The sequence below is a fragment of the Protopterus annectens genome, chromosome 13.part0 (genome assembly GCF_019279795.1).
Source record: "Protopterus annectens isolate FY-2018-M chromosome 13.part0, PAN1.0, whole genome shotgun sequence".
Lineage (NCBI taxonomy): Eukaryota > Metazoa > Chordata > Ceratodontiformes > Protopteridae > Protopterus > Protopterus annectens.
In genome coordinates, this window is record NC_056747.1 from 250,215,305 (window position 1) to 250,287,393 (window position 72,089).

The window sequence follows — 72,089 nt, forward strand, 5'->3', positions numbered from 1 at the left end:
AATAAAATTGACAATACTGGTTATAACGGTGTAACTTAGTTCAACTAATTAAGTTAACAAAGTAAATTCCCAATAATAAGAACCTTAATCGTGACAGGTAACAGTACCTGAAAAGGGCAAGTAGGATAACGACTCTGTAAAACAGACCCAGAATTTTGGAATCTCATTGCCAGCGAAATTTAAGGTTATGCAGGGCAATCAAATTAGTATACTCTGATAAACGAATAAAAGAACATACATGCTACAGGTCCATAAACTGCATGATAAAGGACTGCTGTGTGCAACTTAACATAATACTACTGGGTTTTTGAAGGGCTAAATACGTGATGCCTCTTACGGACTTGGAAAAATGTGGGGTATTGATAGAGGATTCTCAAAGAAATACTTTATGTACGAAGCTGCCCAGAAACAGCTCAAAAACTGGCCTCTTTCTGTAGACACAGAGGATGACACTAGAGATCAACAGGCTAAAGAAGACTAGAGAACAAGTTACACTGCAGAGTTGGAAAGCATGCTGTTTAAATCAGCAGACCAAAACCGTGCTTGCAGGAAAGTGCTAAATAACAAGCATGACAAAGCATAAACATGCTGCAAAACTTCAAAACTCTCTTCTAATCTGGTAACACCTGCTTGACTCAAGTGCCTTTTTCTTTGTTGTGGTGGTGGAATCTAGCCATGTAATTTGCTCAGAGATTTGCAGTACACTACAACAGGTGAGAATTCAACCTTGAGCTGAAAGATACAGCTCACATGAAGCTTCATGCCTTAACTTAGTTCTGCATAATGTAAAAAAGGACCTCGGAGGTAGAGGAGGCACAGGGCTAATTCAGTAATTCATCAAGCAATTCATACTGCAGGTGGCCTAATGGTTAAGGTGTTTGCCTTACAAACACAAGATTCAGGGTTTTCAGTCTCAAGGGATAATTGGCTAGGCTTAAAATGGCTCGCAAGGGCAGTTAGCTTAGTACTAATCTATGAACCTACGACTGCTTTAGAAGACAGAATCTCACTGGGATGACTGTTCAAAAGTATTCCACTGAAAGAAAACAGACATGAAGCAAATTACATTGTTCATAGGCAAGTACTAGGCTAACTACCCTTGCTGGCCATTTTAAGCCCATCAAAATTTCCCTTTTTGTGCTCAAATGAACTTATCCCCATTTGGTTAGAAGCTGGCCTTACCCATCTCATATTACCCCTAATGGGAATAACTGGGATAATGCTATATATTAAATTTCAGAAGACCCATGCATGGGATACAGGATTTAGGAGTTTCCTCTGTCCATTAGCAGTACAGGGGCAGTCCTGGGGTAAATTTTCTGTTTCTCATCCACAGAGCCAAACTGTTCTTGAATATGGACTGGGAAAACTGTTTTATGTGGATGTGGTGTCTATTCCAGGGCAGCAGTAGCCTTTGCAAGATGCATCAGTCCCTCCAAACTGTTTGGATGATGCTGCAGAATAGGCTTAGATCTCTAGACTGCATTTCTAATGCCATTTGACTTGCTGAGTCACAGAGAATCCATCAGTATTGGGTCACAGGATGCCTTGTATGCTAGACACTGGTCACCTTTTAGCAGTCTGCAGGATAAAGTACAGTGGCAGGGCTTTGAATCCATGTAGGACATGTTCTTTAGGCCATGTATTCTTTTAGTAAAGAATCACTGCGGGCAAGCCAGTTGTTGCATGTGCCTAGACAAACGCGTGCTAAAGGAGGCATTATACTCAAAAACTGGCCTAATAATGGCAGAATAAAGGGGGACAATGACATCTCTAGATCTGGACAATTCCTTTGTTTAGAAGCTGTGCAATATAGGACATTCTTACAATGGACAAATGTTGGTCAAAAGTTAGGTCACTGCCCACATAAGTTCCCAAATCTCAAACAACTGGGTCAACTTTCAGGGTCATACTGTTAATGTGGTAGCTCCCTGGGGTAGAGGACTCCCAAAAGGGAGTACTAATGCATTTTTTGGCATCAAGTTTCAGTTCAAGATTTTGGCACCATTTATTTGGGACAAACCTCCCTACAATATGTCTCACTTGTGGATTCAAGGACTGCTCCTAGTTTGCAGGCATGCAGGCATCTGCATACTTAATCAGCCAAAGTCCTTTGGTACTGGCGTTCACTTCAGAAAAGTAGATGCCAAATAAGCGAGATCATAACACAGAGCTCCTTTTCTCAGCAGCAGATGTAAAATTAAATCCCTAAAAAGAAGCAAATCTAAGGTCTGTGATTAAAAAAAAAATTTGGTAATCTAAATCGATTTTCAGTAGACTGAGTAAATTAGAAGCACTTTAATACCAAAGATCATTGACCAATTATCGACTAGTTCTGGACCAGTTTTGCCTTACAGTGGGAAGACTTCAGTGACTTAGATTTTCCCAACATCACAATTCGGGCCCGAGTGTACAAGAGTCTAAGAATGAAGCACAATGCTGCAGAATAAGACAAAACACTGTTCCCACCCCTCATTTTTAATCCTGTCTTCCATGTATATGGCCATACTGCGTGCCTGTTATCACTGCATGGCTAACTCCAATCTCTCACCCATTCTTAAACCACTTCCCAACCTACCATAGAAGGCATTACCAAACTACAGCAAGGGAAAAGAAAAGATCTCAAACTCACTCACACAACAAAAAGCATGCAGGCTTCTGACACACAGAGCTCAAAAACAGTCACCTGCATGACACAGGTTACCATACATCAAGAAGTTTAAATCTATGCAATACAAATGCCCAAGCTGTAACAAATTTTCAATTATGAAAGAGATTCACACTGCAGGGTTTGTAATTGCCAAATACAGAGAATAGCTCTCAGCCAGTTGAGTATTCATTAAATTTAGAAGACAGTCAAAATCTTCTCAATTTCTAACACTGTCAATCAATGCTAACTTTAGAATCCTAGTGTTTCTAAGTAGGATCAAGGAAGTCAGGGGCATACAGTAAAATAAACACTCCTAGGGACCCAAAGGGGAAATTAATGGACCCACAGCAAGACTAAAGGGATCAGAAGGTACATAAAACATAAATCTGGGGACCATAGCAGGATTGGGGGGGGGGCAGTCAGAGGGCTTGGCAGCAAAATTAAAGCATGGTAGGAGTACCTCAGCAACAGTGAAACAATCAGGGAACGGACTAAATAAAGTTAACCAGAATATATTTCCTATAGTTAGAAGGCCATTAGAAGATTAAGGGAGAGGAGGCTCCTGCTGGACTAAGCTAGTACACCCCACCTTCCCCCTCAGAAATGATACATATGCAGGAACCAAAACAGAACAAGGAGCCAAGCTTAACAGAATCCCCCCCCCCCCCCCCCAGGCACAACTGTTAGGGGCTGAAAAAGAACTAACAGTCTACAATACGATTAAAAGCAGAAAAGCCCAAACAATATTGGAAGACTCAGACCCCACAGCAGAATTAATAGGGGATGCATTCCTGTCATGACTAATGCACAACAAATGAGCTATATGCATAGTATTGTCTAAACCACTTGTAAGCGATACTCATCTGCGCCACAACAATTTTTCACCAACTAAATATAAAATGGGTTTTCAAGACACCAGCAGCACTGTTTACTGTAGAATCTCATATTTACAGTTACTCATATGATGTGTTGGCTTCAGAGACGGCTTTACAACCAGTTTTAACATCCACTTACATTTGTTTACCCACAATTAGTTAGCTGCAGAGTACATTTCACAAAATGTTATTCTGACAACTTCAGAATACTGAAACGAGAGGAACTGCCTCCCCAAGACCTCAGGGTGTGGTGGTACCTGAAACTATCTGTGGTTAAAACTCTGATGGTGACTGTACCTAAAGTTAAATAGCACAAGGCTGAGAGCGCAAACAACAACAGATACTATGTCAAAGAACATTTCAAACTGTGACAGATGTACATATATTCTCACTGACCAGAAAATGCAAGAGTAGAATATGACAGATCCTCATTTTTTTTCATTGCTGGAAGACTGGAAATCAAGACAATGTTCTTGAAGAAGAGGGACAAGGTAAAAAAATACATGTCAAATGTAGCCCAGTTCGCCGACTATGTGGTAAATATCGCAGCTGCACAGCAACGGCTGATCAGATTCAAAACATACCACTGCAAGGATACTTAGAAACTTAAATGAACAGAAGAATTGCAACACTTAACAGGCTACCATAAACAAATTACTGGCATGAAAGTGTGTCCTGCGTGTGATTCTATAAGTGGTTGAGTTCAACTCATTACAGAGCTGGAAAAAATAAGGCCAGAGTCTTGTGTGTTTAATATATCAAAATAAACCAAGCAAGATAGTGGCGCCAGGTGCAGAAGCAAAGGTGGTGTGCAAACATTTATCAAACTAAAAGTAAACCAATCTCATAGGGACAGTAAAATGTAAAGTAGAATACAAAAAAAATACTAAAAACCAAAGCTTTCAAAGTTAATGCCCAAAATAAAAAATAGTACAGACACGAAGATACAGAAGGCCATAAAAAGATAAAAACATTCAACAGAAGACAAACCAGACAGTGCTTCAGCAAGATGTATTTATTGTCTTCTATTCACAGATACTGTGCAAACATTCTCACTGATAAAAAGTTATTGGGTATAGCAGCCTCTTGGTGCATCATCAGGAAACATCTAGGAAAAAAATAAATAAATAAAATGAAATTAGTCCTTTTCTTTTTCATAGTCAACCATGAAATGTGTTTAATACCCAAGAGACACTCAATCACTACAGGATTTAAGCACTATGTACAGCGGTTATATGAAGGATCCAATAAAGGAACGAGCTAAAATATCACCTTTTTATCTGAGGTTTGACCTCTAGAGACGTCACTCCTGCCTCTGTTACTCACAAAAATCACAGAAGAAAAACCTGTAGATAATACTATTATTAAGCAACCTTTAATAAAATCCTTGCTCGTTTAGGAACACCCTCTTCTGAAAGACAATACATGCTATGGTCATTTTGTAGTTTTCCCATTTTCTTGTTATGCAAAGCAGATTGAAAACTCCTCTACTGCTGTCTGCCCACGACAATATCAGAGGGATTCAGATGCTGTAATTATATCAGCAACAGAAGCCGTGAACCACAGAACATTAATGTCAGTATAATTCAGATTGGAGTAGTCTTTAAGAGGTACAGTGAATTGTATGCATTTACTTTCTCAGGTTCTGAAGTCACATCTTCAGAGAGACTGCACTCCCCAAATTGAAAGACTGAGATTTGTATCAAGGCAGAACTCACATGTACAAAACTATAACCCAGAAAAAGAAAATAAATGCAAGGAAGGTGCTCCTTATCAATGCTAGGAGCCTGAACTCCTTACAAGCCCTTCTCACAATGGAAGACATGGACATCTGTGTAGAGACTATAAGACATGGTTCAAAATAGCACAGAGCACTCTGGTTGTGTAGGGCTGTAACAACTTCCACATTTTTTGGACCAGCTACATACCTATCAAACTCTTGGCACAAGAGATTTGGACAAAGCCAAATAATGGGGGGGGGGGGGCAAAGGGCTAAAAACAGGGACAAAATTTAAATATTGCTCTTATAAACTTAGAAATTTGCTAGTAAAGGTTTTGTGTCATCATGCATTTTCTGAAGAATGTGAAATTGGAATCCTAAATGTCTGTCATTGGTGAATTCAGTTCTCATGGATTTGACAGAAAAAAAAACAAATGTTATAAGTATTAGGCAAATATCATTCAGAGAAAATCTGTACAGTAGAGAGGAATGCTACTGAGCAAGAGGGAGAAAAAGGTGGGGGGTATCAAATCTACATCCAGAAGAGAGACTTATCAAGGCTGGTAAAGCAGCATGATGCATTAGAGCTTCTTCATGTCCAAATATCTGTCAGAAAGGTCCAGTACCATATATTAGCTAGCTATAGAGCTCCATCTGACAAAAGAAAGCCACAGAGCCTATGTACAGAAACAAGAATCACTCTGTATTAAAACAAATACCATGTTCCAAGATGATCTAAACTATTCAACTATAAAATAGGAAACCTACACCAACACAATGCACAAGCAGAGATTTCTGCACATTGTCAAATACAAATGCCCTGGGACAATTGGTCAGAACACACACTAGGGGGAAATAACAAGGATCTTGTCCTAACCTATATGGAAGCATCTTGCAGAATCCCTTGCATACTGTCAACACTTGTTAGGTCTCACCATAAAGTAGTCTCTTTGAAAGTAAAAGTAAAACTAGAGTCCCCTTCCACCCACAGTACCTTTAAAAATTTAAGAAGCTGCATATTCCTAAGTGATACACTGACAAGCTTTAAATCCCCACCAAATCCAGTTAACTCCACTGAAAATGCAGAAATGTACACCACCACACTAGATCTGCATGCAAACTGTTGAACAGATGCAGCTGCACCCCTAGAGGAACAAGTGCATGGCAAACACCAGAAACAAACCCACATGGTGGAACCATATCAAAAAGCTATTCTAAAAAGGAAAATAATTCTGACCAAAATTTAGAAGAGTAATTCCCAAAATGTTAGAACCCTTGTCACTGAAATAAACAAGCAACTCAGAAGCTTCATAAAATCCACCAAAGCTTGAGGCTAATACAGCTGCCCAAAGAAAACAAGGCACTTTTAGTTATACTCAATCTCAAAAATCAGAATACAGCAATGTTCTGGTCTGTCTGTAAATAATGTTACCTACGCAGAGGTTGAAGATATCGCGAACCTACTGGCCAATTTAACTCTAACTTTACCTCTCTCTCTGCTCAGTCTCCCTCAAGATATACCTGAAACTGGCTCACCTCCAGCTAACAGACAAGACCATGTCCTAAAAGTGCTATCAAAAGCAAAAAAATATTGCACAGACTGGTCCTGACAATATCCCTGAATGCATCTTATTAGCATGAAGCACAACTTAGCCACACTCCTAACACTGTTCAATCTCAGGATCCATACAGGTTATGTAGCAAGTGAATGGAGAACAGCTACATCCATTCCCCAGCAAAAGGGAGGAACTTAACAGATCCAGGCAATTCCAGACTAAACGTGGAATTCTATCAGGAGCACAGGGAACCTGTAAACATTGGACCAATCTCAGTTTGGATTCATCAAGGGCAGGTCATGCTTACTCGACCTAGGTAATTTTTTTGAAAAGGTCACCAAAGCAATGGATGAAGGCAAAACGGCAGAGACCACATACCTCGACCTGGCAAAAGCTTTTAATTCTCCATGGAGACGCTGTAGAAAAGCTAAATAAAACTAAATATTAACCCTAGGTTACCCAGTGGATTGCCAAATGGCGCACAGACAGGATGCAGAGAATCAAAATAGGAGAAGTTACCTCCATAGAGAGAGAGAGAGAGAGAGAGAGGGCAAATCACCAGTGGAGTCGCCCAGGGTTCTGTGCTGGGACCTCTCCTGTTTAGCATCTACTTTTCTGAAGTAAAAGACAATATCAAAGGGCTCTGGCGGACTAATTTTGCAGGTGACTTTAAGCTAGCAGCAGTCATTAAATCCACAAATAACAAACCTACAGGAAGGGTCATCTTAAATAGCTGCTGTCAAAAATCAGTCTGAAACAATGTGAAAAAAGTGCATTACTGTATATTTTGGGAAGTCATCTACCCCAGGGAACTACCACACTGACAATACTCCAACAGTTGACCCAGTTCAGGATTAAGAAGTTATGTGGACAGTGACTTAACTTTTGACCAACATGTGTTCATTTTTGTAAGAAAGCTTCTATATTGCACAGCTTATAAACACTGGGATCGTGTCAAGATCTAGGGATGTTATTGTTCCCCTTTACTCGTCCCTCATTAGGCCAGTCGAGCATAATGCCCAGTTCAGCATGCATCTGTCCAAACACATGCAACAACTGGGATTCCCACAGAGATACCTTACTAAAACTATACAAAGCTTAAACATGTCCTGCATGGGCCTGTACAAAGCCATAACACTATACATAGTATCCTAGACACTGCTAAGAAGTGCCCCGTGCCTGGCGTACAGGGCATCCTCTGACTCATAACGGCTTTACTGCACATCAGCAAGTCAGACTGTGTCAGATATACTCAGTCTCACGATCTAAACCTGTTCTGCAACATCAACAGAACAGGTTTGGAGATACAGGTGTATTTTGCAGAAGATACTGCTGCTGCGGAACAGACTCCCCATCTACATAAAAAAGTTCATCCCTGTCCACTTTCAACTGCAACTTAAATCTCTAGATGTGAAACAGAAAATGTATCCCAGGACTGTCCCCTGTACTAACAGACAAAGGCAGATCCTAAATTCTTTATCCCATGCATGGGTCCCCTCAAATTATCAATGGTATGAGCAAAGTTATTCTTATTCGGGTAATAAATAAATGACCATGGGATGGGTAAGGCCAATCTTTAACCAAGTGGGATGGATTACTTCAAAAACAAAAACTGGCTTAAAATGGCCCTCAAAGGCAGCTAGCCTAGTATTTACCTATAAAATCACCAATTTAATTGGAAAACAAAAACATTAAAATATCAGGTTACTCTGCAGACTATCAACCCTGCAGAACAGAAAGGAAGCTTCTTTCCCCGACTGACAAGCAACTGCAGCTATCAAGCTGAAGTAAATGGAAAAGATGGCACAAAGTCCTAAGACAAGGATTCCTAACTGTGCAACTTTCACACAATTCTGCACACCCGATAAAATAAGTCCCAAAAAGAAAATTGATGTAAACAGATTACCTTTCCATCATACAAGTGTCTCCATGAGATGGGCGCGCACACACACACACACACACACACACACACACACACACACACACACACACACACACACACACACACACACACACACACATCCAGATGTCCCTGGGATTACATTACACCAACAGGACTAAAGTAGCAATGGGGGGGTCTGGGAGGCCCTGTAGTGGGGGAAAAAAAAGGGCAGAAAAGCCCACAGCCCACACAACTTTGCCAAGGTAGCATTCACTCACTTCAGACATGGAGAAAAAAAAAAAAAAACCCATGCAAGTTGCAACATTATAAATCACCTCCTCATGGCGTCAAAAATAAACGGAGTTGTACAATAGCCGACTTCCTCTGGCAACAGACTTAGTGGGTTGCTGACTGCAAAATGCATGTATGTCTTCGTATGTCAAATGCCAGGACAGCTGGCAATACAAGCTCAGAAACAAGTCTACGCAATTGAAAAAATCATTCTACAGACTGCAGGAATAACAATGGACTGCCCATATAAAAGTAAATATGGTAACTGACCAAGAGTATTCAAAGGGCATTGCTCCATGCCCAACACAACTAAATGTACAGGCAGAAAAGTATCAGAATAGTGAAAGTTGTTTCATACAAGGCATCTAAAGCTGCAGTGCTTGCATTCATCAGACACTACAACTACTCTGCCCTCAACACATTTACAGGCATCTACAAAATGCTGCTAGGCTAAAAATAAGTTACCTAAAGGGTAGAGAACATAACCTAATATTACACATGGAAAAATCCTCGTTATACGCTCACAATTCAGTTAAATAACCTGTCAAAAAGTCTATTTTTGATTAAAAATCCAGTTCTGACCTTAATGAAACAGGAGGCAGACAGCAAATTACACTGCCCTGAACCCTTAAAATAAGAGCCAGACAGCAGCATTCACTCCCCTGACAGTTGTACAATTTACAATGCTATCCTTCGGATTCATGGAGTCTCGCAGGTAATTTTGGCAAAACTTGTTCACCAAAACTACCTCTGGTGCACTCAATTTTGTTTTTGCAGCCCACTCCATCCATCATGTGGGTGGGTAGGGGGGAACACACCCCACAGACTTTTATACCAACTCTGAGATCACACAACAGTGGAGAAAAAGGCAAACTGCATGGTCAGTAATAATTTCGGAGAACAACATTCACCAAAATTACCTTCAATGACACGACATGCTTCCACTATCTTCAGAAGGGTGACTGCCACACTTGGCAGGGGCTCCAAAAAGTGCCAGTTTAGCAACTTAGAAAGAGGTGCATTAACAATGACTGCCCTTCTTACAAAAAGGGAAAATAGCATACCAAAATGCTTAAAGCCACAGTAAAACAAACATTTGTAATGCACAGCATAGCTCTTCTACAGTCAGGATTACAAACAATAAAACATATTAGGAGAGGAAGTCTTTGTTATCCTTTTAAAAAAAAAAAAATCTACAGTATCCAGGAAAAGCAAATCTCTGCTGCCCTCTAGCCATGCATTTCTGCTACAACAGGTAATGTTCACCAAATCAAATTTTCTGCAGACTAGTCTAAACATGGGGGCATCTCTCTCAAATCTCTCCGATTTGACTCAAATATTAGCTCTGCCGTGAATCACACCGAATAAGGACTATATAAAAGATAAAATAATCAGAGTTAAAGACCTTTACTTTGGAAAATGCATTACATTCTCTTATTCACAGTCTCAAGTTAATAGCAGTATTAATATTTCCAAGGTGTCCAAGTTTATTTTTGTATTTGTCCCATATTCATTGAGATATATGCATAGTGGCCTAGGAAGAGAGAACATCTCCATACCTAAAAATAAGCTTTGCTCAGCAAAATATACAAGTACACTGTAGTAAGTGGAACCAGAGTTCCAAGTTCTCTGCAGTCAGGTACAAAGCATGAGCTACCCTGTGAGAGGTTTCTTACATATCATGAAAATGGTCAAAGGGGCATCAAGGTTGCTTGCTAAACTCTGCACAAAGACTTCTAAAGGCAAATAATGTTAACATTATTACTGCCTAGTTTTAATGTCAAAGGTACAAATTGGTGTCACAATTCAAAAAGCCATAACCTTTTTTATGTGGATTTTAATAGCATCGGTAAGAACTGGCGTCTTAAAACAGCAATGGTGAAATTAAAACAGAAGATGCTGCTTGCATAACTGCACACAAGACCATTAATCTAAGCTTCACTGCTACATCTCTTCTAAAGGAATATATGCTTTAAACACAGGAGGAACAGCATACATTTCAACACAGGAGGAACAGCATACATTTCAACAAGCAATATGGCCTACCTGGTGCAAGGACGCAAGCTTAGTCCATAGAATGCAGACAAACTCAAAGCTGATGCTGCCTCTCTTCCCTTTTTTTTGTCCTAATCTTTCCACTTTAACAGCTACATCACTCCTTTTTAACCTTATTACTTGTCACTCAACAACAGACCACACCAATCTGTCTACATTATTTAATCAAATGGCTATTCAGTAAATAGCCAAACACCTACTTAGCAAAGCTACTCCAATCGAACAAAGAATTTTAAACTAGGGCAAACCAGCTGCTGGCCACAGTCTAAAATTTGCCCTTTTTCTCACTGTAGTGGCAGGTTAAATTTATTAATTTATTTTTTTTATGGTCGTTCGGTCAGCCAACCACTTGTTTGCCCTACTTAAAATTTGCCATTCGATGAAGAGCATGTGTAGATCCTAAGAAACCTCATGATGTAAATCAAATCTTTAACCAAAGTATTACAATGTAGTTTCCACTGCCAATTAAGTTTCCTAAAGTCCAAATAACAGTTGCTGACAAAAAAATAGTAGATATGGTGAAGTACAACACTTTGGGAGGGAGCTGTCTAACCGCCAATCAGCAACACCCCCAGAAGAGAACACGGAAATGTGTCAGCAGTGGCTTTGATGCAGTACCACTTCACAGACGTTTGAAATGTCTAAGTCCAAGTGACAATCTAAGGACAGCACCAGACCTGGTTCAGATTTAGAGAGATTCAACAACCTGCCTTTCCTTTTGAAATAAGCTGCAGAATGCTTGCAGAATACTGTTCTATAATGACAATGCAGTTTATAAAAACGAGCAGTGAAGAAAACTTATTATTAAAAGCAGATTCTAAATTTTACACGTAATGAAATCACAACTACTACATTTTAAAACTCATTTACTGAAATGCCAACTGAGCTTTGCTGACAAGGGTTCCAATTCCTTCTGTACCCCACTGCAAATACCAAGTACCAATGACTATCGTGGTAGGGTTTCATCATGTTAATGTGGTAAGTTTTGCTCGTCTCTTGCATGGAAACTCAATCACATCATCACGTTTCCAACATGGTCAATCACTCCAATGCTGCTTGGAACTAGACCTTCTGAAGAATAAATCCCATTACTTTTTTGTAGCACACTATGCCGTGGTGGTACGGCGGTAGCATTGTTGCCTCACAGCAAGAGGTTCTCCCGTTCGATTCTCAGTGTGGCTTGGGAATGCCTTCTGTGTGGAGTCTGCATGCCCTCCCCGCGGTTGGGTAGCATTCAAAAGACATGCGTGAGTAAATGGGCGTGCCTTCGTTGAAGGTTGGGCGTAGAGCTCACACCTCGGAGTTTCGTAAAAAAATCTACTGCCAATCATTAGTGGACCGGAGTTGCGCTGTGGCCACCCCTTACCAGGAAAAAGACGAAAGACAAACAACTTTTTTGTAGCACACTATGTTATCATGCTCTCGCTGTCTGATCATACTTAACTTTTGGCTTCTGCTGTGATAGCCAACTCCAGAAATTCAGTACATACTTCGTAACAGACATTTTGGAAATCGCCTTTGCCCTACCACTCATTATAAAGTCTAGAAGTCCCTCTATGACCATAAAGTAGAACAAATGCTCAGTGGAATGTGTAAATCAAAACAAAACAAAAAAAAAAAAAGCACAAACTGAAATATTCATGGAAGACTCAAGTATGCCAAGGTTAGAAGTAGATGAGGCACAGTTAAGATAGGAGATTATGAAAAAATGGTGATGTTTAATCAATCTGCAGGAGTCTCCAGGAATATATGGTTTTCCTGTATAAAGTTTAGAAGCTAGGATGGAAAAAATTGATAAAGATCTGGAAGGTTTTAACAGTATTGTAAAGGGAAGCACCAACATCCTGGAAGAAAGCTCCAGTGGCTTTAATACTCAAATATGGTAAAAACCCATCAGACCCAGCTTCATATACACCTTTTAAGTCATTTTTAAAGCGCTTATGCCTAAAGTAGCTAAAATAGCAAAGGTGTTTCTACAATTGACAATTGTTGGATATGGATCAATGTGGTCTTGTGGAGGGAGGCAAACATTTTGAACACATTTACAGAACAATCAACAGGGAAGCAGAATGAATATCACTGCTGTTGGTAGGTCTTAATGGAAAAATCATTCACAGTAAGCCAGGATTTTAGGAGTAGGACAATGGAGGCATCTGCATTCCCCGACACAACACTAATATTAATTAGGACGACATACGAGTGCTCAGAGGGAAAAAAAAGTAAGGTGGGAGGGGTCCTCTCTGATAGGCTGTGTCTAAAGAGGGGAGTAAGGCTGGGGTGTCCTCTTTCCCCCTTTATCATCTGCATTATATTTAAAGCTACTAGCAAAGAAAATAAGGGGTCAGAAACTCAAGGATATAACTGCAGAAATAAAGCCAAAGTTTCTTGGTTACCATATCAGCCAATATTATTTTGTACTTGATAAAATCAGAAAAGGACATCAGTATTGTGGAACATTCTGAGACATTTTCAAGTCTTTTCAGATATAAAATCAAGACAAAAACTCTATAGCTGTAAACTGTGCATGCACCCACACAAATTGATTCAGCCAATACCATATTTATGGGCACAAGATAAAATGAAGTATGGGTTAAAAAGGATTCTGTTACAGCAGGTAAGGATATGTGGGAAGAGACTAAACAAAAGACAGCACAATAAAAGAGACACTGGAAACCCTCGTTTATGGATACGGATAGCAAGATACAAGCAGTGAAAAATATTTGTCCCTTTAGTTTTATATAAAGGTTGGGCATATTTTCATCAACTAGAGAAAAGTTCTGGGCAGTAATTAATAAAAAGTTGAAGGATTTTATCTGGGAGGGGAAGAGGGTAAGAATCAAGTAGGATAAGATGATCCTTCCAATAGAAGGAGGTATATATATATATATATATATATATATATATATATATATATATATATATATATATATAAATATATATACTTATGGATAAAAATACTCAGAACTCTGCTTCCAGTTCAAACTCCATTACTGAATGTCTGTCTGAACACCCTTCTACTGTGCTGGTTACCAAGCCATTTGCAGTTAAGTATCCACTGTTGGAGTTTCTTCCCATTTTGTTGTTTACTGATATTCATCCATTTTGTTGTTTACTGATATTCATGTCATCCAAGGAGGGAAAATGATTGTGAGAGGCAAATTCTTCAAAAACTGTTACAGCCAGCGTTTTTCACCTATGTGCTTCCCACGACCATAGGCAGTGCTTATTGTAAAAGCCTCTTCTATGTACATTTTCTACCTATATGGTAGCTTTGTATGCATTTTGCCACGATGGCCTAAAAAAGGAATATCATGGATTATAACCAGAAGTGCCAGACTACCAACTGATGTATTACTTCTTTTAACCTCCATCTAGGAAGTCCATTCTCTGTACAGTAGCCTTTTGTCCCACTATATAGATTTTTTTTCTTTTTTTCCTCTTAAGAGCAAAGGTAAACTTCATTACATCCCCCAAATTTTGTAATGTGGGATTAGAGCTCTGTCATGACTCTGTGACCCTCCCCGGTAATAACTTCCACTGTAAGTCTATTCCATTTTCACAACTGTCGTTAACAGGAGTAGACTGCCTAGGCAAATAAGCTCCAGGCTAAATAATTGTCTTATGAAATATCCTCCTTAGCAATAGTTTCTTCACCCTCAACCAGGATAACATATAGGCATCAAGATAATCTGGATCACCTGCAGTTTCAAGACAATCCACAACTACTGTGGTACTTAGTATCGCTGTTAGCTCCCCCTCACATGGCTCTTCTTCCCCTCCTCATCCCTGGAGTATCTCAGTCGAAAATGTTCAACTTCATTAGTGAAAATACTTCCCCCTTAGTCTGTGGAACCTGATGTGGTGGGTTTACTCTGCTCCCCATACAATTATATATACCCATACACAGTGCTGGGTAAATCCCTCTTGTGCCCTGCTTGATAAAGATAAGCCAACCTTTTTACCCATCTCTTCAAATTGGGATCATTCCCAATTTGTCAACCAGATCCTTATATTTTTAAGCAATGTTTTGTGCATGTGCTTCCTCAATAAGATGTTTACCAGCATTTGAAACATAACTTCACATCCACTCACCCACCTTTCACAAATGATTTCAGTGATGAAATCAGATATTAGCTTGATATTCTTCTATGGTCTCTAAATTTTGCTTATGAAATGAGAGCTTAAAAACTCAAAAGAAAACACTGCACACAATCAACACATTATGCAACACTAATCATATGCACTTTACTCATTTATAGATATGTTAAAAAATCTCACCTACTACCCTTGATCAGGTTATGCAATCTTTCAAACTTCTACATGAAACTATCAAAAGTATCACACTTACACTGAGGAAATAATTTAGTACTATCCTCGGCATCTAAAAGCTAGGTCTCCCCCTCAGCTACTGAGATGGGCTTGTTGAAAGGTTAACAGTTCCCTTTCATGCAGTCTCAACTCGCTTTCCTATAACTCGAACCATTTCAACTCTCACTCTTTGTAGCTCAAGCTTCTCCATGCTGACACTGCGCTCACTTCCACTTTCCTTCATGCTCTCTCGCTCTCATTTCCAACTCTGCATCAAGGTCTTTTCAATTCAAGATGAATTTTAAGATCAGCCAAGGACACACTAGCTGCATATCCGAAGTCACTGCCAGATTGTCTCCACTTCAGTCACACTGAATTCTGACTGCACACAAGCTAACTACTAAGTGCTCCTTTTTCAAGTTAGAACGTGGAAGTCCTTTTGATGCACACACTTTCAGCAGAGCTACCAGTATCTTGGAATACCTCTCACAGCTCATCCTACCCATGTCCTAACCGCTATGATTAAACATTTGCTGCTCAATGAATACCGTTTTACTTTGTGGTTGCAAGGGTACACATTTTTGATAAAACGGCAAACCTGATGTGATTAGCAGTACAGGTTAGAATAATATGTACATTTTCGGCAACAGAACAAGTGTGTAATCACCAACACGGACATGAAACTGAGCCCAGTGCCAATTTCATTCAAGACTTAAAACTACTCTGCATACACACATCTGTGATGGATCTAGGACAGCTGATCGAAAGAAAAGACACAGTTTACCGAAAAAGCAGTTTTCGGTAAACGGAAGGTAAAACACACACACAAAACAAAAAAACACACACCATGTTTACGCAGGGGGGCGACACCCCCCTTTTATATTTTCACTACAAGATCGCACTACAGTGGGGAAAAGGGAATATTCCCTCATCTCCCCTGTAGTCCGATCTCGCCCACTACCACCCCCCCGATTCCCTGTACTTTTACGAAAGTTTCGCGAAAGCAGTTTTTTTGTTAAAAAGTGCTTTCGTGAAACTGACAGACTGTTTGCTTTCTGTAGACTGTCCTAGACCCATCTGTGATGCATCTCTGCAGGGCATACAGACAACTCTTCAGAGACAGTACCCCTTACATGTATTCACTGTATGCATCATATCAGCAGTTTGCTCGATAGCAAACACCTCAGTCACTGATCACTCAAGTCAAAATTAAATTGTAGTGGATGATGAATCAGTAAGTTGATAGCAGCCATCATACCAATGTTGTGACCCTTCAATAGAAATGCAAACGACTTTTTGTCAAACTCTACTTTTAAAATATTTGACTTTACATACTACTGGAGCTACACAAGGAAAACAGGTGTCACAGACTTGTTGACACAAACTAATTTCACCAACAGATGTTATTTCCACTTGCTTATGGTGGTTTACTCGCTGCTTTCTTCAGAACATCATGGAATAGCACTGTAAGCATTTTGGGACTTGTTGCAAAAGGAAAGGCAGATTCTATGCGTGTTTGAAATCTCTCTAACCTCTGTGATGTGCACTGAACCACAGCTGCTGTTGCATTTTTCTGTTTGCCAGAGACTAGTTATTTTGTGCTTTCATACTCTAGTCTCTATAGAGGCACCACATCAGAGCAACTGCTGTTAGTTTCTCTTGCTGTCTGGCATTACTACTTAGACTCGCCACCAAGAAGTGTAAATCACCAGAGCTAATGCGGCCTTTTGTGTTTGTCTGGGACTATTACTTGGACCTTAAGAATCCTAAATGCTATAGGACGCTACATCTCCAAATACGGATTAAAGAGTTGCTGGACCTTATTTACATATTGAGGCTTCGATCAAATGTAACTAGAAACTTGCAGTAAATGCAAGTAGTCAGGAAGTACACTGAAAATTCAAATCAATAACATTTGTTCAGTCTACTACTATTTTATGACCATTCAGGCCTCTTCAGTCTACATATGAAATTCCATGTTCATTTAGACTACATCCAGATTCTCAGTCTCCTTCCCATAATCCAGTGTTGCCCTTGTCAGGTCTCCTGTCTAATCAGATGTAATGTAAGTAGCAAGAATAAAATCTGAAAGCTTCTCCAAGAAAAAAGCCATCATTAAGCATAATCATTAGTCATTAAGAAGCAAACTGGCTTGAACTCCACAACTGTCTAACATACTAGCACACAAATTAATTCAGCACCCAGAAAAATTCCCTGCACTACAAAACCTTTTACTACCCTACTGTCCAGCAAGGGATCTCCATTCTAGTAACAAATTCGTATTACTTCCAAACAAGTCATATAATATTGCAAGAGACTCGCTCGATTACCAACATGTTGCTAAACTATGGAATACTATCCCCATGCAAATAAAAGACAAATTCAGTAGTTTTAAACCACTGCTTAAACATCTCAACTAACCCTGGTCCTGTACATACTCTTCATAAGGTTAAAACTGTGTGTTCACTGTACGATACTCTCTAAATACTCTCCTTAAATATAACCCCACCCCTAAACATGGCTACAGTGTCTCTGAATAGTTTGGGATTGGTGTACTAGGATATGTGGTATCTATGGACTGCAAGTCAACTCCCATGTTACTCCATGTTTATTTTTGTTTCTTATTACCAAACCCCTTTGTACAGCTGTAGTCCTTATGCTTAAACCTGTCCAATTTATCCCTTAGTGGCATCAATAAAGAGATACCACATGGGTGTATCCATTAAAACCAATGGACACATCCCTGTGCTAGGAGTAATGTTTTTTGGTAAAGTTTACAAACCATTTTATTAAAGAATCTCAAAGAAAAATAAATGATGGGTTAAACTCTCCACATTAGCAGTTGCACAGTATCAAACGACTTAATGGATGTCACTTTTCAGGCACACTTTAAACTCTATAGGTCACAACCTTTTCAGAAGATGGAACAGACATAACCAACTTGCACAAAGCTTTCATTCATCTTCCTCATTTCACCTTATTAAAACTATTCCCTCAATCTGTCCCCCTTTAGCATCCTTTCCACACCTCCATGAAACATGGACAAGGCATTTTCTTGTTAAAGTACACATTTATTAAACTGTTATACTAATGGAAAATTACAACCACATGCAATCTAGATGTAAATAAAAAATAAGACATCTTAATGACAAGACGAGCTGAAAATATTTTTTTTTGTTTATAGACAACTTCAAAGACCACAACTTCAACCTTATTGAAGGCACATCCTTGCCCAATGGTGCACTCTCTTAAAAAAATGTTAATATTTGATGAGGCAAGTTAAAAATGCATACATTTACAAACTTCAAAACACAATAAAGTCAAAAAGCTTAAAACAATTCCACTGTGTGGTATACATACAATGCAGTCCACGTCTCTTTCCATCAAGCATGTAAAGTACAAAGAAAAATAAAGTAAAGCTAGACTTTCTACTGTGTGATGACAAACCTCTTGAAATAGAGGTGGCATAGGACATCAGGTGTTTCAGCCCAATGCCAATTCTGAATGTCCATGACTTTCTCCACTAGCTGTGGACATGCATGTTTCTGCCTTTTTAAGGCATCAGCAGCACAGCACAAGTGGAATGTTTGGCTAACTTTTGGAAACGCCCAATGGCAATTCTGAATGGCCATGACTTTCCCCACTAGCTTTGGACATGCATTCTTAAGGCATCAGCAGCACAGCACAAGTGGAATGTTTGGCTAACTTTTAGAAACACAGCGTTGTTGTACCCATCTGATTTCCATAAAAATTAGGGCGTCTGCAAAACACACACACAAGTTACACACACACACACACACACACACAAGTTACACACACACACACACACAAGTTACACACACACACAAGTTACACACACACACACACACACAAGTTACACACACACACACACACACAAGTTACACACACACACACACACACAAGTTACACACACACACACACACACAAGTTACACACACACACACACACAAGTTACACACACACACACACACAAGTTACACACACACACACACACATACACACACACACACACATACACACACACACACACACACACACACATACACACATACACACACATACACACATACACACACATACACACATACACACACACACACACAAGTTACACACACACACACACACACACACACACACACACACACACACACACACACACACACACACACACACAAGTTACAGTTACTTGCTGATTTATATGAAACATAATAGGTTAAAAGAAAATAAATCCATAAATAAATGAATAACTTTATGGAAGTGAAAGCTAGTCACAAAAACTTTTTTTTCCCCAATGTGTAAATGCAACAGCAGCAGTGTGTGTGGCACTTCTACATCTATGGCAGCATTTGCTGTAGTCCATACTGAAAAAAATAAAATAAAAAGGAAACTGTCTTTGCACTACTGACCTTTATTATGGCTTCTCTTACCACTGTGCCTTCCTCAGCACCCCCATTACCATGCAACAATGAATTGCCAGTCACTTCTATGGCTTCCTGCATGGGATCATAATCATTCACCTCCTGAAGCCCAAACTCGCCAATACTGTTAAAGTTTACTGTACATTAATAACCCCCTTAAGTGAATTAATCTTAACAACAACGTCCTGAACTTCAGATTCTTTTGCAGCCATTCACAGACAACTGCCAGGTCTGGGGCACTTTTCTAAATAATTGAATTGAAGAATCAAAACAAATTTTGTTTTCTCTTAATATACAGATTTTGCCTGGTTTCCACAGCAAATGGAAAAAAGAAAGTTACTCCTTTAAATGCCAAGTCTCAAACTGCACGATTATATGTCCAGGTTGCCCAACTTCCACCAGCCAGTTTACCTGCAAGCCAGTCCAGTCGAACTTCAAGCACACAGTTTTCCCCTCTACTTTCTCTGCAATGCACTCATATGTATATTCTTTTTTGCTATGCCCCATCCTATTACTCAATTTACTTACATCCAAACATTGCTGCAGCCAAACATTCCAAGGAACTTGGCTCAGCTCTTGCTCTACACACATAGCTTTCCGATCCAGAAGAAAATATAAGCTGCAACACATCTGAAAAAACAGATGCTCTATACCAAATTCCCATATGGTGATTCTTACACTTCCCCTCCAAGTACTACTGCAAACATTTAACTGATTATACTTCCTACCTACCTACTCCTACTTAATCCTCACTCTCCCTCATCGTACCACTACTTACTAATTTCAACCCAAATGTCAATCTTTGTCCTTCCTTGTGTTTCTCTGCATTTCTGTCTGCTATACAAATTGTATGATGCAAGGTTAGGTCTAACAGATGATTAATGCTAATTATGTATGCAAAAATGTTAATGTAACCAAAATTAAAATATTGTATACAACATAGAAAATGAAAATTCACTGCATGTTGTTTATGTGAATACTGGAGGTTTTCTCCCTGGACCTCTGAGAAAGGGCATTTATCCCAGAAGTTTCAGGTGAGAGAGGGAGAAAGAGACAGAGGGAGCCAGATACAAGAAAGAGGACAGCGAGGGGGGGGGGGGCAGAGAGGGGCACATATATCACTATTAAACATTTGAATTTTAACCAGAATGGTCTGTGAAAACCCTAACTAGCCTTGACAGGATCAAATATGTGACCACTTCCATATAAAAAGACTGTTTTTACCAGCTCTCCATCAACCTCAAAAGTCAAAAAACACTCCCAAGACTTCAGCAGACCTGAAACCCATTACATTTTTTTTTTTTTTTTTTTTTTTAAACTTTTTCAATTACCATCAAGTCTGACAAGTAAGCTGGTACTTAATGTTTTACTGTCTACAAAGAAGACATCTAGCTTGCTGTCAATTTACTAACCTTGTTATAGGGATAACCACAAAAGATCTCTTCCTGAAGAGGTTCTACCCAGAGAAACTTTTTTGAAGCTAGTTGCATAAGCCCTGCCCACCTTAACTACAGAATTAGAGAATCAGACTATGAAGGCAAATTACCCCTTTACTAAAGCACCAGATGCAATCTATTCCATCACTGCCCCCCCCCCCAGAGCTTAGCAAATGTTCCCCACATCTCTCTACAAAATAAACAACTCAATAACTCACAAAGTTTACTACAAATATATTAAGTTACATTCAAAAAGCTTTCCCCTCTCGCAAAGCCAAACACACACCAAAACTTTTCATATATCCAGAAGTTCCGACATCAAGCAGCCAAACTTGCCTTAGCCACACAATAGCTACAAATTGCTATATATGCGAGAGACCGACACATATACTCGGTTATATACCCTTGGGTGTCTACATGCATACTTCTACACAAATATTTATAACAGTCACACACAGTCTCACCCGGCGCATGTCACAGCTACAGGCATATCAAATTAAGGTAGCAACTGCTCATGCTACAGCTCTTGCTTCACAAGAGCAAGATTCATAATACTCTTATGGCAGCATGTTTTGGGTAGGCCAGAGACAGTGCACTATCAAAAATGAATGAGACACACAACTCACTGTCCAATGTGGGGGGATGAAGAAATCACAAGCTACAAAGCAAAATTTTCTCCAGAGAAGGAGCAAAGCAAAAAGGTGCCAAGGCAAAAGAGAAGGGAGGAGAGAAACAGCAGTTCTTCAGAAAAATGGAAGCAACAAACCGACCTGCTTAAAGAAGAAATCAAAGTAACAAGGGGAGCTATATCATCATCAGAGGAAAAACTAACCAAAAGTAGCAAACTGGCTGAAAAAAAAAAGTGTAGCCTGAGGCCGTTTCCATCAGCGAGGCAACTCGAGAGACAGGGAAAGAGGTCCTTAGCAAAACAGCATTCATAGTGAAAGGGGAGTGGCATGCTAGCCTGGGAAAGTTTTGTCAGCTGGGCTAACCAAAGCCCGTCAGTCTTGGTGCTAGTGATAAAGAAGATGGAACTCCAATCTCAGATGTATTACAGATAAATAGGTGGGTGTGTAGGTTTATCAATTTTATACACTCAGTGTAGACATACAATACTGAGGGTGGGCAAAAGGAGAATGAATGCTCTTTTAAAGAGCCTCGTGTGACCCTCTACTCAATGGGAAACAATGGAAGGTAGCAACATAGCCCTTTTGCACAGAGATAAGTCCATGCTAGGCAACCATCGAAACATTGGTATCAAGCCAATACAGTCCCCTAAAGTATGTGTTTAAGATGTTACTTACAAGAACAGATCCAGGCTTACCGTCAGATGTTTATTCAAGTGCTTTCACTATGGCCTCATTAGCTTCTACATTTATCTGTGCCTCCACTCTGGCAGTCTCCTCTGTAGTACTGGTCAGTTCTGAAACAGCTCTCTCCAAATTGGCTTTTGCAGTCTGTAAAAAATGAATAAATAATTACAAGTCAATATTATATTCTACCATGAAAGTGCTAAACCAAATGAAAGCTAAAATGACCCACGTTTACCCCATTAATGGACTAGCAGTTAAATATACTCTTAGCATACCACACAACTTCCTGTGCTGAAAATGATAGCCCCCTTAAGCTCATACCAGTACAGTCCTTGTGCTTAAATCTAGACTGGTCAGATCACATTTGCTTCAGCTTTACTGTCCAAGAACATAACTGCCCGTACTTGTTTTCTCACTCCAAGGACAAGTATGTTTCCACTCAGAATGTATGATATTAAGACTGAAGCCTCCTCTCAAAGAGAGTCGGTTTTATACTAATTTTACTGACCTTTTCTCATATATACAGCAAACAGAGTGAGAATATTTAAGTAACTAGGGTGTAGGAGGTTGAGGGGAGGGACTTCATCTCCAGGAAAAATAAGTACTTACACATTCTACATTCTGGAAAATTTACATAAAAGAGTGTGCTCAGTTTCATATCAATGAAATGACGACCACCCCCTCAAATTCCAGCCAGTGTTCCTTAATTGGTAAATCAAGTAAAGGTGACACCATCATTTGCACATTACAGCATTACAGATGTCCAAAAGCTAAGCTGCATCTACCTTTCCAACATCTGTCAGCACTTTGTGGAGAGACCATGCAGCTTTCAATATACTTGTATTAACAAAAGTGCCCAGATGACTTGTCTAGCTGCATACAGTTTAGAAGAAATGCCAAAGTTTGCAGAGTACTGTCAAGAGAGCACACTTCATAAAGGACCATGCCTAAAGCACAACATTAATGTCTGTGCAGGTTTAACTTTATGCATGTATGTGCATTTTATTTACATGCATATTTTACACACACACACACACACACACACACACACACACACACACACACACACTGCACTGACAAACATGCATTCATTCCTCAATGTCCTACTTAGTCCAAAATTCAGGGTTATGGGATAGCTAGGGCTCATCTTAGCACCAATGGAGAGAAAAGCAACTCAAGTGTACATTAACCTCCCCTCACATGAAAAACATGTAGTTACAAGGCATTACATGAATCCCTACAGCAGAACTAAACCGCATATTTTTGGAGTAATCAATTTTAAATTCACCTGTTAAGCCATTTAAACAAAATTAATATACTTCCCTCATCGTTTTCCAACCTTCACTGCCAAAACCATAAAACGTCATCCATCACATCTTACAGCCCTTTAACTGTAAACAGCTTGCAAAACCCACCACACTAATCTCCAACAGACACTATTAATACCATTCACACCCAATGCTTTCTTGTACAAACAAAGCTATCCTCTTCTTTTTCACTTCCGTTATGCCCACCATCACTGTATCAGCTCCAGTGTGTTACACCCACCCATAATAGCAATTACAATGCTTTTACATTTTCTCTATCCAGTGTAACATCCTTGGGAAGGCACTACATTATCACATTTAATTTCCACAAAGCTAATGACCAGTATTACACATTATATATGTAATTTGTACATGTTACCTGTACACATATGTATGTATGTGGGTGTAATTTTTATATATATTCTGAGTACATACCGTACAAGAGATTATCATCATTATTCAAAGATGAACCTTCCGGATAGCCACGGTGGTGCAGCGTTTAGCATTGTCGCCTCACGGCAAGAGGCTCTCCGGTTCAATTCTCGGCTGGGCCGCCTTCTGTGCAGAGTGTGCATGCCCTCCCTGTGGTCAAGTCTACTTTAGACATGCAGGTAGGTGCATGCGTGGGTGTGCCTTCTTTGAAGGTTGGGCGCCGGGCTGGCAACTCACCATAAAAATTCACTGCCAATAATAAGCGGACCGGTGATCCGCTGTGGCGACCCCTAACCAGGAAGTCAAAAGAAGTTACTTACATTCAAAGATGAACCTTCCACCTCAATTGCTACCAAGTGCGAATGTCAACTTCCTCCCAAACAGAGTTCCCAAAAAGAATGCAGTCTCACACACAAACACCTAACACACATGCATACATACAAACATGTGCACACATTATGTACAAGGCAGTCACAAAAGCTGAACTTTCAGAATGTCGAACATTATGTACATTAGTGTTGCCAGCATGTGAGAACTGTCAGTGAGAATTTGCCCTTTCCTTAAATATTCTCATCAAAATTTTGAAATGCTCATCTTCTACCCCATGCCCAAGTAGAATACTGAAAGTTTTTAGAATACTGAAAGTTTTTAGAATACTGTCCAAATTAGAGTCCTTCCTTAAAAATCAACCATAAGGACTTTATGTGAAACAGCAGCATCCATGACTTTCCAAATCATGCTCGTCTATTGCTACCCTACAAACTTCCAACAGGATTTACTATTTTACTAGCAAATAGCTTCCGTGACTACAAATATTAATATCAGCAGCATAAATGCCAAACTTGTGCACTTAACATTACAGACAAAGCCTAGATTTGCCTAACCATCTTTATCTCAATGATAAACATGCCAAAAAGCAATTAATCAGCAACAGGAACAAGGTGCATTCTCTCTACAGACCGCTATCAATATGGAAGGCTGTATTACCCCATTAACTACAGAGCAAGCAAGGCTGACTGATCAAGAAACAGAAAGGTTTTCCAATATTCACCCACCATAAATTTCACTACACCCAAGTAGAGATCCTTAAATCACATCCAGTTTTATCATCATAGCATGCTTTTCACTCCCCTGGATGGCATCACTCACCCATCTACCACTCTGGAGTGGGGCGGGGTGGGAGGGAACTATTTTTATGCACAAGATGGATCTTCCACTGCTTTCAAACCCACTTGTTGGGGCAAGGGTTATACGATTCCGCCACATACTGTTGTTTCTCAATTTAAATACTGGCATTAAAAGGTGTACTTTAAGAAATCAAGATTCTATCTTCTTTCTGTAAACATCTAAAATCTTCTATCTCAGACACAGCCCCTTTCCACTATTTAAAAGGTCCATGAAAACATCATTCCTGAAACATTTTATGTTCTTCAAATCCTTAACGGCCCCATCTGAAAAACAGAGATACATTTACCTGCCCCTCTCATTACTCTTGTCTTTCCTAAAACATTCAACTTCTCTGTCAGTTTGCTCTTCCTCCACCACCTTCACACACAGATGCAGACCGTAGAATAAATTCACCCAACACGAGCTAATTTTCAATGGCTCTCTTATCACCATGTCTTAAATACAAGGACTCTGAACTCCTTTTTATCATTCACTGTTTACTCTTGTTTTCCTAACCAGAGTCTAAGCCAACATGGCAGCTGTTTCCAATGCATGCATATTTTTTTTTGCCATTTTTTTTAAACACCTCTCCCTCTCTCTCATTCTTTGCTCCACCCTCCCTTTTCCTCAGACATTGTCAGTTTTGCTCCACTGTCCCCAATCTCCTTCCTCACCAATGATTCTGCCATGACAACTGAATCTTTTACTTACCCAAACCTCCATTCCAGTGTCATGCTTCCACTAAACATCCCCGTCATCTCCACTAATTTTTATATCCATTAGCAATGCATCTACCATCCAACCATCTGGAGCCATTTCCCTTAAAGTTACAAACTGTAAACAACCACCATCATCTGTAAAAGGTGTAAACAGTCTGCATTACTTTATTCTCTCATGTAAGCAGACCAAACAGTCGACTGAAGAGGAAAGCAGCACATATTTATACCTAACAAAGTGTTCAGCTTCCCTGTGATTTAATTAAAATGTAATTATACCAGAAGATACACAAGCTGCCTAAACCCATTACCTTGGAAAATGCATATGACATTGGAGAGGATGCTGCATACCCACCTCACCCACCAGTCACACGCACACTCAGCACAATTCCCGTTCCCTTCTAAAAGGGACCAGTAAGCGTTTTAATTCCATTTGGCTTACAAAGATTACAGTCAACAGAATATGGAAATGGGTAGGTATCTGCCATAGAGGTAATGGCCAGTGGACAGCAAAACCCTTTAACTCATTCCTATTAAAGTCCTACAACAACCATCAAAACCCATGCCAAAAAGCCCTCTATTTTCCCGACTTTCCGGTTTGTAAAGCCACAACCAACTCTATCCATGTTCAGATGCAATGGGATATTGCAAACCAATCCAAACTCTCATTATCCCTAAATGGCCAGCTAAAGGGTAATTGAAATCCATTCATATTTTATTTCCATTGTATAAAGTTAAAAAAATGGGGGCCAAGTTATTTCCCTTCAGCCCGACTACCGCCATTCTCCTCATCTCCAACAGCTATCACCTTCTCTCAATGTTATGCACTACCCTTCCTAATACCAAGCAGTCCTGAGCCAGAGGCCCCCCCCCCTCTGCACACCCCTCATTCAATTATTCAAATACATTTAATGCAGAACTCTGTCTACAATTGAAATAAAATGCTGCCGCCTTTCCTCTGACTGGCAAGGTCACAACATATTCGAAAAAGGACTCCCATTTCCACCACTTTTAATGAATCTCTTGCATTATGTCCAATCTCAAATGAGCACCTATCCTTTCCCTACTGCCTATATTTAAAAGCTGTGATGGAGGGCTGCCAAGCTCTAAACTCCAAACACAACAGTTAATCACTATGGCAACCAACACTTTCCATCCAACACTTTCACATCTTACTTACCAAGAAGGGAACATCCTGACTGGACATATCAACACAACACGGCCCCCTTTCCCCTTTTCCCACTTTTGCACAAGGTGTCAGGGTGTCACTTCAACAGCGACAATTATCTAGACCCAAGGTTTACACTGCCGGGTGGCTAGCCCTACCACAGTAGTTCTTCCACACCACACTCACACCTACGGCCATTTAGTAAGTCCAATCCACCTACTGTACGTCTTTGCAAAGTGGGATCAAATGTCCACTTTTATTTCTTCCTACAACTACTCTATCGGGTTTCAATTCATACTCTGTAAAGATACATATCAATTTAAACCATGAAAATCCTTATTACTAGTTATTGCTATTGGGGGTGGGGGCAAGCTGCAGTTTTAAGCACCACTGTTTTAGTATGTCTGCAGAGTGTCAACAGCAATTATACAAAATAAATATCGTAACACTACCCCATAATGAAACTGCAGACAAATGCATAACACTCAACATCTATCAAATATATAAATAAAATAAGTCCAGTTCAGCCTATCACAATGTTATTCCTATACAACATCACTATACTGTTATGACCAAATTAGTTGTAACAAACGACATTTCGGCTATTTGAATTTGTTTCTGCAGATTATGAGCTGCAACCAATAGTTGTGTTAACATAAAATGAATAAGGGTGCTGTACATTGCTACGGTCGACCAGAGTAAAACATGGCAATATCAGTCTGCATTGTCAAAGCACAGCAACTCACTAGTTCCAGAAAGTGGTCACATGAAATGTCCTTAAGGTTGCTTATTTAGCCTTCCAAAAAAAAAGGAAGAATACACAAGTTAATTTTCCCGTACCTTATTTATGAGTAGAAATAGAGACACCATTTCTTTATAAAAGCAAAAATGCATACACTATCACAATTCATACAAATATTAATGACCAATTACCCACTTATACACTTAATAGGGATTTAATCAATACAAGTACACTCAGGTTATCCACTTAGTGCCACACAAAACACCTGAGCTAGTCACTAATATCCACCACACACAGTCACAAACTAAAACACAATCAATGCAGCCCTCATTACACAAAGTAAGAGAGTACATTACACAATCAAGGACAGCCCTCATTACACAAAGTAAGAGACACACACGTAAACCATATAAATGTACAAACCTGAAATTGTAGAAGTGAACTTCACTGACAGCAACATTTAAATCTTAAGCACAACTTCCATGCATAAAATTAAATATTATCAAAACAAAGACCATAGCTCAAACATGGCAGCAAATACTGTCTGCACATATGTACAACTAGCTATGTATCCATGATCTGTGCACGTGTGCTCATATTATATTGACAGACATACGTGCGAATTAAATACATGCATCACTCACTACTGAATCTGTACTTCACCGTTTACCGTTAACAGTTCAAGTACATCAAGAGTTTATATTGTCGAAGGCTACAGATGTCGTTGAGAGAGGAAGATCTGGTGTGCAAACAAGTTAAGTGTGAGCTTAGGTTTTAATGCCGAAACTTTCTGATTTACCAAAAGTTTCAGCATTAGACAGTGAGAAAGTATGCATGGGTAAGGCTTAGAGTAAAGGCTAAGTAAGGGAAAAGATTTAGTGGTGTGTCTGTGTATTGCTGTTATGTGGTATGCTTCCTGCTTACTGGTAGTTTTGCAGAAAATGTTTTTCTTACTGTAAGGTGTAGAGTTGGGGTTTGCGATATCACACATTAGTAAGGTGGTACATGGAGGTGAAGACCCCCTGTCCATCCTTACAAATGCATGCCAACATTAACCCCACTCTAATCCCAATCCTACACCTTACCTTTGAAAAAAGCATTTCCGTAACACTATCACTATTCAAACATACGTCTGTGTGTGGTGGCGGTGTCCTGGTTAAAGGAAATGGTTTTCCTTTTGCAATATTATTGTTTTTTGATTTTGTGGATTTTTCAGTTTGATGGTTTTCAAAATGCCAGTCAATTTAAAACACACGTGTGTGTAAGTAAATGATAGAGAGACAGACACAGCATGGGGCATGCATGCGCTGCCATCCAATGCAACAATGTTTGCCCACAGCGGTCTACATTACAGCAAAAGGAGACTATTTACTCAAGGTACTCACTGCTCTCATCCCACATCCCAGAGACAAATATACTGATCTCACTATTTCCATTACATTGCTTTCATGTGCTCTTTGGTGATGCAATTTAAGCCTGTGACCGACCTAGTACCCTCAAGTAAATTGAGCATTGTACAACAAACAATACAAGGCTCCATGCAGAACCAGTGAAAAAGATGCTGGTTACTTACAGCTAGGTCCAAATCTTCAAGGCGCACAGCTTCCTCTGCTAAAAGCTGCACTGAAGAGTCTGCATTGACCGTTACAGAACCACTGCTCACTGCAAAGACAAGAAAATAAAATATGTTACTGCACAACCAACTTCCATTCTGAAAGAAATGCAATCCAGGAGCATGTAAAGCAGGTACAGAATGCAATAGTTTCAGAAATCCAAGCATTATTACAACCTATTAATGTGACTTAACTATGGCTAATCATAACATTAACAGTGTGGTCAAATCTGCACAAAACGGACATTCACACATTCTAATCATTTGATAAAATTTGCCTGCACTGTGGAGTCTGCATGTAGTTATAAACAGATAACCAATGGTATAACATATGTTAACATTTCTCACAGTGGCAGGGTTAGTCTACAGGTCACTTACCAAAGACGAAAATAATTGTACTATTTAACAGTATCCTAACCTGCAGAGGACAAAAACGTACAATTAACAAACAGAAATCCTCTCTCCCATTAGTTTGTTCCTATCCATCTGCTGTGTTTACAGACACAATCATACAATCCATTTAGCAGAAACAGCTTGATAAATAATTAAGAATCTGAGATGCTAAAATGATCTCCTTCCTGTAACCAACATGTAGAGGACCTTATTCCTTCTACCTACATTTGCTAACTGTGCAATTCTGAGCAAGTCACCTTCCATTCACCCTGAAAACAGACATGTCCAGAGGTTTTCTAGCAGAATTGCTCACTTCATTATTACACCTCTCCCCTTTTATTTTACTTCACTCCCTTTTTTTGCTAACATCAAATATGCTACCCTAAATTACTCTCACAAATCTATCCACTTGTTTTTTTCTACTTACCCTCAACATCCTTGTTTTTTCATTTTTAGAACCATCTTATCCTCTACATTCCTGCATTTCATTTTTAGAAATATAAAACAGATCTTTCCATGATAAACAAAATGCTAAAAAAAGCAAACTGGATCATGGTGTAACTGGTTGGGGTGGCTCATTCCAAATATTTTCATTCATGACCTGATGAAAGGAAGTTGGATCAAGTAAAATCCAGAAATTCCCACCAAATTACTGCAACCATAAACAATAACAAAAAGCAAATGAAGACACAGTACTCTAGATTATGTCCCCTTTTATACAATAACAAAAAGCAAATGAAGACACAGTACTCTAGATTATGTCCCCTTTTATCATCTCTTAACATGCAGTGGTTGTTCTCTGTCCTGCATAAACATCCGTTTTTTGCCTATCATATACGACTGAGATACAACCAAAATAATCCATGTATTTAACTTCAACTTTCTTTCCCTTGCTATGTAGGCAAACTCACCTTAAAGTACGAAACGAAAGCAATGGGGCTCCATCCAACTTAAACCAATAATACCACAAATTCAGAAGCTCTTGCAGCAGCAACCACTACCACACCACCTCGTTATAATAATTGGAATTCTCAAAAAGGGCAATAAAATGAGCACCTAACAGACTATGGAAATGAAATGCAGGCTATGCAGCAATTAATGGACTTACAATTCTTTTAAAATTCCACAGCACTACATGTCTGGTCTACTCTGATCAACTTGCTACTCTCATGACCCCCAAGAGAAAAATGTTTTGGGATAGCTGGGACTGTTTTTAAGCACGTATGCAAGTAACTGTACAAAGTAGGAATGAGTCTAGAATACATAATTTCTCCAAGAAATAGGCTAGAATGTGGTCCGCCAAGGAAAATGACACTTAAGGGATAAAGATATTAAAGTGGTGGGGTTTCCAACTGAGGTGCAATATTCAGTGTATAAACTAACATACGGCACAGTAGCGATGCAGGCAGTAAACACAGCACTAACCAAAATGCAGGAAACAAAGCTGAAAAAAAAACGCTGCTTCATGAACTTTAAAATTCGGATCAATTGTGATACAAACAGAAGACGTGGTAAGCGCTTTCACCTGGATAGGCTTCTTCAGATCAAAAGAAACCCCCTCCTTGTACACCATTACATGGCAAAAAAGGAGCAAAAAAACAGATAAACCATTAAAGGCACAGTACAACTATCATGGTATACAACATAAAGTGCTTACTCTAAAATACATTAACCGTAGTAAAATAAAAACCCCTATACCACTCATAAAACATGAATAGAAATGTATAAAAACAAAAACTGCATAAATTCATAATAATTGCACAACATTAACAATAAATCCTCTCATAAAAATGCTCTCATAATACATATTCAGTGTGCAAAATGTTGACAATGAGTAAGATGAGTGAACACATTCTGCTACGTAATGGGAAACGAGCCTACCTTCCTAACATTCTCATTCTAATCTTGATGTCAAGTCCACTGCACCATACATCTACACAATTTCATTCAGCACCAGCAGAGTATTCCTAAACTGCTTTCTAGATTTATACTGAAGCGCAGCAGGGAAAAGGTAGAGATCAGAAAATGTATGCCTTCTGCATTAATAACTTTAAGGTTAAATAGTTTAAAACTTAAATGGCAGAGACCATATGACCGAAGTTTTGAAGCCTCGAAATCAAAATAACTTATGTTTTTGCAAGGGGGCAAGCCCTCATGCACCACCACATCCACTGCTAATTAAATATACCAACTCAGAGACTGCACTACACAGTGAGGAAAGTAGTAAGTTTCCCATTCCGCACTGCACGGCAATCTCCATTCAAAATGTTCCAAGTTTCAAAACTTCAATCATATGGTCTCTGCTATATGATGTTCGAAGTTTTGAAACTTCGGTAATGCAATAAGGACCCATATATAGACTTATGTATCTGGAGGAAACCCACACAAACGTAGCGACAGCATATCTACATATATCTATCTAGATATCTTATATCTTATATATATATATATATATATATATATATATATATATATATATATATATATATATATATATATATATATATATATATATATATATATATACACACATACACATATATAATATAAATGAGAGATATTATAATCTATAAATCAATATATAATCTCCCCTACAGATGCCCGAATTTCCAAAAAGCTTTCATATGGCCGAGATCATATGATCGGACAGTTCCGTATAGCGCGGAACAGGAAAATTTCCATTTTCGGCACATACTGCGATCTCAGAGGTGGTATATTTAAATAGCAGAGTGTGTGGGGGTGTGCAGGCGGGCTAGCAAGGTGTAGGTAGTTTTCTTGTACATGTTCGAAATGTATTCATAGATAGTCCATTTATGCCATGGCAAAAGTAGTCACACTCCATGTCCTAGTTAGTCCAAATTCAGGGAAAATGGGAGAGCTGGTGCCCATATCAGCACACTATAGTGTACACAAGTCTACTTCAGTTGGTCAACTAAGAACACTTGCAAAACAGAGATGAGGCAATTTAGTCAAATGTTTTGTCTAAGATCGCAGTACAATAGGGACAGGGGAATGTGTCCTAACCCCCCACTGTAGTGGGATCTTGGAGTTGCCCCCAAATAAAAACATAGTTTTGTTTAAAGGTGTCATTTGGATTGTGCAAGCTGATCATGTGGTCTTGACCATGTCAGTTCTGACAATGTAGTCAGATCAACTTACCCAGTGTACATGTAAACACAGACATACAGACACAAAAGTAATTATGAAAAAAGCAGTCTGAGAACCAAGTACTTGGGTCAGTAGCTTCCTCTCTTTTGAGCATCCCTTGACAAAGGTTGTTGGGAAAGTCAGCTAATTGGCAAAGGAATGTAAAGGTCTAAACAGTTATCAGTCTCTAATACTCAGCACTGATCAGGCCAATTACGAAAGTACAACTGCATCTGAGAGGTATCGCACTGAAAGACCCCAAGGGCTCCAAACCAAAAAGCTTACAGCTTTAAATTCCAGTGCTACTAAGAGAGGCTGGTAGTTATATCCCTTTACTCAATGTCTTATACATTGTGTGTGTGTGTATCTCTGTTACACATGCCATTTAAGTCCAATTGTCACGTAATCTCCACCAGTATTAGACCCAGGAACCTAAACCTTCAGACAAAAATAAAACATGGGGCAGGGACAGGTTTATAACCAAGCTCCTCACAGACCTCTGGAGCAAGCTTCCCCCACATTAAGCAATGGAGCTCACAAGCTCCCTTTAAACAAATTAAACTAATAAATGGGTATCCACAAATTTACTCCAGTATTGACTGATACAGCCCTAAAAGAAAAAGGTGGTGTAGCCGGAGGAGAACACTAGCAAAGTACGAATAGTCACAAGACTCAGTGGCCTTTGACTTTCTATGAATCTATAATTCTTTTTGTATTCACAATTTGTGGGAAAGGAATACTTACAAGTAAAATCTGAGAAAAGACCTCAGCAACTGCTTCAAACAGTTATACGTTGGTTACTTGACCAGAGCATACAAAGCATTACACATTTTCAAGTGCACACTTTATTACATACTGTTTCTATTATATCATATACAAGCACAACCTGGCTCAATTCAAAGAAGAGACTCCTAGTACAGGTGATTATCTGAGAAGAATGTAAGTATACCTTCCTAAAAAATTCCAGAAGCATTACACAGACAAAAGTGCATAGTAAAGCAAGCATTCATTTTTCAAATTATTAAATCATGCAGACCTTCAACACCCCACTCCAACCCCCCTTTTAGGTACCCCCATTTCATCTCAGACTAGCTCAATCACCCCAGTCAAACTCCAATAAGAAAACCATTAAGAAATTGTTACAGATGAATCAAATACAACCTAAACACCTTTTACTATTAAATCGTTAAAACTATGGTCTTCCTCTCAATCTCACTGACACACTCCACCACCTCCTTAACCATCACACATTAAAAAAATATAAGTCCGGTTACACATTGCCTTGGAAGCGGTAAGTCTATGTGACTGTTGTCTTAGCACTTGTAGACTACAGTTAGATCATTTAACAGTATGTAATCCTGCTGAACCAATCAAAATAATTTGAATGGAATTTCCCAAGAATTTATTGACTCACAGAATATACATGGCAACTTCACCATGTGGCCATTTACGCCTAATCAGTACCCACCCCAAGACTTTACCCTCCTTTTTCAAGGAGTAATTCCAGCAATGAATTTATGAATACCCATTCAACTGTTTAATTATTTCTTAAAGGAACACAGTGCATCTCATTGCTTGATATGGAGAGGAAGCTTATTTCACAGAAGGGGTAGTCACTGTGTGACAAACCTCTCCCCCACTGCGATTTACTTAATGAAGCAGGTTTGTAAACTCCCTACCCCGAGTTAACTCAAATTTGCAGGTTTACCTTTAAAAACCAAATCACAGTGGTGCGATGAAGGTAAAACCAATTTACATCACTATGTTATCTAAAGCATCTAGTTGTGTGCTTACTGCCTCTCTGACACCCCCCCAGTCCTGTCCACACCCACAAATTCTGCATTTCCATTTTTGCTTTTCCATGGGTTGGCATGCGTAATCAGCTTTAAAGGCACAGACTGAATAATTTCCCAAACAACATTCAGCTATGCATATTGACAGCACCAAGAAAGAAGATGCACTTTTTGTGCCTGCTGTCTTGGCTCTTCCCTCCCTGCAATGCAATTCCACTTAAATTGGAACTAGATTATCTTCATCTCCCACAATGCTTTGTAATGTGCATATGGCTGCTTGGCCAGTGGCCTATTTACCTAAAAAGTTAAGTCTGAAAGAGCAGATGCTTAGCATGACTTCCCCCAAAAGCATAAAAACAGTCGGTTCTTCAATGTAAGAATGTTTTAGGCCACATAATAGTGAAATTATGGGATTTTCTACCTTAGAATTAGCTAACTGCATTAAATGACCATATGCTAGCTCAACTATGATTAACACAGAGCAATGCACCAAAACCTGCATACATTTTCCTTCTGCCTTGTTTGTTAAAATGTGGCTTCACTGTCCTACTGTAGGGACTTTTGAAGGGATCCCAAGTGAAATGTTGGTACACATAGCAGGGAAAAAAAAGGAGGACTGAAAGCAGACAATTGCAGCAATGAAAATCACCATTTTCCTTTAAACGTTTTTTTTTTGCAGAGGCAAGCCCCCCCCCCCCCTGCAGCCCCATACAACCCCCAAACTTATACATACTAAGTTTTGAAATCTCCATACCTCAGAGAGAGGTGAATATTACAAGAAATGGCCATCTCAATCTGGCACATATCCATGTCCATGCTTTCAGCTATGGAATCTCCATATTTCAGAACATGCTTTAGTGGGCCTCGAAATTTCAAATGGTTCTCCCTTCAAAGACTTCCAACAGTAAATTAAGGTTTTAACTGCAGTAATGCACTGAATTTTCACAGCTATCTGAAGCTCACATCACTGAAAGTGTATTTAATGGACATTCCGTGACGATACAACTATTAGATGCTAGTAAGAAATAAAGCGAAGTGCAGGCCACCCCTCCCCCACTGAGAAATTAGCTCAGCATTGCTTTTAACATCCTGTGTGTACAGGCCTCTTTTCGAACTGGTACATCTTGTTCAACAGTCCTCTCTCTTTCTTGCAAACACCAACAGAAGTGATACTAAATACAAGTAATATTTAGCATGTACTTACTGCATTGTCAATGACAGTGTACACAACACATCTTGCTATCTGGCCTGGGTCTTGGCCAAAAAATGTTACGCAGACCAGTCCACTTCACACTATACACAGAAGTAAATGGAATACACCAATAAGCGCAAATGAGGTGTATCGCAGTCTCACCACCAACACTGTGTGGGGTGGAAATGAACAGAAAATCCTACCCTGCCCACAAATGAAGTTTTCAATAACCTTGATTTGATCAATGAAAATCCTAAAAACAGCAATAAGTGAGAAAAAATTCATACCAAAGTATTTGGTTGCTGTGCCATCTTCATCAAAAACCGTTACAACACCTGGCCTCAGAACCTGTAGTGTGGGGACATGAGCTGGGAGAATTCCAAATGCACCAGTCAAGGTCGGTACGTCAACCTGCTTAACACTAGCTCCAGTGTAGAACACCTGTGAAGAATGAAAGACGAGTCATTTATAGATATCTTACTTAAAAGTGAAGTCCAGGTAACACTCAGATGGATTAGCAAGGAGTGTGTCAGTCAAGACAAAAAAAAGCTAACAAGACATCAAGCACTTCAATGGTCAGAGAGGTGCAGTGCATACCTTGCAAACACCAAAAAATAAGCGACAAAAAGTAAATGATTTTAGACAAAAATGGCATCCAACTACTACTGTATATTGTTTTAACGAAACCTCTTCTTTCGACATTGAATTTCATTAACAGGACATATTCAGTACTTGTGGTGTTTGCAAAGTTAACAGTTCTTTTAAAAAAATCAGATTGTGGGTCAGTACTGAAGTGCTGCTACAAATGTACATAATCATTTCGTCACATCAAAAAATGTTGATAATCTGAAACAGGCATGGACATCTAACCAGTGAGTAGGCCTGCAACAGATTGGGCAAACAGTAAAAATCATATAGGCTTTAATCAAGCTCTGTGGCACAGACAAAAGCACTGAGGCAGCTGCAACAGCCTGGGTACTGCAGAGTCAGTGAGTAGGGTTGGACAAAGTCTGCTCACCAATTTGAGAAGTCCCACCTGACAGAAGTTCAGAGACTGTAGCCCACAGCAAAAGAGGCCCTCAGAGGCATTAAGCCTACACACAATGTGTGTGCTACTAGTCTGGGAACTGGAAATAAAGATCCAAAACTAGTTTCCAAGATTTTCTATGGCACTAGCAACATCCTTGAACCACCACCATTACCCACCTGGGAGGGACAAACTGATTCTTCACTCCTTGGGACAGCATGTAATGAACTGGGGAAAAGAGTCTAATACAGAGCAAGAAGAATGACTTCCTGGAAAAGCGGAATTTCCTCCCACTGTCATTTTCATCTTGATGAATTATTTGTAGAACCCATTTGTCTGAAACTGTTAAGAGAAAAAAAATGGAGACTCAGACTTTCTGAAGAAAAGAGGGCCACAATGCGAAGGGTTCAGAAGGTATCAAACAGTCAGAATTGGACTGTCCTTGGTTTTGGAAGTATGAGAATTATTTTTGGAACCCCCTTGCCATTTCTTCTCGAATATATGTTTACCTGTATTTTGTTGAGACTTGTGGCAAAAAACACTGGATACGGAGATAAAAAAATCCCTTGGAAATTTGGAAGAGGTGGTCTTAAAAAATCTTCGCAATTCCTTGGATCAGCATGCCCCCTTCTTCACACTTTTTGATCATTTCAGCTGTACAGGGGCCAAGCACCAAATCTCTATCCAAAAGGAATTGAAAATCTCATTTTAAATCAATCTGGGAGGTTTTGAGAATGCATCCATGCAAACCTCCACAAAACAGAAGCACGGGCCATTGCCCTGGAAATATCATCAAGGCAGTCTCACATGAGTCCCTAATCAGTTTAGTGAAAAATCAGTTCAGCAAACAGCATTTTCAGTGCACTTACATCGAACATGCCATTCGAACTGTTCATACTGAGATGCCAGTACAGTGAGGATTGTGAAATTTGCCCGCAGAGGGGGGGTGCAGCCCCACATAAGGGGAATTCGATGAACGGCATTTCCGATGAAATGTCGTTCATTGAAGTAACGTTTCAATATAGTGACAAAGACTAGTCACACACACACACACACACTAAGGGACCTGCGCAGCAGAAGACACCAAGTTATTAAAAACAGATTTTTCCTCACAAGATAAAAAAAATGTAGCTAAAACATTTCATACTTTCACAACTTGTCAAAATAAAATGTACCATATTACCCTGACAATTCAAATTCTGAAAATCAAAGTTGCAGAAGTATACTCTTGTTCCTATACATAACGATAACTTTGCCATCCTTATCAGAACATGTAGTATTGGAATTAACTGCATAGCAGCAATGGGATCAGCTAAAGCTATAGCTGCTAAGTCAGGTTTGGGAATACTGTACACAAATTTAAAAAACTGAATAACTTTATATATCCAATCTACTTTGTTTCGAGGCAGCTAGCTGACTACCAGGAAAACTGCATGCAGTACGACACACCATCTAAAGCAGACAGGACAGGAGGATTGGGTACAACTTCTGGAAATGCCTCCTGTAACAGCTCACAGTATTTTCTGAGGGACTGAGAAACCTCAGTGTTCTCTCGCTGAACACACTGCCACATTCTACAACAGCCACAGAGAGAGAATCCCCAAACAGGGAGATCAGAAACTGAGCTCTCCTCAAGAGTCAATTAAAAATCTGATGACAAAATACTGTATTCATGCCTGCATCTTCCAGTTCAGATTAAGAATACTGAATCTCTCCAGGAAAACAGGAATCCCTCTTACCAGAAACTACTTTAATTCTGGCTACTGATACTTCTTGTAAACTCCAAGCCTAACCCAGTAAACTATTTAAATCCACAGAAAATTGAGAAGGAATAAATAGATAAGATACACGATGGGTGGTTTTCTGTTTCTGACAGGAAAAATGGGGCCAGCCATGTCACTAATGGCAGCAGCAGTTTTCCAGGGATGGGCACAGCATTCGGACACAACAGGGAATACTTCCCTGTTCCCTCTCCCAGGATTGACAAGAGAGTCTGCCTGCCTCCCTAGTACAGTAAGAGGAGCCCCAACAGCCAAAGAGGACATGGTTAACCACAGTGTCTATAGGTGCTACACCAGAGGGATCTGTGATAAAAGATGGGTGATCTTAAGTACAAGTGGCAGAGCTCACGTCTGGCGGAGTCAAATTGTTAGTCTGCCGTGGTGGCAGAGGCTGTTTGCTTAATTATTTTCTTTTTGTAGCTGGAAGAAGGACCAACCAATGAACTGGTTGTCTGTTCCATGGTCAAGCCGAAAACGGTGCTTTTTCCTGTGGAAAAATCAGCAATTGCAGGTAAACACCAATGGTCCACAAGTTACCTTTTTGACAGAAAAGCACAGTAAAAAAAAACACACTATGCCAGCCCCACAAATGTAAAATAAACAAAAGTTCTCCACAGAAAAAAAAATGTTTTTCAGTTACTTCACACTACTTGAAAAATCAACAGAAAAAAGTACTCTGTTTAAAAGTAACTTACAGTCTCCAGACAAGTCATTGACAACAACACTCCTAGCTTTAAACTCACTTTCCTGAAGAGAGAAACAGTAAAACATCAACAAACTTAAGAAAATGGAAGTCCCCTCCCCCCAATCAAGAACTTCTATCCAGCAAAGGAAAGTACAAGCCAAACTAGTGTGATCTCCTTTAAGGCCCCTGAGCCAGTGGTAAACATTACTCAAACCGCTGAATCACTTACAAATGCCTTCTACCAGCACCTACAGGACTGCATGGATCAGGCAATCCCAAACAAAACTAAGACTCTTTGTACCAAAGGCAAGCGTCCAGTCTGGTGGACCCCAGCCATAAACAAGCTCTACAACAAAAGGAGGAAGCTACTACAAGATAGAGCAAAATCCTTGAAAGGTAAGACACCTTTGATCATTATAAGTAAAAAACTAAGAGCTCTCATAAAATCATCCAAGGCAAATTTTGAGAGAAAAATCGCCAAGGACTCAAAGGACAATCGTAAGGCCTACTTTAGCTATGTTAGAAACCTAGGAGGAAACTCCCAGATATGCTCAGAATTAGTTCAAAATGATGTGAAGATTACTGAACCTACACACATTGCCAACATACTGGCTGACAGGTTCAGTGCAAACTTCTCCCCTCCCCAAAAGGAGAGAGAGCTTTACCAGAGGATTGAAGGCCCTGAAACATCTCCAACGCCCAGGTGAGAACTGCTCTCTCCAAGGCAAAAAACACAGCATCCATGGGACCGGATGGTGTCCCCGGCTGTGTGCTCCACGAACTCAATGAGGAATTAAACCCGCAGTTAGGACAGCTGTTTAATCTTAGCCTCACCTCAGGATACGTACCCAAGGAGTGGCGCACGGCGACTGTGGTCCCACTTCACAAGGGCGGTGCCTCCACCGACCCTGGAAATTACCGTCCCATTAGCTTGACAAGCCTCATCTGCAAAGCCATGGAGAGGATCATAATGGAACTCTAAGACATAGGGAACTTGCAGACTTTGGATCCAACCCAGTTTGGCTTTGTCAAAGGCAGATCATGCCTTTTAAACTTGGTTGACTTTTTCGAGACAGTCACCAAGGCCATTGATGAGGGAAAGGCAGTCCATACAGCCTACCTCGACCTGGCAAAGGCCTTCGACACAATACCCCACTCGGGTATCATCGAAAAACTCATCAGCTTGAATGTAAACCCATACATCACAAGATGGGTTGCAAACTGGCTAAGTGACAGAACCCACAGGGTCAGAGTTGCTGGAGCCATGTCAGACTCAAAGCCTGTCATAAGTGGTGTCCCACAGGGCTCAGTCCTGGGTCCACTCTTGTTCGGCATCTACTTTTCTGAAGTACAAGCAAACACAGGAGGGTTATGGCTGACAAAGTTTGCAGATGACTGCAAACTGGGCGCCATAGTCGAAAACACATCTGACACAGACATCCTTCAGAAGGGCCTCACAGAAACGGATAACTGGTGCCAGAGCCATGGCCTAAAGTTAAAAGCCAAGAAATGCATAGTCATACCCTTCGGGAAAAACAAGGTTACCCCTAGCTACCATATAGGTGGCAATCCACTGAGCACAGAAGAAGTCATCAGGGATCTGGGGACCCAGGTTGACAGTAGCCTTTCGTTTGACACTCATGTTGCTAAAGTAGTTAGGAAAACCTTCTACATTGCCCACCGGATAATGAAGGGATTCACATTTAGATCAAGGGAGGTCATCGTCCCCCTGTACTCATCACTCATTAGACCTGTACAATGCCCCATTCGGAATGTATCTGACCCGACACCTGCAGCAGCTGGAAAGGCCCCAAAAGTTCCTCACCAAAAGGATAAAGGGTCTCAAAAATATGTCTTATGCTGCCCGACTGAAAGAACTCCAGCTCTATTCAGTCTCATACCGCTTGCTCAGAGGTGACCTGTGCCTGACATATAAGGCCATGTCAAACCCAGATTTGATGAATATGCTTCACCTCAAAAAATCTAGATCCCTCAGAACCACAAGGGCGGGAGACTTTAAACCTTGACACGGTTATTAATAGAACATGCTGGAGGGACAGATTCATCACCCAGAGACTCCCTATGCTGTGGAACAAAATCCCGGTACATGTGAGGCAGAGCACCTCGCTGGCCTTGTTCAAGAGGAATCTTGACCAATGGATGGGAGATCGCAGATATACCCCAGGGATTACTTCAGTGTCACTGCTTGACAGAGGCACAGCAAAATAATAGGCATAGTTTTATTCAAACTAAAGGGGTGGCAAAAGCCACATAACTATGGGCTAGGCTTATAAATGCCCTTGGGCAGATAGCCTAGTATGAACCTATGAACTGCTGATCCTCAAAAGTCTCAGAGGAGCATACTCTTCATGGCAGTAAAGCTCTGAAGGGCCTCGTGCCCAAACCTGTCTTTTGGTCAGCTCAGTCTAAGCTGCCTGACAGTCTGGTTACGTGGATGGTGCCCTGATGCTATGGAAGCTGAAAGGATTTAATCATGTATAGCCAAGGCTACTGCAGCACTGCATACTCTTCATGGCAGTAAAGCTCTGAAGGGCCTCGTGCCCAAACCTGTCTTTTGGTCAGCTCAGTCCAAGCTGCCTGACAGTTTGGTTATGTGGATGGTGCCCTGATGCTATGGAAACTGAAAGGATTTAATCATGTATAGCCAAGGCTACTGCAGCACTGATTAATATGATGAACATCTTTCCTTTACCATAACAAGTCGGTTGTATCTCGATTAGCTTTCTTAAACTAAGGGAGCTAAAACTTAAGGACTACCCAAAAAAAAAAAAAGAAAGAAATGAATGAATAAAGAAGCTTGCAGTTTCAATGGTCTCTACACCAAAGCATTTTAACTTAATGAGAGCAAGATGGGATTCAGCTCAGTGCTGCTCCAACACATTACACTGCACTGGAAATACTCAAATGAAGGTATTCACATGTAAGCACTCATGGCATTGCACACACGTTAATACAGGACACAAGATATAATCAGAGTTGTAAAAACAGCTATCTTGCAACTCAAGCCATAGACTGAAGTCCATAAAAATTTCACCTTGTAATGGCATGTGTCTGTGTGCGTTTCCAGCAAATATCTGCAAACTTGCTGGAGCTCAAGTTAACTAAATCAGTTCACTCAAACATCTGCTGGTGAGCTTAAAAGCTGCACACCTCTTGCACAAAAAGTGATTATATGCATTAGGGCATAAGAGGGTACACAAAACGGCATCACAGTGCAATAATTGTAGGTACAGAGATTACATACATTAGGGAAGTGATGGGTACTGTCTGCACAGAGTTATATAGGTCCATAATGCTCGGTGATCTACATTGGGAATGGCATTGCTGCCAGCACTATGAGACAAGAGTGGGCAATATAATTTACAAGCATCTGTTTAATTGTGTAGGTGAGCCGGTTCATGGATTCTTCTTAGCCACAGGCATGAAAGAATATGGATAATTATTACAGCACATAAAAGGACAAACTATCTGTCGTCATACTGTAGTCTGACCAAACACACAGGGACAGAGCCAGAGCCATATGTAATGGATGGGGGGGGGGGAAGCATAGCACTTACCAAAGAACTGAAACAAAATGTATTACACAAAAAATAACCAAGTCCTCAGTAGTTTCACAGCACAAAAGCACCTGCTCACCCACACTCTCTTAACAGTGATCCAGAATTCAGCATAACTGCATTAAATTTCTAAGACACAAGGGAAAGTGGATGCGTACATGATTTGTTAAAGGTCTTTTTCCCCACCTCAGACAGAAGAATGGCTCCTTCAGAGTTGGGACACCTTGACCTTGAGTTCTCAAAGAGTAATTTAGAGAATTAATTTGTCTAGATGGAAAAAAAGTTTAAAAGCCTCAGGGGCCAACACCGCCTCTAGTTGTTACTGGAACACAGCTGGCTTTCAGTCAAGTGAGGTTCTAGATCTAAAATGGGGATTAACCTAAAAATCACATTGGCATTGGTTTACAAAATAATCCGCGTCATGTTTAGATTTAAATGCAACCAGAGGGGGCATACTCCAACTCTTGCAGCAAAATATTAACTCTCAGCAGTCTTTTCACACTTAAAATAACCTTCCCAAGTTCATTTCTACATGACAGTTGAAAAGAAAACACAATATTGTGCAATCCCAGGATCAATGCCTTACTAGCATGCAAACATTACAAAATTACATTTGGACACCCAATCTAAACCTTACCAAAACCTTTTTTTGGAGAGACAAACTAATCTTGGCAGTTTTCAAAAGAATATATCAACCACATACATTTATAGCTGGAATACAAATTAATAAAACTGAACCCTGATGCACCCCTTATGAACTTGTGGTGCCAGAAATTACATAAAAAGTCCCCCTCCATGAAACAATTCTGAAGTCATTCTATTGGCCTTCAAACTAACTTTTTAGTTTACTTGTGTGAACATAGGCTCTAGGTGATTATCACTGTTGATGTGACACCCCAACCCCATGTACAGAATAGGAAAAAAGGGGTTGATGCCAATCAGCAGACTATGCACTAAACATGAAAACGTTTCATACCCATAAACACAGCTCTCATTGGTATGCCTTTTTTCCATTTTGTTGGAGACAGCATTAATGGTCTGCGAGATGCACCACTCACGGCTGATGCAAGCTAGAAATGGGTCTCACTACCTAATCTCAGTAAGTCAAAAAAGAGCTCAACTTAATTCTTTAAAGCATTAAACTTCTTAAAGAAAAGAATGCCAAAGTCTTTCACTTTTGCTTAAAATCTATATTTCACCTCATTAGGCGAATACAGAAATGTCACATTTAGTGGACAACTTATTTTCTTACATCTTAAACTTCATCAGAGCCAAATAAAAATTACAAAACTGACACTTAATACAACCATTCCACCAACAAAGGTCAAAGATTTCTACAACCCTGATTGGGCCACCATCTGGATGCCTCTGACAGAAGCCTAGAAGGAATGTATAAAACACCCAGGTGAATGTCAACAGATTAGATTAACATTAATGGGGTCCCTTCTGCCAAAGCAACCTCTTGGCTGTCAGCGTCCTTCCATAAATCCTAGTCTGCAGGATGCACTGCTGAAATCTGACCCGAGAACAAAGTTTGGATGTCCATGGAGCCAAAGTCATCACAAAAATCTGACAGTTTGCATTCGGACAGCAGACTCACTCACCTCCATCCATCTACCTCTAGTTCTAACCAACCCACTGCACCTTTCCTGCTGTTTCCTTGCACATCTTATCCCCACTACCATTTAAAGGCATAAAGATATTCACATACTGATCTCTTTTGGCACATCTGCCCCTCTCACAATGATACAGAGCCTATCCTCAATATCAATCTTCCATTTAGCCTATACCTCCTTCACCCTGACACTGAAAAAAAGAAAAAAATATATATATGTGTATATATATATATATATATATATATATATATATATATATATATATATATATATTAAAAATCACAAAGTGGTTTTCCTTTACCATATAAAATACACTACAGTACAGGTCTCCCAAAGTTTCTAAAATCTGGTCTTGCTCTTTTTAAAGTTACACGCAATCCAGTACTTTCAACTAAATGATACTGTTACATACTGAAAACTTTAATGATGAGCACTAAATACCTGAAAGATATTAATGAAGCATGTCACCATCCAAGTCTGATGTAGCAATGCACCTATTTTTTGGGAGATGACTACAAATTTAGTTAACATAATAGCAGGGATTAAAAAAAAAAAAAAAACTTCTGGGATTCACTTGTCATTTAACCCAATAATTTGACTAACTTCCCTCTCTACGGCCAGTAACAAGCCTAAGAAACTGCTAACATTTAACAGGCTTAGGATGATGAATACAACATTAAAGGCTTCTGTAGTGTCAAAACACATTTACCTACTAAAAACAAATCAAGCTTCATAAGAACATATTCAATTAAGGTAACTAGATTTTACAATTTTACTTTTACCAGACAATGGGATCACTGCCTCCCTTCCTTTACAGAAGGTCATGCCAAAGTTAAAAGTCTACAAAGTTTGCAGAGTTTTGCTTTCAAACTTCCATTATGAGTAGCAAGTATGTAAATTTTCCAAATACCCAGGATGCCACAATTCTTGACTAATTTACTGTACAAGAATTCAAATGACATAATGATGCTGTCCTTTTACATCAAGGACACCTTCCCAGAAGCTGGTTTTGACTATTACGTCGTCACCTCGTGTCACTTCAGTAAAATTACTATACTTCCTGACAAAGAAAGCATTATCCCCCACGCTTTCCATCACCAAATCAAGAAATGAACAGAAAAATGTGGTACATTATCAGTGTCTTTATAAGATGCACAAAAAATGTTCCCACCTATTCCATTTACCTTTAAGTTAATATTAAAAGCTGTGCAATTATCCTTTTGTAACCAATTCTTCCTCATATCTCCTCTTGACTTTAAAAATTAAAAACAGCAGAAAAAATAGTTAAGACTGTCTCACACACACACAAGCAGCAAATAACACAGGGAAGTTGCTGTGTTTTTATTTCAAAAATTATTTAACAACCTTAATTTCCAATAATAATGGATATAAAAATAATAGCAGCTTACAAGCAACTTATAAGAGCTTGTTCTTGTAAGGAATACTGCCAGAATTTCTTTGTCAGCACCTTAATGTGTTGAAGGACAACTAAATACTGCTCTGACTATAGTGTACAGGGTCCTGAGTTCGAGACTTGGCAGGGCTGATTATTTTACACTGACAACCCTCTCCTCTAACCTTCCAACACTCAGATTTGCGAGAGATGCACTTATATATCCAAATTGGAAGCCATGCACTCTCCATCCAAGACTGGAATAGCTGATCAAGAGGAGGTGGTCAACCCTTGCACCACACCACATGGAACACATAGCCCTCCAGAACACACACCAACACTACCTTCACATAAAAACACAAACCACACACCCACTTTTGCAGAGGCTCTCAATAAAAATCTACCCAAACACCAGAGACCTACAAGGCAGAAACACACTCGACCACCACAACACAACACTAATCACAAGACAACTCCTTAACAGTGCGCCACTCAACCAAAAGCCCCTAAGGCAAAACAACATGCCCAACACACAGACTATAGGTGACTCAATAGTCAGACACACTGATGTCCCACATACTAGGCTGAATAAGGAGAAAGTAAAAGTTAGCTGCCTGCCTGTCAGGTGCCAAGATCTGCCACATAACGCACGCACTCAGGTCCCTCAACAACAGGGACAAATATGACTATGTCATTGCACATGTGGGTTTGAATGACCAGAGACATACTTCCCTGGAATACATGTAGAGACGTGAAGGAGCTCTCAGATTATGTAGCCTAGGCGGGCATGACCCTAGCCCTGAGCAGCATCCTACCATCACCCAGAATTATACCACAGTACAAGCAGAAAATTACTGATTTCAGCAAGTGGCTAAGTTTCTGGTGTCATTCTAAGGGGATTCAGTAACTGTCTGCCTGGGATGACATGACTGACAGACCTTGATGCTTTGCCAGAGATGTCCTGCATCTGTCACCCCTGGGCTCCAGAAACTGACCAAGGCTCTTGCCACCCCTATAGTGCCTTTTTAAGGCAGTGTTCCAAAGACCAAATTACCATAACAGCTAGAAACAAATGCAGTCTATGGGTCATGCTGCTCAACGCTAGAAGTCTAAATCTCAAAATGCACTCGCTCAAAGCACTCCTTAAAATGGAGAACATCGACATTTGTGCTGTAACAGAGACCTGGTTCAAAGCAGCAGGAAGCACCCCTGCACTACTAGGCTATAACTCATTCCACACCTTTCGGCCACAGAACTTGGACCGAAGCTCCAAAGGAGGCGGCGTTTCCATATTCATAAAGGATGCGCACACCTCCAGACTGGTAGCCCAACATAATGCATCAAAGATACTTCAGGTACAGCTAACACTGGGTAAGACAGCGATTCAGGTCATAGCCTGCTATAGGTCCCCAACCATGTCCCAAGACTCACTCCACGTTCCTAAGCACCCTGGAGAATATTAGGGTCCAACCTAACACTTTCATACTGAGCAAATTCAACTACCCCTCCATTAACTGGGAAAACTATTCATGTTTGCTGATGATTGCAAGCTGGGAGTCATTATTAACTCCCTAAGTGATGTAGACATCCTACAGAAAGACCTCACCAAGACAAACGACTGGTGTTGGAACCATGGCCTTAAGTTTAATGCCAAAAAATGCGTAGTCATTCCCTTTAGGAAAAACTCAGTTGCCACTAATTACCACACTGATGGTAGCCCAATGAACACTGAAGGCGTTATAAAAGATCTGGGGACACAGGGTTGACACCTCTCCTTCGACCGGCACATTGCCACTGTGGTCAAAAAGTCCTTCTATGTGGCACATCTCATTACCAAGGGTTTTTCATCCCAGGAAGAAAGAGGTAATCATCACTCTCTACTCTACCATCATTAGACCAATCATAGAGTATAATATCCCATTTGGCATGTACCTCACTAAACAGCTGGAAAGGCCACAAAAGTACCTCACGAAGAGAATCCTAGGCCTTAAAACACATGCCCTACATGGACAGGCTCAAAAAACTCCAGCTTTTCCTTTTCACTGTCTCATATAGTCTATTAAGAGGCAATCCCAAAAAATCCCAATCCCTCCACACCATACGCTCCAGGGACCTCAAGCTCATTAACACAATCAACAGAACATGCTGGAGGGGCAGGTTCATAACCCAGAGAATGCCCATGCTCTGGAATAGACTTCCCATACATGTCAAGCACAGCACCTCAATGGCCCTTTTCAAGAGAAATCTTGACGAGTGGATGAGAAATAGAAAATTCACCCCAGGGATCACTCCAGTGACTCTACTTGATAGAGGCACTGGGAACCAATGGCAGCATGATGCCGGGGCACTTCTATGGGCCAGGCTTGGGCTCCAGGGCCTTTGGCCTAGTACACACCTGTGAGCCTATGTACCAATACATTTGCCCCATGTTTCCTGGAATTCATTAATTCCAATCCCCTGGACCAGTTCGTTCTTACCCCCACTAGAGGTAGCTACATCCTTGACTTCATCATTACTAACATGGGTGACTGTTGATCTACACCAATATTCAACTCCTCCCTGGTTAGATCTGACCATAAACTAAATCACCTTAGAAATCCACATACCTCCCACCCCACCAAGGTCGCCACCATGAAAAGCTTTGGGCTCCTAAAAACAGAGGTGGCTAACTTCACAGCACCCATGCAAATGGAGAATAGTTGCATGACCACCAAATCATACATCAATGCACTGTACAAACATGTACACAAATGCATGGATCTCACCATACCAAATAGAACCAAGATGCTCTCCTCCAAAAAAAGGAAACCAATCTGGTAGTCCCCTGCCCCCGCCATAAACAAACTCTACAACAGGAGGAGGAAGCTGATGCGGAATAAGGTGAATTCCCAAGACTGGAAAAACTCCCTTATCAGCCTCAACAAAAAGTTGAGATCCCTCATCAAATCATCTAAGGCTAGCTATGAAAACAGAATTGCAGCAGATAGCAACGACAACCACAAGGCCTTCTATAGTTATGTAAATAATCTCCACAGCAATACCCAGATTCACTCTGAGCTACTGCACAATGGTACCTCCTATACAGAGCCAACAGATACTGCCAATATACTGGCCAACAGATTCAGTGCCATCTTTACCCCCCCCCCCCGAAAGGACCAATCACAATACCAGTAGAATGCTGGCACCCAGTATTACTGCTGCACAGGTTAAAACAGCACTGACCAAGGCCAAGAATACAGCTTTCTATGAGACCTGACAATATCCCTGGCTATGCTCTACATGAACTAGAGAGTGAACTGGCACCTCCCGTGTGCCCTGTTCAATCATAGCCTCTCCACAGGCTTTGTCCCTACAGAATGGCGCACTGTTACACTCATCCCTCTCCACAAAAGGACAAGCTACTACAGACCCTGGGAACTATTGCCCCATTAGCCTGAAAAGTCTGATATGCAAAGCTATGGAACGCATCATCATGGACCTAAATAAACAAGGATATTGGGAACCTCCAAACTCTGGATCCCACACAGTTTGATTTTGTGAAGGATAGATCATGCCTGCTCAACTTCTTTGAGTCAGTCACCAGAGCAGTGAATAAAGGCAAGGTGGTTCTTACAGCCTACCTTGATCTGGCCAAGACCTTTGATACATTCCCCACTCAGGAATCCTAGAAAAACTCACTAAGCTAGGCATCATCCTATACAATCACTGGGTGGGTTGCAAACTGGCTCACAGACAGAACCCGAACCCACAGTGTGAAAGTAGCTGACTCCAAGTCAGACTGCCGACCAGTCGCGAGTGGAGTCCTACAGGGTGCAATCCTGGGTCCTTCTCCTGTTCGGTATCAACTTCTCTGAAGTCCAGGCCAACACAAAGGAACTCTGGCTGACAAAGTTTGCAGATGATTGCAAGTTGGGAGCTATTACTAACTCCCCAAGTGATGTTGACATCCTACAGAAAGGCCTCACTTGAGACCAACGACTGGTGTCAGAACCATGGCCTTAAGTTCAATGCCAAAAAATGCATCATCCCCTTTGGGAAAAACCCATTTCCCATGAATTACCACACTGATTGTAGTCAACCGAACACAGAAGGTGTTATAGGAGATCTGAGAACACAGGTTTGACAGCAACCTCTCTTTTGACCACCACATTGCCACTGTGGTCAGAAAGTCATTTTATGTGGCACATCTCATTACTAAGGGTTTTGGATCCAGGAAGAAAGAGGTCATTATCTCCCTCTACTCTTTCCTCATCAAGCCAATCAGGAGTATAATGCCCCATTTGGCATGCACCTCACTAGACACCTGCAACAACTGGAGAGGCCGCAAAGGTACCTCACAAAGAGGATCCTAGGCCTTAAACACTTGTCCTACATGGACAAACTCAAAAAACTCCCAACTATTCTCTGTCTCATATCGCCTACTTAAGAGATGATCTCTGCTTCACTTACAAAACTATGTCTGACCCAGCTCTGTTAGAAATGCTACATCTAAAGAAATCCCAATCCCTCCGCACCACACACTCCAGAGACTTCAGCATTACCCCAACCAACAGAATATGCTGGAAGGACAGGTTCATAACCCAGAGACTGCCCATGCTATGGAAGAGACTTCCCATACATGTCAAACAGAGCACCTCTCTGTCACTGGCCCTCTTCAAGAGAGATCTTGATGAGTGGAAGGAAAATATAAAATTCACTCTGGGGATCACTCCAGTGGCTCTACTAGACAAAGTCACTGGGAACTAAGGTAGAGTAGTACGATACCAAGGTAATCCTATGGACTAGGCTTGTAAAGGCTCCAGGCCCATTAGCCTAATACACACCTATGAACCAACAAGCTAACACTGCAGAGAACCTGGGTACTACTTACTACTGACTGTCTATGTTTGTGCAATACTTAAGGGATTCACCTACATGCAGTTAATTATTCACCTACATGCAGTTAATTATTCTACTGTAATACACCAAACTAGGGACAACAAAACTGGGATGCTGTACTTTAGTTCACTGGCATAATGGTCAAGGTGTTTACCTTATAGAAAGGTGCAGGGTTCAATTCTCACATGGGGTAATTGGCTAGGCTTACAATGGTCCATAAGGGCAGTTAGCCTAACACTAACCTATGAACCCTATGAATCTAAATATACCCATCCCCATCCCAAAATGCACTTGAATCCCATACAAGACACCAACAATCTGTTAAAAGAAGAACAGATTGTAGGGCCCAGAAGATGTACTTGATGAAAACAGCGAATAAATACAGCTTCCTAATAACTACACTGGGAACAGTGAGACAATGCCTAAACTACGGCTGTGGTTTTGCATATTAGGTATTAAAAGCAAGTTTAGCATAACAATGCCACCTCGTATCTGTACCACCCATAACCACTCTACTTTTAAGACCTTGCTTCACTTCCATCTCATATCTCTCTGGGAATGTTCCTGCTCTCAACCCACATAACTCCCTTAGCATTACACTCTGTTTTCTCACTCTCCCTCCCTCTCTCTTCTCACACTTCACACTAGGCTACAATGCTTCCTAATCAACCCTTCTCTCCACCTTCTTACTTTTTACTCTACTACTTCTTACTATTCCCGCTTTGCTTACTTCTACACTAAACACCTCCTTTCCCACTTACCCTATCATAACTCTCATAGGATACCTATGTGAAGCTCCTTTGCCTCTACTGTATGAACAAACATATTTGTAAAGATTTACTAATTTTTTTTTAGTTTTCTTTTTAAATTTACTAAACTATAATTTTTAAATACTGTTTTTTCACCTGTATTCCTTGATTGTCAATGACTTGTTTACATTGTACAATGTCTTTATGGAGCTTTTCTCCCAGAGACTCCATTGAAAATGGGGTCTTCTCAGCCCAATGGACTATCTGGTAAACAAACAAGCAAACTGCAAGCACAAACAAACAATGAAGCAACTAATTATTCTAGAAGCTAAAAACACATATAGATTTTTCAGCAGAGGCCCGAGGAGAAAAGCTCCAAAAAGTTGTTGTATCCTTCGGCTTTTCCTGGTTAGGGGTCGCCACAGCGGAACTCCCGTCCGCTAATGATTGGCAGTAGATTTTTACATACCGAGTTGCCAGCCCTGACGCACAACCTTCAACGAAGGTATGCCCATTCACACGTCTCCACACAGAAGATGCTTTAGCTGAGAATCGAACAGGACAATGTCTTACTGTGAAGCAACAACGCTACCGCAGCACCACCACCGCAGTTCCAAAAAGTACAAGTAAAAAAAGTAATCACATGACATGGTTATAACTAAAATTACATTACAATATGTACAAGATCTACACTGAAACAACATGCCAGAAAATGGTCATTAAACTGAAAACATAACATAGTACAAAGTTTCATACAACAGTAAACAGAATGCAGAAAATAAAGATAAGTTTGTAAAACAGAAAGTAACAAATATATAAATGGGAGATCAGCCCAAGGCAAGAGCTAAATGATTCTAATACTAGTAGTAAATAATTTTGTTGAAAAGCGGCGAACAAGGTAGCCCATGTTAACAACTGTGTACTTAAATGTGATGGAAACTACGGTGATCACTGCACCAAGGAAATGGTCATTCCCCAACTAAGAGCTACAGTAAAGAACTGCATACCTTTGGAAAAATTGGCGATATTTGTTTTTATTGCCATTTGGTGACCTGGTCAACTGACCATTTTTTCAGCCACAACCTGGGCTCCAAGGGAGCAATAGGCAAGACAAGACAAAGTGGTACAGAATCAATAACAACACACATTTATTCATAGATAACCAAGGTAGGCAATTCAACTTGTATTATCCTTAGGACACTTGTATTCAGACATATTAACATTATTGTGTAAAGCAGTACATATCACAGACACCATTTAAGTACATATCACAGACACCATTTATAATATTTGTGACCAAGATTTCCATACATTAGTAGGCATTTACATTACCAATTGTTGTGGGAGTGCTGGAAAAAATAGAAAATTGTTTATTTTCAATGCAGATTCATTTTCTTAACTGAAAAACACTGGAACAAGATACAATATCTAATTTCTGGCTATAGGTATCAACATCCTTACACAAACATTTACCCAAAGTAAATATATCTTAAATGTACACCAAGAAAAAAAAAACATACTCCTTAAGAGAGAGTCTGCAAACCAGCCCCAAGAACTATACAATAATATGTTGCCTTCTGACAATATATAAATTATACACTAAAACTGATGCAAAATTTCTAGCCACCTGGAAAAACATTCAATCACAGGAAAAGAACAAAAAGGTAGAAGAAAGTTACAAGGAACAAGGGATCATCGATGGTTAAAAGCCATAACAGAGAGCTATAAATAAGGAAGAAACCAAGTATGACATAGATAGATTACAAAAAAAGCATTTGACAGCATCGCACACTCATGGATAATGGAATGCTTAAAGACATACAAGATGCAGAAGATGCAAAAACCAAACGGCTGCAGGTACACTGAGGTGCCCAAAACACACAGCAGCAGCAAAAGTAAATTAAGGCACCAAAGTTACACACTGGAAATCAGTCACTGTACTTTATTGCAGAAGACAAACGGTAAGCGCTTTCACAACTTAATGTTGCTTCATCAGACCACATCACTACACCTGATGCTTGGTTAAATACTAGGACAATTAGTATCACAATTTAAAGACATATTACTCCACTAACATAAGAACATATATCGATATCCATAAGAAAAATGCATAAAATAAATAGAAAGGTGTGTATTTACACACAATAATATTTAAAAAAAGGGGGAATGTCATCCCTGATGGTTATTAAAATAAGCATCAGTTGTAGTGATGTGGTCTGATGAAGCAACATTAAGTTGTGAAAGCGCTTACCGTTTGTCTTCTGCAATAAAGTACAGTGACTGATTTCCAGTGTGTAACTTTGGTGCCTCAATTTATTTTTACATACAAGATGCACCCTACATCAATCACTTAGACTGCAGTGACTACAAGACGGTGTCAAACCATTTTGTAGCAGAGCCATGACAAAAGCAAATCACCATCTCAGGGATAAAAATTCAAAAGGGAAATTCCAGTGTGATTCTTTTGACACCACTGCTGTTTTGCCTTGCCCTTAAACAATCAAGCTGCTTACTTAAGAGACTAGCTATGTTTACAGTTAACTTCTGAAATCAGCCTGGTTTCAAGACATCTCATCTACTTTTTGTGGATGAATTAAACTGCATAGTTCCTCAGAGGAGTATCTGAAAGCACAAAAAGAAATGGTTAAAATGTTCGCAGATACAACATTCTGCCTTGACAAATATACAAAAGCAGCATTTATAACAGGAAAAGAATAAAGCCAATTCTGAAATCTGCACTGATATATAGGAATAAAGTATATGCTATAAATCAATTTGCTCTTCCTGTTCTAACTTAAAGCTTTGGTATGAGCGAGTGGTACCAAACAAAATTGAATCAGGTGAACAAGAAAAGAAAAATGCTTCACACTTACCAAATTTTATTTTAAAAAGGCATAAATATTCTATATCCCTCAGTCTGAAGGAGATATGGCCACCTCAAAACTGACAAGGATAGGCCTGCATTCATAAAACTGCATACATATTTGCTGACTTTATCAGATCCAAACATGGTGAAAATTCAAAAGCATAGAGAGAAGAAATCCAAGATGACAGCACCGCTTAGCAGAAGCATTTTGGAAAGGATAAGGCAGCCTCTAAAAGTGTAAAATAGAAAAATACAGAAAACGTTTAGAACAACCACATGTTAACCAAGATTCGACGAAGGTCTACAGTTACAAAGAGGTGAACTGAAGCAAAAAAAAAATAAAAGGCTGAAGATGGCAGACCAAGACGGCGGGCTATGTACACGTCAGTTTACAAATTCTACAGAAGTGGAAGAAACAGCAAATACAGGCTCTGTAAAACAGAATTGAAAACTTTTGTATCTCTCATTGCTGGTCGTGATGCACTCATGGCGAGGGTCTGTATATGGAAAGACACGATAATATGACAAGACTGCTGCCCAGGAGACTGTGTAAGCACCACAATTTACGCACTAGAAATATATATATATACACACACACACAACCCTCTATATTAAAAATAAGGAAGAACTGTTGCACTGTGCAACTCTACACAATAATCTCTGACAACTACCTAAGAAAGAGTAATTTTTTACCCAATATACTCATAACTGGCTGAGACAGTATGGTGGTGCACTGTTAGCATTGTCGGCTTACAGGAAAAAAGAATCCCTGGTTTGGGACTCGAATGGGGTGCCTTCTGTGTATTGACTCATTCCACATTCCAAAGTAAGGTGGATAAGACACTAATCTGGCACTAGATGTGAGTGCATGTGTATTTATGGTCTAGAAGTACATTCCTTACCTCTGTCGGTACCTAACCAGGCATATCCAACAATTGGAAGAGCCACAGAGGTTCCTCACTAAAAGAATACAGGCATAAGTAATATGTCCTATGCAGGCCACCTCAAGGCCCTATCCCTGTATTCTGTCTCCTACAATCTTTTGAGGGGAGATCTATGCCTTGCATACAGGGCATTGTCAGACCCCACTCTGATGGACCTCCAGCATGTCCACAAAATAAATAGTACCAGAAATACGCGTTCTAAAGACTTAAACCTTGCCTGTGATATAAACAGGACCTGCTGGGCTGGTTAATTCGAGCAAAAAAACTGTAAAGTGGCTAGGCTTAAAATGGCCCACAAGGGCGGGCAGCCAGCCTAGTATTTACCTATGATACTCACTGTTGCTGTAACACCCCAACCTTACATGAAAAAGTGGAGACAGGCTTCAAGAGTGGTTGAAGGAGCGCATGAAAGGCAAATATTAAGAATTGATCCCTCCAGAAAATGTACTTCCTATCAAAACTGAACAGTTTATTTCATTGGTACAAAGGAACTGCAAGACTGATGCTCGGGGACCAACAGACACAAACGTCAAGAATAGAAATAAAAATCTAGACTACTGTACATGGGTTTTGACTCCAACAGCAGTCCTAAAATACGGACCAGTCTAATATTCAAACACTCCTTACCTCGGTTGGGGAAGCGAACGTGAAGGACATCTGTGCAACGGCAGCCGGCGCTGCTTCCGCGTAGAAACGGCTAGGCTGGCGAAAAGCTGCACACCGAGAAACCATGGGAAGTGTACAGCGAAAGAATCGTACAGCTTGTGTCATAATGTTTTCTTTTGCAGTAAACCGAGAGTAGCAAAACAAGAACTGCTATCAAGAGGTGTGAATGGAACCTCACCGGAGTTTAGACACAAGGGCAAGCAACTTTCCCACACACCTCCGGGGCCGGAAGGAAAGACCAAACTTTCAATGACTGATGGGAAATAGAGTTCCAGTATACTCGCCTTGCGCATACGGAAGCTGACATGGTGGAAAGGGGATAGAGTGGTAATCTCCCAGTGAAGTACATCGCGGGCAATGAGCAGATCACACATACATGCACCCACATCGGTAATTGAATCGTTCCATTGTGCAGCGTTCGAAATAAATGTGACAGCTGTCAGGGTTACTAGTAGGCGGGCTTTGCTACTGTGTTTTTCAACAATTACATGACATTGTGAGTCTAGGAGGCGTGTCCGGGGCGGGCTTTGCTACTGCGCATCCTGCGAGGTGCTTCACTGGGAGATTACCGTGTAGTTTTCTTTATTAATGACATTTGGTATTCGAGATAGATTCGGGCCGGGGAACACTGAGCTCTTCTCGGGTTAAGTCTGAAAGTATACTTTTCAGCTATCCCTCATATTCCGGAATGCCCCTAATTTTGGTTAACATTTTTTCTTTCTTCTCTAAAATCTGTGAAATTAATAAAAAATGTTTTAACCTTCAATAAACAGATGTACTTGTCACAGTTCCAGACCGTTTCTTCAGGAAATGCATGCTAATTAAGATACCCTGCAAGTTTTTAGGTTAGTAGTGCCAGTATTTTAAATGTGTCTCTAATTTAATGCATTTGTTCCTGATTATTTTAGTATTTTATGTGATTCCAGAAGAACTGTGAGAGTTACCTAGAAATGTGCAATAGACGTGGATGCTAAGAAAACAAACTGTTTCCAACAAAAGTGTGCAGAAGGTTTGTAAGAAAAAAAAATACTACCTTAACCGTAAGAGATAAAATTTTCTTACTGCAAAATGTGTTCAGTTTGATGTTGGGGAAGGGGGGAGAAGAAAGATTGAAGAAGACAGGAGTGAACAAAGTTCAGGCAGTGCACATAGAAGAGGTAGACGAGAAAGGTGGGGGCTAGGAGTGAGAATTAGTTGGCCACAGAATGGGGTGTAGCATATTTTAGGATAGGAGTTAACGTTGCACCTTTCTTTCTACTGCACTTGTACGTGGTATCAATTAAATGCTGTTTTAGCTGATTATAGAATTCTTAAGAGAGAATTTATCACTGTTTTAATGGAAGGTACTATTATACAGGAACTGTGGTGGACAGTGGTGTTTATTGCGGGGCTAAATTGGCAGTGAGGTATGTATCTCAGAGATCTTAGATTACGGTTAGAATTCCCTGCAGTTAATCTGCTGCCAAAAAAGGGGATGGTCCATAAATATAGGGCCTTCCATGTAAGGGATGCTGTAAGTAGAATGTATCTTTGTTTTATTGGTATCAGTTCAGTTTTCTTAAGGACATTGTAGTGAGGATGTTCATCGTGGTTCACTGTTGCAGTCATTACTGTAGGGTTCTTCCTGCTGGCAGCAGCCCTCGATCGGCCAGAGTCCCAAAGTCTGGGTCCGACGTCGGCTGAAGTCGCCCCTTCCCTGATGTCAGTGCACCAGGGGTATAAAGGCCTCAGCCGACGCCATTTTCCCCAGTCTTTCTTGCCGTGTGGTGCCCATAGCAAAGCAGTTCTCTAGTGCCGGTCGGCTGACTCCTGTTTACTTTTGGCGACTTTTGTGTCGAAGACTTCATATTTTAAGCTAAGTACCCCGTTGGGGAAACCTTTTTCTTGCTCCAGTCCGATGTCAGAAAAAGTTAATAACTGTATTTCTTGTGGGAAGCAAATACCTCATAAGGATTTTCACTCTCACTGTATACTTTGCCTAGGCCCTGACCACGACATAGCTAATTGTAGGTTTTGTGCTAGATTTAACCAGCGCACTATTAGACGTAGGTACGATTTTGCCTTTCATTATTTTGGAAAAAGATTTAATTACAATATGTTGTCGGATTCCTATCCGGCTACCGGAGTGTATGAGGCGCAAGAATAAAGACAGGCCTCCGAGGTCCAAAGCGGAAGACAGTATTCAATCAGAGCCAGTTGCCGGTTCGTCGGTCGTCAGTGAGGTGCTTTCGCAGCCCCTGTCGTCTGCCACTTTTGAACTGGTTGCCTGTACCGACTCCCATGAGGAGCCGATGGGGCCTTCAGAATTTCCAGGGAATGGACCTTTTGGATAATGCTCCCTCAGATGGGTCCGGAGCCGCTGTGCAGGCACCGGCTTCTGAGGGAGTTTTCAGGCCTACACAGCTTCATGTAAAGATGACTCCAGTTTTGCAGACAAAGACTAAGGCTCCGGCAAAGATACAGAAGCAAGCACAGGCCCCTTCTGATCAGGGACCTAGACCTCAAAGGCAAATACTTAAAATGGCTGAAGACCTGTTGACTATTATCAGGGGTTCCCATCCCCCTCCTGACAAGAGACCTAGACTAGAGCCAGATTATGATTCCTCAGATCAAGTTTCAATTTCTTCTGCTTCTTCCTCTGAGCAGGATTATTCCTTCCCTTCTTATGAGGATTCTGATGCTGAAGAATCCCTTCCTTCAGCCTCTCCTCCTGAGGATTATTCATTTGGGGAAACTTTGCATGACATGAGAAAACATTTTCACTGGGAAGGGCAGGAATACTCTGAGTCCAAGAAAAGGCTTAGGGATTTTCTTCTGCTCCCACAGCATAGGCCCCTGGCTATTCCCCCCGTATTGGACATTGTGGATGATGTTTTTACAGAGGCGTCCCTCACTCCTGTAAAACCGGATAGGTATTAGAGGGTTCCAGATTCTCACAAATTTATTTTTAAGAACCCTTTAGCTGATCCAGAAACTATCTCTCAGGGCCCTAAGGATGTTAAGGCGGCCTCTGCTAAGAATCCTATTCCCTCTGACCGAGAGTCCAGAACCTTGGAAAGATTGGGCAAAAAAGTTTATACTTCTGCTACATTGTCTATTAGAGCTTTGAATTGTCAATTACATATGTTGAAATATCAGCAATACTTTTTGTCTGTGTTAAAACAAAAGATGTCCGCTGTTTCTGGTGGTGCAGTAAATAAGGAGTTACAGGATTTATTGCATGCTACTGCACAGGTGGGTAAACATACCCTGCACTGTGGTTTTGATTCTTTGGAGGCTTCTTGCAGGGCTGCAGCAACTGGCGCAGTTATTAGAAGGCATGCTTGGTTAAAGGAGCAAAGTTTGCCGGATCAGGTTAAGGCAAAACTTTTAGATGCCCCTTTGCAGCACAATGTTTTGTTTGGGGCCAAAGCTAAGGAGGTATTAAAGAAAATGGAAGACAAAGCCAAATCTATGCAGACGGTTAAAGATTTTCTACAGGTACAAACCCCTTGATTTAGCAGGAACTGGCCAGCTAAACCTTGGTCCTTTCCCAGCTTGGACAGACCTCAGAGAGGCAGATACAGGCGTTCCAGAGGTAGAGGACAGGCACAGCCCCCTTTCAGAAATAAGCAGTGGAGTGCCCCCTCTCCCAAGGGAGGAGAAGATAGGTCACAACCTTACAGGAAACCATCATTATGACTCTCCCTTACCAGCTCCAGGGGCTCCCCTCCTGGATGCGCCTTTGGGAGGAAAAATCTCTCTCTTATCACAATTGGAGCCGCATAACCCAAGACAAATGGGTTCTGGACATAGTTTCAAGGGGTTACAAGTTTCATTTCCATACCTTGCCAAAACCAAACGGATGGCCAGGTCTGCCAAAGCATCAATGGGCAGAGGCACAACAGCAAGTTCAGTCCCTCATGGCTATGAGGACCATAGGATTGGTACCGGATTCAGAAATGGGGCAAGGGTTTTATTCAAGACTTTTCCTGGTTCCCAGGAAGGAAAACACATGGAGACCAATCCTGGACCTTTCCGTATTAAACACCTTCCTAGATATACCAAAATTCAAGATGCTCACTCTGCAGTAGCTGCTGCCTATGCTGAGCAAGAATGCTTGGATGGTGACTTTGGACTTGAAAGAAGCTTACCTACATATTCCCATAAGGCAACAGTGCAGACTGTACCTGAGATTTAAAGCAGGCTCGAAGCATTACTAGTTCTCTGTGCTGCCCTTTGGCTTATCTACTGCACCCAGGGTCTTTACAAAGTGCCTGGCACCAGTAATGGCATTTTGCAGACAGAAGGGAATTCAAATTTACCCTTATCTGGACGATTGTCTCATTCAAGCGGACAACAAGGAGACTTTACTTCAGCATCTGGCTTTTGTGCAGCATCTTCTCCGATGCCTAGGGTTCACAGTGAACCTAAAGAAATCAAACCTGGTGCCCACACAACAGATTACTTTCCTGGGTGCTCTTCTGAGTACTACAACCCAGATGGCTTACTTGACACCAGACAAAAAAGTGCAACTGGCTTCTTCTTTCAAAAACCTAGCTTCAATGAGTCAGCTAACTGCAAGAAAAATTCTGCAGGCTTTGGGTTACATGGCATCCTGCATTCTGTTAATACCATATGCAAGACTGCATATAAGGAAGATACAGTGGTACCTCGAGAGTGTATAGTCTCAGCATTGCCACAGTTTGGAATCAGTGATCACAATTTTGCCTTGTCTCCGGCAGGAGTTTCTTTGGTGAGCCGAGGCCTGTCTCCAGAACAAGGGGAAGCCTTTCTGTCCCACTCCAGCCAATCAAGTCATAACGACGGATGCTTCGGACTATGCATGGGGAGCCCACATGCAAGGGAGATGTCTTCTGGGTGCCTGGACAGAGGACCAAATGCACCTGCACCTAAATTTGAAGGAGATGCTAGCTGTACAGAATGCCCTAACAGCCTTTAAGGATCTTATTCTACCAGGGCAATTACTGATAAAGATGGACAACACTACAGTGATGTGGTACATAAACAAGCAGGGAGGCTCTCACTCTTACCCCCTGTGCAGATTGGCCATGACTCTGTGGAACACAGCACTGGCCAGCAAGGTAGATTTACAAGCTCAATTCCTGCCAGGAAAGGACAACACTGGCAGACAGTCTAAGCAGAAACCTTTCAGATCCACACGAATGGGTGTTGGATGTTCAGATATTCAGGATGATAATGGAGGTATGGGGGTGCCCGGACATAGATCTTTTTGCATCCCCCCAAAACCATCAACTTCACACATTCTGCACGAGGACCTACCACAAACTAGCATGGAAAGTGGATGCCCTTTCATTCAGTTGGAAACGCCTCTCAGTATATGCTTTTCCTCCTTTGCGTCTTCTACCTCGGGTACTTCTGAAGATCAAACAGGACAGACCGCGAATGATTTTACTGGCGCCCAACTGGCCTCGGCAATTCTGGTATTCCACCCTGATGAACCTGGCTCAGGGTCCACCCTGGATTCTGCTCCAAATTCCACATCTACTGTCTCAGCAAGACGGCCGGATCCTGCACAGCCATGTCAAAACTCTGAATATAGCAGCCTGGCAGATCCAGGGTCTTTAATCAGCTCTACCCTTACCAAACAAGTAATGGATATAATCCTTGAAGCTAGAAGGCCCAGCACCAGGAAATCTTATGCAGGTAAATGGAAAAGATTTTGCTCCTGGAATCAGGCCCAGGGTTTTGATTCTGCAGTTCCAAACATTCCTCTGATTTTACAATACCTAACAGAGATGTTACATAAGGGTCTATCTTTTTCATCTATCAAAATTCATGCCTCTGCTATTTCTGCACACTACAATACGGATCCACCAATTTTTTCTCATCCGTTACTTAAACAATATCTCAGAGGGGCAAAGAATATAAGGCCCCCTATAAGAGCACCAGTTCCCACTTGGGATCTCAACTTTGTTTTGGAAAAGTTAACTTTGTCTCCTTTTGAACCTGCAGCTTCCACAGATCTTAAGTTCTTATCATGGAAAACTGCTTTTCTTTTAGCTATAACCTCTGCCAGAAGAGTTTCGGAATTACAAGCACTCATGGCTGTGGAACCCTTCATTATTTTTCATCAGGACAGGGTGTCCCTGAGGACTAACCCCACCTTCATGCCTAAGGTGGTTTTGAAAGTAGCCTTGAATCAGACTATTCATTTACCTACCTTTTATTCTAATCCTCAAAGTGAAGAGGAGAGAATTTTGCATTCTTTAGATATACACAGGCATCTTCATTTTTACCTGGACAGGACCAAGATTTTCAGGAAATCTGACCAATTGTTTGTAGCTTATGCTTCTACTTCACAGGGGAGAGACTCACTAAACAAACTATTTCTAAGTGGATTGCCCACTGCATCAAGTTCTGTTACTCTCATCATGGCAAACCAGTTCCTGTTAATGTTAGAACACATTCTACCAGAGCTACTGCTACTTCAGCAGCTTTTCTCAGTGGAGTTCCTACCAAGGAAATTTTAGAAGCTGCTACTTGGAGTTCTGTGCATACTTTTTCTAAGCACTACAACCTCCCTCTCTCTTCATTTCTAGGGCAGGCTTTGCCTCTGCAGGGTTTGCCCCTTCTGTTCCTTCTCCAGCCACCCTTTCTTAGCTTTGGGATTCAACCCTACAGTAATGACTGCAACAGTGAACCACGATGAACATATTACAGTTGTGTACTCTTACCATAAATGTAGATGTTCGAGTGTGTTCACTGTTGCAGTCTGGGTTGCCCTCCCTCCTATCCCCTCTTTTGTTGTTTTGAGTACTGTCTGTGTCTCCTTGGCACTACCCTTTCTCTGAGGTATTTTTGCTGGTGAAATTTAGGAATATTCTAGTTTGATGTTTGCTTTTTCTTCCGACTAAGTTTTTGGCCTTTAGTTTTTGGGCACCTGACATCTGGGGCAAGAAAAACTGGGGAAAATGGCGTCGGCTGAGGCCTTTATACCCCTGGCGCATTGACGTCAGGGAAGGAGCGACTTCGGCCGACGTCGGACCCAGACTTTGGGACTCTGGCCGATCGAGGGCTGCTGCCAGCAGGAAGAACCCTACAGTAATGACTGTAACAGTGAACTCGAACATCTACATTTATGGTAAGAGTACACAACTGTACTTTCTCCTTTAGGGGCAAGGGAAATGCATCTGCTTATACTGTTGTGGCCAGGAGGAAATTCAGGTTTCATTTAGAGGAGCTAGCATTGATTGGTAGGCCATATTCAAGTTAAACCAGCCGAACTACTTTGCCAGTAGTTAGTTTAAGGAAAGAGGAAATGAGAGAGCTTTGGTTTTTAGAAGAATAAAATGTTTACTTTTTTTTTTTGTGGTAACAGTACAGCCTTGGAAGATTAGGTGTTGATCATGCCAGGTTTCTAGATATTTGAAATGTGAGGTGGTTTTGAAGGGCTGCTGGAAGTTAATAAATAGTTTTTACAACTTTTTGCGACTTACTTATTCTGTAATATATTTTTCATACATTATTATGTAACATACATATTAGGAACTCTTCTCTGTATTCTATATAATGTACGTTCAACTTTATTGCTTGCTTTATATTTGCTTATTTTCTTCTTTTATTTTTGCCACAAATTGTACTCCTGTGTGATTGTCGTAGTCTCTGTAACCAATGTTGATTTGTAATTCTGTTTAAATTGTACTGTGGATCTTTTTTCCCCAGGCCTCCACTAAAAATGGACTCATACCCAATCATACTTTCCTCCTAGTAAATAAATGTCAGATAAATAAACTCCATGGCTCATTCTTTGGAGATGGCTGTGATATTTTGTTTGATCCCAAAGATCATTACTTTACTTTTCTTGATCTGAAGTATTATTTTGTTGTTGGCTAGTCAGTTAGAAAGAAGAAAGGTCGGCTTTGTATTAGGATATTACCCCACACGATTTTTGTGCAGGAATGGGTGTGGCCTGCATGATTGATAGGGTCAGCCCATGTGAGGTTGCATGCAAAATACGGCTGAGTGATGAGCCATGCAGATTATCCAGTGACCAGTTTGAATATTCATTCTGAATATTCCATCTGTGACCGTTTGTTGCCGTTCTTTTTTTTGTTTCCCAAAATTTTTATTTTTACGTTTTCGATATACAGAAGACACAATGTTGCTGTTCTTTGAAATACGGCCATTCCAAGCTAGTTATTGTGTGTCCTTTAAACACAAACTTGTCTTTGCTTTGGCTCATTAGCAGCAGCACAAAAGAACTGCCTGCTCACACCCTTGTTATCCCCCTACCCTGTTTATTACCTTAAGCCAATCCCAAAGTTAATAAATATTACCTGTGGCAGGCACCATTTTTAAAACTACAACCACCCTTTGTCACTGTCATATGTTCATTTATCAGTTTACTCTGTTACCTGATTGTTTCCAGCCCCCAGTGGTCCTACCTTTATTATACTCATGAACCCCTCCCATCTTCCAATAGCCAACCACAGCGCTAACCCACCACTACCTCCTCCATTTTCCCACTACTATCACACCTCCTCGAATAACATGTACAAGCATACCTTACCTATGCACACTGCATGCACTCTCCTTGCATATCTTACATCCTACCAAAGCTCCATCATTCCCCCACTCAACCACTACCACTGTACTACGACTCACACCACCACTCATGTCTCACCCTCACTCAGCTGCCCACCCCACCAACTCAAGAACCATCCCTATGCACCCCCGCATATTCTACCGACTATATTACTCAAACATAAATCATCCCTACAACTTAACATAGTAACCCTCCCACCATACCTATTACCCACAGAGCACAATCATAAAGTTTCCCTAATAAACAAATACATTCAAAAACTAAGAAAACTAATAACCTCATGCATATCAAAACTAGCCCTAAGTGGAGACATCCACCCTAACCCTGGCCCTACCATCTCGAACCCCAATCCTCATAATCAGACTAGAAACCATAACTTCTTCCATATCACAGCCAATAGAAAGCCAAGTGACTTCCTTCTACTAAGCCTAAATATTAGAAGTATATCCAACAAAGTCCATGAACTCCATGCCACCATAGACTTGTACTCCCCAGATATAGTCATCCTGATAGAAACCTGGCTAAAACCTTGCATTACCAGTGAGCAAATACTCCCTACCAGTTACAGCTAAGAGTAGACTGGCTAAACAAGAAAGGAGGCAGTGTAGCTATAATATTTAAACAGCATCTAAACATCCAGATCTTAAAATCATCAGCTCCACAAATAGGCAATGAAGAAATAATATATACCAACCTCAAAACAAAACCATCAACATAATTGGATGCTACTTCCCACCTGACCAAAACATCCCTCCACTAGAAAACCTCCTCAGCTGGTCTACCCACCATCTCCCCCAAGAAACTATAATTTTAGGTGATTTCAATATTGACTGGCAATCCTGTTCTGGCAACAATCCAACCCATCATATAAACCTTCATGACTTCATCCAACTAGTCCAGTCGCCAACCAGGATAAATACAAACTCCAGCAAGCACACTACCCTGGATTGGATACTAGTCAGTAAGAGCCCCCAGTCATATATAACAGGCTGCTTATCAGATAGCCTCAGTGATCACTCCCCAACATTCCTACTCAAAAAATACCTATACCAAGCTAAACCTCTCATCTACCGTCAAATACGTAAAAAACTAAACTTTACCCCACTCACATTCCTCTCATCCCTCAAAGAATGTAACTGGCATCCCCTAAAGTACCTCAGTCTTGATGACGCAGTTGAATTTTTTAGTACTACCTTCCTGAGCATCCTTAATTACCATGCCCCCATAAGACTTTCCAGAACGAAAGCACAACCCTCCGCATGGCTTCAGAAAACCACTAAGTCAGAAATGAAAAACAGGGATAAAGCCTGGGAGCACTGGTGCAAAACCAAAACCCCCTCAATTAGACAGAAATTCCTCGAACTACGCAATAGAGTTAAAAAGCTAATAAAACTGGACAAATTCCAATACTACCAGTCTGCCCTAGACTCCTCCCAACACAGCCCCAAACAATTCTGGTCCTCCATAAAATCCATCCTCCACCCAGGTAAAGTCAGTACCCCTCCTCCTAACATCCCTCACTCCTCCAAAAATATTGCTACCTCATTCAACGCACACTTCACACAAACCATACTATCACTAGCTAAACAACACAACCCCCCTCCCCTCCAACTCACACCTTCAACTAGTAATCTCCCCACTGCCTTCTCTTTTTCTCCTGTACCTACCTCCAACATAAAAAAACTCAACTAAACTTACGCCCACCAAATTAGCAGCTGACAACCTCCCAAATGAATACCTACAAATCACAGCTGATGCTCTGGCCTACCCAGTATCCATCTTGATTAACCAATCTCTGTCAGAAAGTTACGTTCCCACACTTTGGAAAGTATCACATATAAATCCCCTCCACAAAGGCGGCGCCTCCACAGAACTAACCAATTACTACCCCATAGCTATTCTCTCTCCACTCTCCAAAATACTAGAGAGAAGCATACATTCTCAGGTCTCAGACTACCTCCTTACTAACAACCTCCTTTCCAATACACAGCATGGTTTCCGACCAAACCATAGCACCACCACTGCCTTACTCTCCTTTACTAACACTATCCTTCAGCATAGAAACAATGGCTATCTCTCCTCTGCTACTTTCCTAGACCTATCTAAAGCATTTGACATGGTCCCACACAAACAACTCATCTCTGTCCTCAATAACCTATCTTTCTCTCAATCAGTCACCAACTGGTTTCAGAGTTACCTGTCTGACCGCCAACAATCCGTTGTATGGCAGAATGACATATCTCCCCAACTACCTGTCTCCATAGGGGTTCCTCAAGGATCCATCCTTGGGACCCCTACTCTTCTCTGTTTTCACCAATAATCTAGCCTTCGCCACCAAACATGGCGCACTCATACAATACGCAGATGACTCAACCATCATCTGCTCAGCCCAGTCCCTACCCAAACTGCAAAAAGTCACACAGGAAGCCTTTTCCTCTGTTGAAACGTGGTTATCCGATGCCCAATTAATACTCAACCCAAACAAAACTAAATTACTCATCTTCCAACCCACCAAACATACTCAAAACAACTCTCACTTTAACATCACAGCAAAAGACAACACCACTATATACCCAACTGAGCACACCAAATTGCTAGGAGTGGAAATAGACAAACTAAAATTTGACATTCACATATCCATGACCATAAAAAAAGTCCACAAAAAAACTAAGAGCGTTATACAGAAATAAGCAAATTCTCACCAAAGCAGCAAAGATTTCAATAGCAAATTCCCACTTTATCTCCACCCTACTTTATGCCTCTCCAATATATACCAACCTAAGGCAATGCAATCTAAACAAGCTAGAGACCTGCTACAACAAAATTACCAAATTTGCCACAGGGGCATCCTACCGTAATCACCACTGTCTCTCACTTGCTGAATTGGGCTGGCTTGAACTCCCTCACCTCCTTCAATGGTATCAACTATCACTCGCCCACAAACTAGTAAACCATCCAATGTCCCATCCCTCCAGAATCTAGTCCAACCCTATCACACCACCAGACCACTAAGATCCAGCAACAAAAATCACTTGCAGATCACTAAAGCCAATAACTCTGCTGGTGAAGCACTATTCTCTTGTGCCATAGCCAAATTATGGAACTCCCTCCCACCCACAATTACCTCCGTACCATCATGCACCCACTTCAAAACTTTACTAAAAGTGCACCTAAAAACATGTTGGCTATGCCCTTGCAACTCCCACTCTAATATCACCCACCCCATCCAACCACTACCTTTCTTTCCACCTCACTAACTACCTTGATTATAGCAGGCTCAGATGCTCATAAGCCTAGTACTTATTATACAGCAGGAACTTGTTATTGTAACATTTGTTAGTGTCTGTTATGTACTTCGCAGATAAAGATTCTAGTTGTCTACTGATGTACTATGTTCTTCATCTGTAAATATGTTTGTAATTAATTGCTATGTTAAATTGTTAATCGCTATGTAATCCAGTGTAACTACTGTCTGTTTATTTTAAGTCTGGAGCTTTTCTCCCCGGGCCTCTGCTGAAAATGGACATACGTCCAGTCGGACAGTCATGGTCAACAAATGTAAATAAATGAATAAAATAGATGAAGGGAAGGTAGTCCACACAGCCTACCCGGACCTCACTAAGGCCTTCGACACCATTCCCCACTCTGACATTATAGACAAGCTTACCAGCTTGAACATTAACCCCTATATCACGAGATAGGTGGCCAGCTGACTCACGGATAGAACACACATGGTCAGAGTTGCGGGTGCCATGTCTGACTGTAAACCAGTCACAAGTGGCGTCCCACAGGGCTCGGTCCTGGGACCCCTCCTGTTCAGTATATGCTTCTCTGAGGTACAGGCAAGCACGGGAGGACTATGGCTGACCAAGTTCGTAGATGACTGCAAACTGGGGGCCATAATCGACTCTCCGGCTGACACAGACATCCTCCAGAAGGGTCTTACAGAGACAGATACCTGGTGTCAAAACCATGGCCTCAAACTGAATGCCAAAAAATGCATAGTCATCCCCTTTGGAAAAAAACAAAGTCCCCACGAATTACCACATAGGTGGTAATCTACTAGGTATGGAAAATGTAATTAGGGACCTGGGGACCCAGGTAGATAGTAACCTCTCCTTTGATAATCACATTGCCAAAGTGGTTAGAAATTCTTCGATGTAGCCCACCTAATCACGAAAGGGTTCACCTCTAGATCAAGAGAGGTCATTGTGCCCTTCTACTCATCACTCATTAGGCCCATAATAGAGTACAATGCCCCATTTGGTATGTACCTTAATCGGCACATGCAACAGCTGGAAAGACCACAGAAGTACCTCACCAAGAGGATCATGGGCCTCAAAGAGATGCCCTATGCAGTTCGACTAAAGAAACTCCAGCTCTACTCGGTTGCTTACTGCCTGCTCAGAGGTGATCTATGCCTGACGTATAAGGCCATGTCCAACCTGGAATTAATGGACATGCTCCACCTCAAGAAAACCAAATCTCTTAGAGCCACACACTCCAGTGAATTAAACCTCAGCACAGCAACAAACAGGACGTGCTGGAGGGATAGATTCCTGTCCCAGAGACTTCCCTCGCTCTGGAATAGAATCTCAGTTTGTTAGGGAGAGCCCCTCGCTGACTCTCTTCAAGAGGAATCTTGACGAGTGGATGGGAAATCGTAAATTTACCCCTGGGATCACTTCAGTGGCCCTGCTAGACAGAGGCCCAGGAAACTAATTTAAAAGGGAGGCGAAAGCCAACACATTCTGGCTAGGCTTATAAATGCCCTTGGGCAGATAGCCTAGTACCTACACGCTCTAGGGACCTAAACCTTGTCACCACAATAAGCAGAACATGCCGGAGGGATAGATTCCTGTCCCAGAGACTTCCCATACTCCGGAATAAACTACCTATCTATATCAAACAAAGCTCCTCATTAGCACTCTTCAAGAAAAATCTTGATGATTGTATGGGAAATAGGAAATTCACCCCGGGGATCACTTCTGTGTCTCTGCTCTACAGTGGCACAGGAAGATAAATTTCTTGGGTGGCAAAAGCCAGGGTACCTTTTTGGCTGGGCTTATATAGGCCCCAGGGCCGATAGCCTAGTATCTACCCATGAACCTTTGAGCCTTGCCTAAAAAAAGTAATATGGGGACATCAAGAGCCTTGGCCAGTATTCAGAAGCATAGGGGTGACAGGTGCAAACCATCTGTAGTGAAGCAACAAGGCTTGTCTATCATGTCATCACAGGCAGACAGAGACTGGATCCCCTTTGAATGACACCAGAAGCTCAGCCAATTGTTGAAGTTTATCGTCTTTCTGTTATATTGCAGTATCATGTAGGTGAAGGTAAGATGCTACTCAAGGTCAGGGTCATACCAGCCTGGGCTACATGATCATAGAGCTAATGTACATCTCTTGTCATGTTGTCCTGGGAGGTATGTCTCAGATCATTCACACTGACATGTACAAAGAACACATCATATATATATACCTGTTCTGGAGTGATGTAAGTGCTTGTGTTATGTGGCGGATCATAGCACCTGACAGACAACTGACAGTAACCTTTCCCTTGTCCAGCCGAGTGAGTAGAACATCTGTGTGCCTGACTATGAAGTCACCTATTACTAGTGTGTTGGGTATGTTGTTTTGCCTTAGGGCCTGTTGTGAGGCACACTGCTTTTGTGTATTATGTGTTTTCTGGCGTGTGCTTGGAGGTGCATGTTGCTTGCTTGTCTGCTTAGGGGGACACACTGTCTTTTTCAGATTAATATTTGTATTCTCCGAGTATGGTAATGTGTATTTATGTGTGTGTTTTGCTGGTGCTTATATTGTAGGTCTATGTGAGACAGTTGGTGTTGTGGTTGTATGACCCTACTCCTTCTGACTGTATTGTCCAGTATTGGGTTGACAGAGCTTAGCCACCGGTTTGACCCTGTGTGTGCCAGCATGTGGTGCATCAACCCATATATCATATGGTCATGGCCTATGCATACAATACACTCACAATACGCCTAGTATGATAAGCCTGCTGAGGTTAACAAATGTGAAAAAAACCTTTGGGCAAACTGTCAGCAAGTAATGTCTGTATTGCACCCTGTAACTCCAAATTGCTTGCTGAAGTGTAAAGACGTACTTAGTTTGGATTAAGAACCCCGCACTTGCCAACTGTGTGTGTGTGTCTGTCTGTCTCTCCCTGGGGAGAGAGCAACCCTTTTGTTGACTACTCACACCCCTTAAAAGTAGTATACTCATCTTTGTCAAGTCTGATGATGTTACCATCCTACAAATATACCTGTGGAAAGGAGAAATCCCAGTAATATGTATAGTGTCGTGTAAATGTGTACTGCTTGTAGTATCATAATGTAGTTAGGCAGGGGTTTGAATCCTGCACTTGCCAACTGTGTGTGTCTGTGTGTGTGTTTCTCCCTGGGGAGGAGCAATGTTTTTGGAGACTACTCACACCCCTTAAAAGTGGTATACTCATCTTTGTCAAGTCTGATGATGTCACCATCCTTCAAATATACCTGTGGAAAGGAGAAATCCCAGTAATGTGCATCGTACGTCGTGTAAATGTGTACTGCTGTAGTATCATAATGTAGTTAGGTAGGGGTTTGAATCCTGCACTTGCCAACTGTGTGTGTGTGTCTCTCCCTGGGGGGAGCAACCTTTATGGAGAATACTCACACCCCTTAAAAGTGGTATACTCATCTTTGACAAGTCTGATGATGTCATCATCCTACAAATATACCTGTGGAAAGGTGAAATCCCAGTAATGTGTATAGCGCGTCATGTAAATGCATACTGCTGGGGTATCATAATGTACTTAGGAAGGAGTTTGAATCTCACACTTGCTGACTGTATGTGTATGTTCCAGGTGTGTGACACCGTTGGTCAATGTTGAGTGGGTTTTGATTTTTCTAGTGTATGACATATCACAATGACAACTGTATGTGCATTACACATGTAAGGTAGCTGTGGGGCAAAGCCATATACATACATCTGACCTCAATTATTTCATAGGTGGGTACTCTGCTTTCTCCATGAACGCATCTGTTATCTTTGCCAGAGCATGCTGGCGCTTTCCAGACCGTAGGTCACTTCTGTATGCTTGTGACAAGCTTAGCCACTGCAGTGATCCCTGGGCTATGTCTT

At 40.9% G+C, this 72,089-nt stretch overlaps 1 protein-coding gene across 2 annotated transcripts; it reads right to left on the reverse strand.

Moving 5' to 3' along the window:
• Positions 1-4,525: 4,525 nt before the first annotated feature.
• On the reverse strand, positions 4,526-56,792 carry ATP5F1D (ATP synthase F1 subunit delta). 2 transcript variants are annotated; one of them, XM_044053807.1, is made up of 5 exons: positions 56,662-56,792; positions 36,482-36,635; positions 29,631-29,719; positions 22,537-22,669; positions 4,526-4,633 (listed from the first exon to the last, which is right to left on the reverse strand). In XM_044053807.1, exons 1-4 carry the CDS (start codon positions 56,749-56,751, stop codon positions 22,547-22,549), a joined length of 456 nt encoding a protein of 151 aa, XP_043909742.1. In that variant the 5' UTR covers positions 56,752-56,792; the 3' UTR covers positions 4,526-4,633; positions 22,537-22,546. The 2 variants fall into 2 exon arrangements, with proteins under 2 accessions (XP_043909742.1, XP_043909741.1); XM_044053806.1 differs by lacking the exon at positions 56,662-56,792 and adding an exon at positions 56,339-56,610.
• Between the last annotated feature and the right edge of the window lie 15,297 nt (positions 56,793-72,089).

Bases quoted from the DNA above. Each gene is read 5' to 3' on its own strand.
- ATP5F1D (XM_044053806.1), bottom strand. From the start codon at position 56,482: ATGACACAAGCTGTACGATTCTTTCGCTGTACACTTCCCATGGTTTCT. The intron at 36,636-56,338 runs GTAAGGAGTGTT...CATTCTTCACAG, and splicing joins CGTTCGCTTCCCCAACCGAG to GTGTTCTACACTGGAGCTAG. The intron at 29,720-36,481 runs GTATGAATTTTT...TTGTCTTTGCAG, and splicing joins CACAGCAACCAAATACTTTG to TGAGCAGTGGTTCTGTAACG.